Raw genomic sequence first — 72,089 nt, forward strand, 5'->3', positions numbered from 1 at the left:
AGGTTCCCTTTGATATGCATGTATACAGTGCTCAGTGTCAGAGTAGGCCACACACAAAGAGACAGATGAGATTCTTAGCAAATGCTTTAAATGCATTTCTGGCCATATTTGAGACAATTGTTTATATTATATTCTTCAGGGAATATCTTATTGTAAAAACTATTTATGTGTTTCACTCTCCTTTTCATTGTCATTATGTCTCTACTCTCTATTTCCTTTTTCTATTGTACAGATTATTTAAAATGTTAATCAATGTTTCCCTCCCCTTGGCCATTATGAAAATTTATCTTCTTAGCTATCCCACTCCACTTGTTCAAGTGAAAAATAAAAATCTACTAAGAATGTTCCAGGTGATTAGATTCTTCATCCCTATTACTCCCAAGGTAGATCAGGCCCCTCCTTAGTCTTTCGATAGAAGGCCTTATTTCCAATGATGTTGATTGTTTCTTCCCCACCGCAGTAAGATGGCTGATTGAGTGTCAGATTTCATTTGGATGGTTCTGCAGTACATAGTGTCAGCTTCGCCCAGCTCTGGAAAATGTTCCCAATTTAGTTTAATTGTCTCCTCTCAGGTGTCAGCAGTCAAATGACAGTTGGTCTCTGAAGTCTTCCCTATTAGAGCAGTGACTTGCTCTATCTGCCATGCCATTCCACATATATGTGCTAATGAACAGCTGACAGTTAAGTAGCATTCATTTGTGATATTCTAAACACATTGCAAGACACTTTTTTTTACTTAATTAACTACCTGTTAGAAAAAGTTTACTTTGGTGCTCCATATTTGGGGTAATTGAATAGTGAAAAATATTTTCTGCCTCCTTATATTGTTTCTTTTATCTCCTGGAATAAAAAATGGACTGCCAAAATCAAGAAACAGATCGCTTACCCCTTATCCTGCCTGATTCAACCCAGACTTTTCCCTACTACAACTAAAGGCATTCATTAATTATACATTTCTTCACTGTTAGTCTAAAGATAAGATGCTCTCCTTTCACACTATTATGTACAATTTCAAGGTTGCTGAAATTGTGATTTTATTAGGTAAAGCAGCCACACACACAAATTTGAAATTGGCCATCAAGAACATTACCATAGGAGGATTTTTCACACAATACAGAAATGCCTAGGAGGAAAATCTTTCCATTAAAGTTCACAGTCAAAATCAACTTTTCAGGGGAAGAGTTATCTGTTGTCTCCAAATTCCTTATTACTGCCTAACGGCTGGAGGAATAAAAAAATCAATCAATAAATAAAAACCTCTGGTAAATAATCTTTTCATGCATGCAATCACTGTCACTTTCTCCAGACTTTTTGCAGCATTACTGTTTATTAGAACTACAAATCACAGCAGGGGTCAATTAGTGTGACTGTAAATGTTTTTATGGTTGTCAGCTAGGGTTTACACTTTGAAGCATCATGTAATATCTTGAATTGAAATGTAAGCAGTTCTCTATTACTGCATTTTGACTTTAGAACTACTAATTTACTTACAAGGAAAAGGTTAGGTCTAATTCCTTTTCTCAATCTCCCAAATTTGTCAAGCTTTTCCAAAACTTTTGTACTCAAGGTGGATGGTGAGCAGACTTCACTCTTTCTGTTAAAGTAGTTTATACTTCTGGGGCTTTCATTTTCATTTCTGAAGATGTGCAGACTGGTAAATGGAAAGGAGAAAAATTGCAGTAGCAGAAGAAAATGATAAAAGTATGATACATGGCTCCATCACACTAGTAACTTCAGGAACCTTCAACACTGATGTATATCTTTGAAAAACCTATTTATGTGGTAAATATATCTCCTTTGTGTTCTGCTATGTTAGTTTATTTGCATTTTTATCCCCCCCAACTACATTTTATCTCTGCAGACTCTAAACAAAGAGGGAACTAGAAGGGGAGAATAAAAGAGGAAAGTTATAGAAATTAGAGCAGGGAGCCTAGCAGCTTAGGCCTTTATTAATGGTTATAATTCTGCGTCTACCTGGTGTAGAGAGTCTGAGACCCGGGAAGTAGCATTTTTCGTGTGAGTAGTAGTAACAGCAGCACTGAGGACAGGTACTTGGAAAGCACAAAATAACAAAGTGGCATTCTCTGCCTGCAAGTTTCTTAAACTCTACCAGGGAAGACACACATTAAAAATATTTATAACAGGAATGAAATTTAGCAGACGTATATGCATAATTGCTTAAACAGAGCAAGCCCATTTCTTTCTGCTCTTCCCTCAATATAAAAAGATAACAGCTGATCTCTAGGTTACTGATTAGCAAGTCAAGCTACAGTCTTCAGCGCCCAGGTATCTTGTTCTATTTATCAGCCACCTTTGCTTGTTAGTTTTTTACTACTTATAGTTATTGGTATGTTTGTCACCTTAGTCTAAGCATCCAGGTATCTTGTTCTATCTATCAGCCACCTTTGCTTGTTAGGTTTTTACTATTTATAGTTATTGGTATGTTTGTCACCTTATCTGTATGTCTTTCCCATTTAATTGTAGGTTCCTTATTTTAAATTTTATTAATTCGTATTTTCATAGATGACTGACAAGCTAATTCAATGCTTGGAAATAACTGATGATAGCTTATCAACTTGGATCAATCTTCTGCCTTTTCTTCTACCTATCCCTTCTCCAGGGTTTAGTATGTAGTAGTTGCCATTAACCTTAGTATTTGAAGAACCACTGATGATGAAATTCAACTTTGGCTTAATGTATGGCAAAAAAGGCTACATGGGAACTCACAGTCTTGCCCACATTAACAATAATAATGAATAACAATGATAATACTACTAACAGTGCTAATATTAAGTGTGGTATTTGGAAATGCTTAATACATGCTAAGTGCTGTACTAAACTCGGGGGTAGATATATCATAATCAGATGAGATACAGTAACTGCCCCTCTTGAGGCTCACAATCTCACTGTTCACACAAACTGGGGGGTTATAGGTAGCAAGACACCTTCTGTTACTTCAAATTCACTCTGTCCACATCTATTGTTTGTTCATATTCTCCTTCACGCTTTCTTTATTAACTCCCACAAACCTCACTGACAGCTTCACTTGAGAACAGGAAAGACGTGTCTTGCTTCTTCTGCATTCTCCCAAGTGCTTACTATAGTGCTTTGCACTACTATACTGGTGCTCAATAAATACCACTGATTGATCATACATAAAATTATACATAGAACCTATGACTTTGCCATCACTGTAGATGGCACCACCATCTTTCCTGTCTCACAAGCCCATAACCTTGGTGTTATCCTTGACTCCTCACATATTCAATCCATCACTAAATCCTGTTTGTCTCACTTTCATCACATCCCTAAATCTTGCTGTTCCTCTCCAACCAAACTGCTACCACTTTAATACAATCACTCATCCTATTATAACTGGATTACCGCATCACCCTCTGTCTCTCCCCACTCCCTACTTGAATCAGCTGTCTGGATCATTTTCTACAAAAACATTCAGGACATATCACTCTGACTCTCAAAAACTCCAGTGGTTGTCCACCCACCTCTGCATCAAACAAAAACTCTTCATCATTGGCTTTATAGCAGTCCACCACCTCCTACCTCATCTTGCTACTCTCCTTCTATAACCCAGACCCACACTTCATTCTTCTATTGCTAACCTTCTCACTGTGCCTCCATCTTGCCTGTCTCACCACCAACCCCTGGCCCACGTCCTGCCTCTGGTCTGGAACGCCTTCCTTTCTCAAATCTGACAGAAAATTACTCTCTCTCCCCCCAGACTTCAAATCCTTATTGAAGGCAAATCTCCTCCAAGAGGTCTTCCCAGACTAAGCCTCCCCTTTCCTCATCTCTCAATCCCTTCTGTATCACCCTGACTTGTTCCCTTCATTCCTCCACCCTCCCAACCCCAGAGCACTTAAATACATATTTGCAATTTATTGATTTTTTTCATATTTATGTCTGTATCCCCCCATCAATCAATCAATCAATCAATCGTATTTGAGCGCTGTGTGCAGAGCACTGTACTAAGCGCTTGGGAAGTACAAGTTGGCAACATATAGAGACAGTCCCTACCCAACAGTGGGCTAATCTTTTCTGTATCGTTCCAATTTTAGTATATGTGCTGCCGAAGCGAGCTTACTACGTGCCGAGTGCTGTTCTAAGCGCTGGGGTAGATACAAGCTGATCAGGTTGTCCCACGTGGGGCTCACAGTCTTCATCCCCATCTTACAGATGAGGGGACTGAGGCCCAGAGAAGTGAAGTGACTTGCCCAAAGTCACCCAGCTGACAAGTGGCAGAGCCGGAATTAGAACTCATGACCTCTGACTCCCAAGCCTGGGCTCTTTCCATGACCTCACTGTGGGCAGGGAATGTTTCTGTTTATTGTTGTACTGTACTCCCCTGGGGGCTCTGCACAGAGTAAGCATTCAATAAATACAATTGAATGAATGAATAAATGAATGAATGAAGACATGACTTGAAGAGAATCTTTCCAAAAACAACATTATAATTTTGGGTTCTTTTTACCAAAGATCAATCCCTTTGTGAAGGGAACTCACAACTTGAGCTGTAAACATCAATTAAAAGGAGAGAAGTCTGTGTTTGGCCTAGTAGAATGGACCTTTATGGAAAATATTATTCCAGCTGAAGATGTAAAACCCAACAAGAAGGCAACTTAGGGTATTGGTTTGATGTTCTAGAAACAAGGAGTTGCAATGTTTCCTGGGAAAACTATTTGGGGAACTATAGTTGTAATTTGTCCACAAATAACACTCCTTTCAAAGGCACATCTTGAGCTAAATGAATGTTTTTTGAAATAACAGGAACCATTTTTGAGCAATTGAGTAATGAGAAGCAGCGTGGCTCAGTGGAAAGAGCCTGGGCTTGGGAGTCAGAGGTCATGGATTTGAATCCTTTCTCTGCCACTTGTCAGCTGTGTGACCATGGGCAAGCCACTTAACTACTCTGTGCCTCAGTTACCTCATCAGTAAAATGGGGATTAGGACTGTGACCTCCACGTGGGACAACCTGATCTCCTTGTATCCCCCCAGTGCTAAGAACAGTGCTTTGCACATGGTAAGCGCTTAACAAATACCATCATTATTCATTATTTATTAATGTAGAGCAAGAACTGATGCAAAAAACATTTGCCTAAGTTCAGCCTTTAGATGGCCCCTATTTTTTTTCTATAGACTTGAGTTAAAAATGTTAGGAAAGAACAGCAATACCAAGTAAGTAAATCACAGACTCAAACGATGGAAAATGCCACGTATTTTAATGTCTGTCATCCAAACTAGACTGCAAACTCCTTGGAGGCAGGAAACATGCCTACTACTTCTAGTGTATTCTCTCAAGTGCTTAGCCAAGAGATCTGCACACAGGGGTCACTTTAAACCACTGATTACATTGGACTGTACTGTTTGGAGACTATGGCAACAGACAGAAAAAAAACAACTGGGAGAGGGATTCTTTCGCTTGAGTAAAGGTTTAGCAAAGAAAACGTTACCAAGCCACGAAGGGAGTACATTTTAAGGAGCGTTTTAAAGATGGTTAATCTAAGAAAGCATGACAATCTTGATCTATAAACCAAGGGAGTTCAAAGACCAGGTTCTACTACAACCCAGCCTGCATACTTGGCTCCTCTAATGCCAATCTTCTCCGTGTGCCTCGATCTCGGATTTCTCAGTGCCAACCTCTTTCCCGTGTCCTACCTCTGGCCTGAAACTCCCTCTCTCCTTGAATCCAACAGACAATTACTTTCTCCCCCTTCAAAGCCTAACTGAAGGCTCATTTCCTCCAAGAGAACTTCCCTGATTAAGCCCTCCTTTCCTCTTCTCCTTCTTCATTCATCCCCACAGTGTTTATGTACATACTTGTAATTTCTTTATATAAATGTCTTTCTCCCCTTTTAGATGATAAGCTCACTGTGGGCAGGGACTGTGTCTGTTTATTGTACTTTCACTACAGTGCTCTGCCCACAGTAAGTGCTCAATAAATACAGTTGAAAGAATGAATGAATGAACCCAGCATATCACTGTACTTCCCAAGCACTTAGTACAGTGCTCTGCACACAATAAGTGCTCAATAAATACAATTGAATGAATGAATGAATCTATCTAGAGTGAGAACCCAAAATGAATGTAGAAATGACCTGTGAGGTGGTGATGTAAGCACTTCCTATAGATGATAGGAGACTGCAGCTCTCACACCAGTCATTTTGTGAGAAACAGGACACCTTGTTAAAGCAGTTACAATAAGATAAAGGAGCTCTCACCAATCTGGCTATCCAAAAGGATTTGAACTCTACCTGAGTTGCTTGAAGAACTGAAAACTCTGATTATACACAAATAATATGTTATCAGTTATAATTTATAGAATGCAAAAATCCAATTTAAGATCACAACTTCAAGATTTAAATTAGGCAACTTTCAAATTACCAATTCCCACTTCTCTTGCCCACCTTCCCATCTGAGGAGCCCGAGTCTCACAGCATGAGCAAGCTGATCTTAACCTGAGAAGAGAGGTTTTTTTTCTCCCTCAAACATATCCCAAAACTCTAAGGTTTTATGTCCATCCAAGATCACCCCATCATGTTGAAACAGGAAGGGATCTGACACTTTGCTTCCTGAAAAATGTAGTTTCTCTTTTCCTTCTTTCCTTTTCAGGCCACCTTCCAATAGGTCCCTGACTGGATGTTTTGAAAAAATGCAGTTCTCACCAAAGAATTATTGTAACACAATCCACTCATACAGAAACAAATCAAAGCATTAACAGAGTAAGATGTGTCCTGGGTGATGCTAAAAGATTCCAGATAAATCCAAACATAAATTTTGTGTGATAACTACACCTAAAGGTAAGTGTAGTTGTAAACATTAATTTTTGGTTAAAAGGGAAGGAGGAAATCCCCAACAAAACAATATTGTGATTTCTGTAGTAGATTCATCTGGAAAATGGGGATGAAGACTGTAAACCCCACGTGGGACAACCTGATGACCTTGTATCTACTACAGTGATCAAAACAGTGCTTGGCATATAGTAAGCACTTAACAAGTACCAACATTATTGATATTAGTATTGACAAGAATCACCTAGAAATGTGAAAAGAGAGCAAAAAGTGGGCACTGGATTTGATGTTTTTTGTAAAGATCAATCTCATCATTGGTAACATGAATTCAACTGTTTCTCCTGCTTGAAATATCAACCAATCCATGGTGTAGAGACTTAAATTTTGCTGAGGTCTACCGAAGGGTTTCTGAGAAAGTAGGCCCTGATCTATTAGAACACAAGATTAATCTAGTTGTTGTTGCTTTTATTCTATGTTTCTAGAAGCTTATATATAATGCTGTATTAAGAAACCAGTTAATACAAGATGGCTGAAAAATGATACTTGAAATGGAAGTCTGAGAAGTCTTCAGTGAATATGGGCCATAGCTATTTAGATGAGAGAAATGCTGCTCTAGAGGTTGGATCTTTCAACCCGACATCTCTACTTTGTTCTGCTGACATCTCAAACTTAACACGTGCAAAATAGAGCTTTTCATCTTCCCACCCAAACTGTCCTTTTCCATCTCTAGACAACAATGCTAAGCATTTAGTACAGTGCTCTGCACACAGTAAACCCTCAATAAATATGACGGAATGAATCCTTCTATACTCACATGGCCAGAACCTTGACATTATCTTAATTTCCCTTATATTGGATTTGCCACCAAATCTTGTCAGTTCTACCTACACAACATTGCTGAAATCATACCATTCCTATCTAGATGGACATCATTGACTGATTTCACCAAAAATAATTTAATTTCAAACATTTAATTGAGATTTTTGTGTTATTTGAAAAAAAAAAACATAACTTCTACATGTTTACTGAGAGACCTGTCTGAGACTTTGGTTATCTGGCGCACTCTTTATTAAAGAAAGATTTGCCTTTACTCTGAAAGTAGTAATTCCCAGTTGCAGTAGTAATCAAACTTTGCTGCATATCAAGTAATGTTTAATAAGGGATTTACATTTCAATTTTTTCAAACTTGTTTCTTCATTTGTCCCTCCTTGGAAACTTTAGAGCAAATCATTTTCGTATTTATGACAATAAGTTATCTAAGAAGCTTGGGATATTTTAGATAAGATTTTGGGGGGATACAGTTAAATAATAATCCTTTTTTAAAGTGCCATAAGTTAAAAACTAAAATGAAGTTAAGTGAGCAATAAAGAAAATTGTTTATCCAGTGGCAAAATTATTCACTAATTATTCAATTTTTGCTTCCAAAATATGGTACAGTATTTGTGTTTCTAATTGCTCTTTCATTTTTCAAATGAAAGCATATCCATAAATATTTGTCTAAGCCAAGACCTGCTCTGTGTGCAAATGACTTAAAACTGAGCACTTGGAAAGGAAGATCAGCAATGTTTTCACTGAGAAATAATGAAAACATATTTGATAAATAATTCATTTACACCTGCTGTGCATAATAATCACTCATAATATAGGAAGAGTTCTCACTGAAATAGTCCTCGAACAAGTCCTTTGCAAAGTGTTGTTTGCAAGAGAGAAGAGTGGATGTAATCTTTTCATAATTGTAAGCAAGAAGAGTTCTGTGAATAAAGGGAGGCAACAGTAGATTTAGAAATAGAATAAAAAGTCCCCCAAGATTTAAATAGTTTTTACCTGAATACAAGATGTTCATTTGAAATAAAGTTAAATAATGATATTTTTCAAGGTCATGTTGAGACCTTTTAATGTTCCAGTTTCAAGGCATTTAAATGGCACAATAAATAAAAGATTTCCAATTTTCCATATTTTAATATTTAACATGCTGGTCAAGGTGGCTTGATATTCAAAAGCACAGGCATGAACATTGATATCATTCATACCTATTAACATCTAAATGTCTCCTAACATCTCTCCATGGATAAAAGGCCTTTAGATGTTAAGTTACGTGAGGGCAAGGATTACATACATTTTTTCTATTCTATTTGCCCCAAGCATCTTGCTCTCATTCAGTAGTTACAATGAGTACTATTGATGATGCTGATGGTACAAAGAGGCTGACAATACAAAGTGGAACTGTGCAGTTACTAGGAGTCCATCACTATGGCAGCACAGAAAGAGGTTGTCCCTGCCACTGGAGACCAGATAGAGTTGCCACACACTCTTACTGATCTCAGTACTAGTGCATCAGCTGCCTGTGCAACAACTATGAGGTTCCACCTGTGGCCTCTTCCTGTCCCCCTTCCCCTGCAACATACACAGACACGCATAAAGAATTTGAAATAGTTTTTTTGTCATCTCAGCTCCATATGATGGTTCTTCAGGACAAATATGAAGACCACGCCTTCACCTCAGTCCTATTAGGATCATATTACCCTGTACATTAAGATGCTACAGGGTTTAGGCCCAGCATATCCTAGTAACACATCCCTAGCAACATATTTTACATAGGATGCCCAGAGAATTGTCTGACAGACCAGGTCCAAGCCTCCCTCAGTCAGAGTACCAGTTAGAGGTTAAGACAGCTTCTCACACTGGAGTCAGTAGTCAAATGATCATGTTAGCCTCTCGAATCAATCAATAGATAGATCCGATGGTATTTATTGAGGGTTACAGAGTGCAGAGCACTGTACTAAACACTTGGGAGAATTCAAAACCGTAGAGCTAGTAGATGCATTCTCTGCCCACAATGAGCTTAGAGTCTAAAGGGGGAGATAGACATTAATATAAATAATTTATATTTATTATAAATTTATAAATATATATGAGTGCTATGGGAATGAGGGTAGAGAGAATACCAAAAGCGCACAGATCACAGAACCAGGGGCATAAGCGAACCAAAAGGAAGAGGGAGCTGGGGAAAAGAAGGCTTAATCAGGGAAGGTTGTTTGGAGATATGACCTTAATAAGGCTTTGAAGGGGGAGTCATTGATGTTCTGGCGTATTTGAAGAGGAAGAGAGTTCCATATCAGAGTACGGATATAGGAAATGGGTCAGCACCGAGAAAGACAAGGTCAGAGCACAGTGACCAAACTGACACCAGAGGAGTGAAGTGTATAGGCTGGGCTGTAGTCAGAGATAGACTTAAGAGACATGGACTGAACTTTTTATAGAAAAAAGAATCTGGTCAGTAGAGTGGGGTATGGGCTGGAGTAGAGGGATAGAGGAGGCTGGAAGGTCAGTGAGGGGGCATAAGCAGTAATTAAAATGGGAAAGAATAAGTCATTGGATCAGTGAAGTAACAGTTTAGATGGAGAGGAAGGGCGAGTTTTAGCAATTATGTGAAGATAGAATAGACAGAATTTGGTGAAAGACTGAATATGTGGGTTGAATGAGAGAGATGAGCCAAGGAATACACCAAGGTTACCTGCTAGTGAAATAGAGAGGAAAGCATTTTGGGTGGGAATATAAGGACTTCTCTTTCGAGAAAGAGAAGGAGAGAGTTCAGGGCTGGAGATATAGATTTGGGAATCATCTGCATAGAGATTCTAAACTTTGAGCCCATTGTTGGGTAGGGACTGTCTCTATATGTTGCCGACTTGTACTTACCAAGCTCTTAGTACAGTGCTCTGCACACAGTAAGCACTCAATAAATACAATTGAATGAAATCATGGGACTGATTGAGTTGTGGAGAATAGAGGAAACCAGAACTGAGCCTTAAGGGACTCCCTAAGAAAGGGGTGAGAGAAGAGAGAGGAGGAGCCTGGTAAAGAAACTGAGAAGGAGCACTAAGAGAAGAGGGCATAGTGTCAGTGAAGCCAAGACTAGATAACTTTTCCGAGGAAAGGGGATGGTTCACAGAGTAGAAGACAGCTGAAGAATTGAGGAATATTAATTAGGATGGAGTAGAGGTCATTGGATGTGGCAAGAAGGTAACCAATGATCTTCACTGGTTACCTTGGAGATGCCTGACAAGTGAAGGGGAGGTAAACAAGATTGGCAGGGATCTTGGAGAGAACTGAAGGAAAGGAAGTGAAGACAGCAGGTGTAAACAACTCTCTCAAGTTGTTTCGAGAAGAATCATAGGAGGGAATCAAGTCTATAACTAGAGGAAGTCATGGGATTAAGGAGTTTTTTGGGTTTTGGGGGTACGAGAACATGTTTGAAAGCAGTGGGAAAGAAGACATAGGAAAGTGAATGGTTGATAATGACAGCCAAGGAGGGAAGAAGGGTGGGGGCAAGTGTTTTCATAAGGTATGAAGAAATGGAATCAGAAGCTCAAGTGGAAGGCGTAGACTTTTGAGGGGAAATGAGATATTTCTTCTTGAGAATAGTATGGGATAAAAATGCTGTACGATTTAAAATACTGTTAAGACAACTATGTTGATTTAATCTGCTCCTAGTAGGCCAAGGTGTTATCCTAGCAGATCCAGTACTTCCTAATTATTTTAGCTAAGTGGATGATTTTCCAAGGCCATCATTTTTCTGCTTACTACATTAAGGGTCAGATACAGTTGCCACTTGCTGTCACTGACCACAGCATGAAACAGCTGTCTGTGAACTGGACACCAGGGCCACTTCAGGGAGCTGAGGGAGTCTGAATCAATTTAAGTTAGGGAGAAAACGAAGATCTGTTAAGTGGTACTACTCTAGAGAATAGTGCATAGTGGAAAGCAAAGGCTCCCTCAAATACTGTGAGCCCCATGATGGATGGAGACAATGTCTGACCTTACTGTCTTAAATCAGTGCTGGACACAGTGTATGCACTTTACAAATGTCATTATTAATGATATTATCATTAGTATTACCTATTCCAGGGCTTTGAGTAAATCTTCTAGACTGTGAGCCCGTTGTTGGGTAGGGACCGTCTCTATATGTTGCTGACCTGTACTTCCCAAGCGCTTAACTTAGTACAGTGCTCTGCACACAGTAAGTGCTCAATAAATACGACAATGAATGAATGGATATGGGATTTCAATGAAAAAAGGGAATCTTTGATCATGCTAATGTTGTGGGGTTGATTGATTAATAGGATGGTGAATTTATCAATAGTGTTGGGAAAGCTAAAGAAGAGGAGGATTTGGAAGTGAAGAGGAGTTCAGTTTAGGATGCGTTAACTTGAGGTGTAGGTGGGACATGCATGTAGGAATGTCCTGGATACGGTAGAAAATGTGAGACTGCAGAGAATAATTTTAAAGTTAATCATCATTATCATCAATCGTATTTATTGAGCGCTTACTATGTGCAGAGCACTGTACTAAGCGCTTGGGAAGTACAAATTGGCAACATATAGAGACAGTCCCTACCCAACAGTGGGCTCACAGTCTAAAAGTTATAAGCATAGGATGTTAAAACAGGCTCTGTGTGATAACTTTCTGAATGGAATAAACTATAATGCTTCAGTATGCCTTTCAGTATTATTCAAAAGTATAAATGTGACCAATATCTCTTCCACAACTGATTATGCTACTTTTAATTCCATAAAAGCACAATAAACCGCTTCTTCTGCTCTCTTATTTTGAATAACTATATCACCTACTGTTAAAGTATATTGTTCTCTGGATAATATTACTCTCCTCTGCTCAGCACTGTGTAAGTGTTGGATTATTAATTCCTAAATAATTCCCCTCTTGCTGCTGTATCTAAATTGAGATTTATTTTTGAAGCTTTTTTATAGAGATGAAAATCATGTTTAGAAAAATGAGCAATATTTCCAAGTTACTTCAACCAAGTTAAGATTGCATATTATTCTTCATCGTTTTTTTAGCCCACATAGTTTTGACAAAAAGACCTCAAAACAAGAGACTGAGTGTAATGGGAGAGTCATTTATCCACCAAGCTTCTTTTAACCATGATAATAATAATAATAATGGCATTTATTAAGCACTTATTATGTGCAAAGCACTGTTCTAAGCGCTGGGGAGGTTACAAGGGGATCAGGTTGTCCCACAGGGGGCTCACAGTCTTAATCCCCATTTTACAGATGAGGTAACTGAGGCACAGAGAAGTTAAGTGACTTGCCCAAAGTCACACAGCTGACAATTGGCAGAGCCGGGATTTGAACCCACGGCCTCTGACTCCAAAGCCCGTGCTCTTTCCACTGAGCCATGGAAAAGTGTAGTGGCTGTCCGTTTACCTCTGCATCACAAAGAAACTCCTCTCCATTGGCTTTAAAGCATTCCATCACCTTGTCCCTGTCCACCTCACCTTGCTAATCTTCTAATAAATCCCAGCCCGCATGCTTCACTCTTCTAATGCTAGCCTCTTCACTGTACCTTTATCTCATCAATCAATCAATCATATTTATTGAGCGCTTCCTGTGTGCAGAGCACTGTACTAAGCGTTGGGAAGCACAAGTTGGCAACACATAGAGACGGTCCCTACCCAACAGTGGGCTCACAGTGACATCTTGTCACTGATGTCTTGCCCATGTCTTGCCTCTAGGCCTCCTTCCTCCTAATATCCACCAGAATATTAACTCTCCCTCCCTTCAAATCCTTATTTAAGTCACATCTCCTCCCAAAGTCCTTCCTCTCCTTTCCTCTTCTCCCACTCCCTTCTGTGTTGCCCTAATTTGCTTCCTTTAGTCTCCCCTCCCAGCCCCACAGCGCTTACGTGCATATCTATGATTTATTATTCATATTAATATCTGTGTCCTCCGCCAGACTGTACACTCATTGTGGGCAATGTCTGCCCACAAAGAGGGAATGTGTCTATTGTTGTATTGTACTCTCCCAAGAGCTGAGTACAGTGTTTTGCACACAGTAAGTGCTCAGTAAACACAAGTGACTGACAGATTAGTTCTGTCATCATGCCTGGGTCAATAATATACCTGAGGGGGAAGGTGAGGTGTGGATGGATAGAGCTTGGATGGGCTCATGTGTCAGGGACTAAATGTAGTTTATGAAAACAGAAGGTTAATGTGAAATTTTGGCCTTTTCAGTTTGTTATGGTTGTATGCGGTTCTGGTTCATTACCTAGTTCATGCCAAATATGATGTGTTTTATTAAATGGTATATAGATATTTTATTTTAAAGGCATCTTTATGATGTATAGAAACATATGCCTAGTTCACACAGAACTGCCAAAATTACAATCTCAATAAAATCCACTTCAAACTAATCTGACTTATTTTTCCTTTGTATAACAGTTTGTATACATACAATCCTTTATTATAAACAGGTTTTAAAACTAGCCAGCCTAGCTTGTCTTGAAAACAGTTCTCAAAACTATTTAAAACTGCAAATATGATATTTGTACCCATCATTTCTTGTGAGCCTGGTTTTTGACAAATGACATTCCAAAACTTTTCTAGCTATTGAGACCTCTTTATACTGTTTCTGTTATCACTAGGATATGTCCTTATATCTTCTACTTCAGGCAGAACAAATACAGATTGACAAGAAATAAAAAAATGGAAAGGGAGGAATATAAAAGAAAAGCAGTACATTCAAATTTCTCATTAGCTCTGTCCTAATGTTTTTTTTTCCATCCTTGATATAAGTCATGGCTTACTTTCATAACCATGTTAAACAGTGAAAATCAGGTTAGAAGACAAATGAGAAAGGCTGTCAAGGTCGTAGTGGATTTGAATTTTACATTTCCCTCCCCTTCATTTCTGATTTCATTTAAAAATGTTTATGAGGACTACTTATTTCTACTAATAGTCATTATTTCTAATTAAATGGCATTGCCTATTTAGACTTTCACAGGGCATGTCAGTCCCTTTCATCCTGTGGGGATGGCCACCTGTTTTTTTAATAACACCATTACAAATTATTTTGAGCAGCTCTATTGCTTGGTCTCTTCAATCATTATTGAAGTTTTTACTACTAAGTATGAAGTTTGGGTTTTACATGCCATTATTCACCAATCTAAATGTCACAATCCTCAGATGTTGTCATTTCCATTTTCTTCATTATCACTTACCTAAATGCTTTCATTTTAATACCATTAAACACATTGATTACCACAATAAAAATAAGTGGAATTCCCGTTTGTAAAAAAATGCAAAAAAAAAAAAAAAACCTATGACAAACTGAGAGCCCATTAGTCTCAAACAGTTATCTGCAGTTGCACAAAATACAAGTTGGGGGGGGGGGGGGGGGGCTATATATTTATCTATCACCTTGGGAAATCTTTTTTTCTTATTTCTCTTTTGCTGAAGATAAAAGAATACTGTAAATGAGAGGAAATGATGTTAACAGAAAGGGAAGATGGGGTGTACATGCTATAATAATAATAGTGATAATAATAGTAGTACTTGTTAAGCACTTATTATGTGCCAAGCACTGTTCTAAGCCCTGGGATAGATACAGATTAATCAGGTTGGACATAGTCCCTGTCTCACATGGGGCTCACACTCTTAAGCCCCACTTTACAGATGAGGTAACCGAGGCCCACAGAAGTTAAGTGACTTGTTCACCAGATATGTCGTGCGGTAGTGATTAGGACACAGGTCCTTCTGACTCCCAGCCCCATGTTCTATCCACTAAGCCAAGCTGCTTCTCTATTGGAATATGTCACTGATGGTGAAAACCCATCTATGTGTACAGCTATAGCTTTGCATGGGTCATATGGAGGACTGGGGTTAGCCACACAATTACAAATGAAATCGGAAATCCAAGTTCTGTTTTCCTTTTGGAAGGAAACTACATGTGGAATATTTTTTTTTCTGTAATACCAAATAGTTTTCACTCTTCTAGAACTGATCTATTAGCATGGTTCACGTGTTCTTTTCATTATGAACTAAAATCTCCATAGCAATAGTTTTAGTATTTTTTGAGCACCCACTTGGTTTATTACACTGTTCATTCAATTGTATTTATTGAGCACATACTGTGTGCAGAGCACTATACTAAGCATTTGGAAAGTACAGTTCAGCCATAAAGAGAGACAACCTCTGCCCGCACAGGGCTTACAGTCAAGAAGGGGAGAGACATACATCAAAACAAGTAAATATGCATCGCTCAGTGGAAAGAGCACCGGCTTTGGAGTCAGAGATCATGGGTTCAAATCCTGGCTCTGCCACTTGTCAGCTGTGTGACTTTGGGCAAGTCATTTAAATTATCTATGCTTCAGCTACCTCATTTGTAAAATGGGGATTAAGACTGTGAGCCCCCCGTGGGACAACCTGATCACATTGTAACTTCCCCAGCGCTTAGAACAGTGCTTTGCACATAGTAAGCACTTAATAAATGTCATTATTATTATTATAAATAAATAGAATTATAGGTATATACATAAGTGCTGTCGGGCGAGGAGAGGAGGAGAAGACCAAAGAGGTCGAGGTGACAGAAGGGAGGGAGAGCTGAGGAAAAGGGGGCTTATTCTGGGAAGGCTTCTTGGAGCAGGTGCATTTTCAGTAGGGCTTTTGAAGGGGGGAAGAGTGGATTTGGTGGATTTGAGGAGGGAGGGCATTCCAGGCCAGAGGTAAGATATGGGACAGGGATCAATGACAAGACAGGTGAGATCATGGCACAGTGAGAAGGCACTTGACACTTGGCACTAGGTGCTTGGAAAGTACAGGATAAAAAGCTTAAGAAAGCAAAATACAATAGAGTTGGTGGACAGAATCCCGGCCCACAAGGAATTCACATCTTAGAGCTGGGAACTGATACTAAAATTAATTATGCATAGGGGAAATGTCAAAGTATATGTACATGAGTGTTGTGAGGCTGATGGTGAAGTAAATATCAAGTGCTTAAAAATCTTAGTTGGAAGTGTGGGTAAGGGAAATTATACATCAGACAGGAGATGTCTCTTGGAGATGTGATTTTAGTAGGGCTTTGAAGGTAGGAAGAGTGATGGTATGTCCCGAAATGAAAAGGGAGGGACTTCCAGGTGAGCGTGAGGATGTGGGTAAGGCACAAAATGGGAGAGGAGATGGAGGTACGGAGAGTAATAAGTTGGTGTTAGAGGAGCAAAGTGTTTGGGAATACATTTTTATAGCTCGGGCAAATCTACCATCCTTTATAAATTCTCAAAAATAAAGATATCTTAATTGAAAGTGATGCTCAGAGATTATTTTTATTTTGAGTTAGTTCTGAAGGAAGTACTATTTGTTAGACTGTTTTGCCTCAATTCTTAAAAATATCTCTTTACCCCAGTGTTGCATATAGAAAACTAATGTAATGTCATCTGCTATATGTATTGCGTTCTGTATATGTATTGTGATACGTATATCATCATCAATCGTATTTATTGAGTGCTTACTGTGTGCAGAGCACTGTACTAAGCGCTTGGGAAGTACAAGTTGGCAACATATAGAGACAGTCCCTACCCAACAGTGGGCTCACAGTCTAAAAGGGGGAGACAGAGAACAAAACCAAAATTATGAAGATAGAGATCATACAACCCTTGATATGTTGTTACCTTGCAGTTAGGAGATTCTGGGCATATAATTCCCAGATTCTGGGCTCTGGGCATGTTACGCCCCTCCTCAAAAATCTCCAGTGGCTGCCTGTCAACCTACGAATCAGGCAAAAACTCCTCACTCTCGGCTTCAAGGCTGTCCATCACCTCGCCCGCTACTACCTCACCTCCCTTCTCTCCTTCTACAGCCCAGCCCACACCCTCCGCTCCTCTGCCACTAACCTCCTCACTGTGCCACATTCTCACCTGTCCTGCCGTCAACCCCCAGCCCACGTCCTCCCACCGGGCTGGAATGCCCTCCCTCCACACATCCGCCAAGCTAGCTCTCTTCCTCCCTTCAAAGCCCTACTGAGAGCTCACCTCCTCCCAGACTGAGCCCCTTTTTCCTCTCCCCCTGACCATCTCCCCCCACCCTACCTCCTTCCCCTCCCCACAGCACCTGTATATATATATATATATATATATATATATACATATATATAATAAATATATGTATATATATATACATATATATAATAAATCTATACAAATATATATATATATTTGTATAGATTTATTACTTGTACATATTTATTATTCATTTTGTTAATGATGTGCATATAGCTTTAATTCTATTTGTTCTGACGATTTTGACACCTGTCTACATGTTTTGTTTTGTTGTCTGTCTCCCCCTTCTAGACTGTGAGCCCGCGGTTGGATAGGGACCGTCTCTATATATTACCGACTTGTACTTTCCATGTGCTTAGTACAGTGTTCTGCACACAGTAAGTGCTCAATAAATATGACTGAACGAATGAATGAGTGAAAGATGGTGGGCAGACATCCAGATGGAGATATCCTGAAGGCAGGAAGAGATCTGAGTCCAAGATTACATAACTTTGTTCCATAACAGAGCCCTACATGTGTTGGAAAAGCTATGTGCACCTGGGGTGTCTTCATTGTCATCTATAAATAAGCAACTGCCCTAATTCTCTCTCTGCCTTCATCAGCTCAACAAATCCATCTGAAAACAAGGATTGTTAGTTAGAAGCATATGCCCTACTGGAAAGAGCATAAGACTGGGAAATTAGGAGTCATTAGATGCAATTCTCCCTCAACCATTTTACTTTAGGCAAGCCTCAACTTTTCTGTGTCTCTGTCACCTCAAATGTAAAATGGATATTTAATTATTATTCTTTCTTTCAATAAGATTGTGAGCCCCATGTGATACAATGCATAGTTAAGTGTCCGACAGATACTAAATGCTTAACAAATAACAATATTATTACCTCAAAAAAGATTGATTTTCTACATAAACTTGTGTTCCTTAAGAATTCATTTTCATGCACTTTATCAACATCTACAACTTTTTTTTACTAAAGTGTAAGTGTTGCCTTTTTGACAAACATCATTTTATGGAAAACCTGTATGTGTTTTATAACCAGTAGCAAATTCATGCACACAAACATTTTTCTGACATTGAATAGCACTGCATTCTTTCCAGAAATGCTTTGCTTAGCTTACCTATCCTTATTATATAAATCCCATTGCATCCCTTTTATGAAATTCACTTTAATTGCTGATTCCTCCTCTATAGTGTAGGTTCCTTGAGGGTAAGGGCTGCACACAGTAAGCATCCATAAGTATCTTTAATAGATTGAAAATACACGTTCCAGGAGGACTGTGTGTAGGTATATATATACACACATATATATAATATATAATAATAATGGCATTTATAAAGTGCTTACTATGTGCAAGGCACTGTTCTAAGCGCTGGGGAGGTTACAAGGTGATCGGGGCTGTGAGCCCCAGGGGCTCACAGTCTTAATCCCCATTTTACAGATGAGGTAACTGAGGCACAGAGAAGTTAAGTGACTTGTCCAAAGTCACACAGCTGACAAGTGGCGGAGCCAGAATTTGAACCCATGACCTCTGACCCTAAAGCCCATGCTCTTTCCACTGAGCCACACAGCTTCTCAATATGTACATATATCTATCTATCTATCTATCTAGATAGATAGGTATACACACACCATTTTCAAATATGTTTATCACATTTACTACTTCAAGGTTTTAAAAAGGAGGCTAATGATAGAGGAACCAAAATAGAGGTCACCAAGACAAGTGCATTTAGAATTAATTTGGACCAACTTTTGGTTGCACTAGATTACTGTGCCTTCACTTCAACTTTTTTATAGCATTCTCAATCAACGTCTCATAAATAGCTGGTTAGGATTGCCGAACAGAGAAGTGGCATATCCTAAATGGAGTTGTCAGTTGCAAAACTATTCAAACCCTAGGGTCAGCAGTATTTTATATTAATACCTAACTGGTTCATGTCTTTGTCTTTGTCAAATATTCCCAATTTTCATTTTTTGTTCTTTTTTATTTACAACTGATTGCATCACTTATTCATTTTACATGTTTTTTGTTTATGTTCTCTTTTTTCTGTAGGTGTCATGAGTTTCATATTTAAATGCAGATTAAATTTTTTCTGAAACTGATTAAAGTCATTCTGAAGTAGCAACAGAATCAATAATCACATTGCCAAAACCTACATTCCCGAAAGTGGTCCCCATACATTTTGTCTTGCATTACAACTTAAATTGTAATGCAATTTAATCAAATGTAACTATAAACTACACAGAATTGAAAATGAAATGAATATAAGACATTTCACACATGAAGCTGTCAGACGACAATACGTTTCCACCTGTTAACATATTAATAACAGTGTTAAAGAGCACAATGTGCCTGAGGTATTACAACTCCGTGCAATTTTACATCTGTCAAGAAGTAGTTTGCTTATTAGCAACTGGTTAAAGTATCAAGAACGGGGCAAATACCATAGAGAAAATTGGTGCGTAACATGAAAAGGGACTTTTCATTCTTTGAGTCCTTTTACAGAACCTAAAAAAATGCTGGAGAAAACGCCAAGAGAGAAGAGTCTCTAGAAAAAGAAGCAAGTGAACTACAATAATAGATCTTTCCAGGTTTAATTTCACAGGTTAGCATGTCATAATTTTGAATGGAGAAATCAGGAAGACGGATTATACATATTAGTGTTAAAAGACAAGGTATAAGAACAAAGAGGCTATGCTGGTCAAAGGAATAATTCATTCATTCATTCAATCGTATTTATTGAGCACTTACTGTGTGCAGAGCACTGTACTAAGCGCTTGGGAAGTACAAGTTTGCAACATATAGAGATGTGTATCTAGCTTTATTTTTATTTATTCTGATGACCTGACACCTGGCCACATGTTTTGTTTTGTTGTCTGTCTCTGCCTCCTAGACTGTGAGCCCGTTGTTGGGTAGGGACCGTCTCTATATGTTGCCAACTTGTACTTCCCAAGCGCTTAGTTAAGTGCTCAATAAATATCATCAATCAATCATATTTATTGAGCGCTTACGGTGTGCAGAGCACTGTACTAAGCGCTTGGGAAGTACAAATTGGCAACATATAGAGATGACTGACTGACTGAATAAGAGTAAGGACAATATATGATGATACAGTGACAAATACCCAGAGGCAGGGAAGATGGTATGATGACTAGAATTGTTTTGTTTTTTGCTTGCTTACCTGGGTGAATTCATATTCTACTGAAAACGTCTTGTGCCATTAAACTAACTTTTGAATATGTAGCAAGGGCAAATATATCCCCTCTCACCTTTTATTACAACACCTAAAAGGACTGCAAAGATCTAGGAGATCAATACAGTTTCTCTGGAGAATTTAAACCCAAGAAAATGACTTGGCAGGGATGAGAGTCGATGGAAAAAATTGAAAGAAAATTCTAGTACACTTCTTCTTTACTTCTTGCTGGTCTCCCTGGATACCTTACCACCCCATTACTGCTATAGCAAAACAGCTAAATGTATTGCGGAGAGGGATTTTGACTGCATTTAGCTAAGTCTGCAGAACAGCATTTCAAGTGAAGTGATTCTAAGACACACCAGAGAATAGAAGAAAGCAATAGCAATGACGTACTGTTTTCAAGGACAGTAATAAGCGGAAACCGCAGCAGGAAATGATGGAAAAGTGTGGTTAATTTAATGAGGAGAGTTTATAGCTAAAGCTTATTTTATATAACTGGATTTTTACAAATTTTCTTGGAGAAGTAATTACAATGCTGTCGATTAAAGTGGATATTATTTTCAACCTTTCCCACTTTTTTTAAGTTTTTTGGTTTTTAAGAAAGTTGGATAAGCACCTTTCTGCCTATCAACTTGGTTAGTTATTTTAATCATTCCTAAATTCTTATTATTTTGTTCTTCCTTGGAACAAATTAAAAATAAGAAATATTTTAATTGAATGATATTTTGAAATTTACACACCAGCATATAATTCCTAGAAATGCCATACCTTATGCTAATAAGAGCAGGGAATTGGATGTAAATTATATGTTCATTCTCAAGTGCTTTAAAATGGCAATTTATATAGGCATCATGGAAGAGGGACTGAAAATGAGAGAAGTTATAGAATGAAGTTAGAGAGATGAAAAATAATTCCATATCAAAAGTTCAAAAATTCTAGAAATAGAGAACCTCAAACAATCTTCAAGTCCTGACTACAATAGTTTGAGTGTTTATTTAAGAAGGTTGAAATCACTGTTAGGAGATGAACTGACAATTATTATTACAATGAGTAATAATTTGCTGTTTCTGGTCCCTGCTCTACGTGAAAACAAGTGAAATCAATCAATCGGATTTATTGAGCGCTTCCTATGTGCAGAGCACTGTACTAAGCGCTTAAAGCGTAAAGCGTGAAAGAGAACCAGTGGGGCCTAGTGGATACATTACAGGCCTGGGAATCAGAAGGACCTTATTTCTAATCCCTGCTCCACCACTTCTCTGCTGTGTGACCTTGGGTAAATCATTTTAGTTCTTTGTGCTTCAGTTATTTCAACTGTAAAATGGGGATTTATACTGTGAGCTCCACGTGAGACATGGACTGAGTCCTACCTGATGAGCAACGTGGCTCAATGGAAAAGAGCATGGGCTTCAGAGTCAGAGGTCATGGGTTCATATCCTGGCTCTGCCACTTAGCTGTGTGACTTTGGGCAAGTCACTTCACTTCTCTGTGCCTCAGTTCCCTCATCTGTAAAATGGGGATTAAGACTGTGAGCCCCGCTGTGGGACAACCTGATCACCTTGTAACCACCCCAGCGCTTAGAACAGTGATTTTGCACATAGTAAGCGCTTAAAAAATGCCATCATTAATTAATTAATCAGTACAGCCCTTACTACAGTTCCTGGTAGCACAGTAAGCATTTCACAAATGCCATTAAAAAAAGACAAAAAAAAGATGAAAATTTAAGGGACATATGCCTATTTGATATTTTTACCTTACTGAGACTGTGAGAAGAATAAACAAACACTGAAAACTTGTTCACCTTATTCCTCTCCTCCATCTAGGTCTAAGAAAAAACAGTTATGGAATCATGAACCAGAAGTTCTCTGAAAAGATGAATTAGTCTTGCCCCAGTCTTCCAAGCAGCCAAGTGCCTAAACCACCTGAGTCAGAGCATTATCGTTTTTTTAAAAAAATTACAAAGATAGAGATCATACAACCGTTGATATGTTGTTACCTTGCAGTTAGGAGATTCTGGGCATATAATTCCCAGATTCTGGGCTCTGGGCATGTTACTCCCCTCAAAAATCTCCAGTGGCTACCAGTCAACCTACGCATCAGGCAAAAACTACTCACTCTTGGCTTCAAGGCTCTCATCACCTCGCCCCTTCCTACCTCACCTCCCTTCTTTCCTTCTACAGCCCAGCTCGCACCCTCCACTCCTCTGCCGCTAGCCTCCTCACTGGGCCTCGTTCTTGCCTGTCCCTCCATCGACCCCCCAGTCCACGTCCTCCCCCGGGCCTGGAATGCCCTCCCTCCGCACATCCGCCAAGCTCTCTTCCTCCCTTCAAAACCCTACTGAGAACTCACCTCCTCCAGGAGGCCTTCCCAAACTGAGCCCCCCCATTCCTCTCCCCCCCATCCCCCCGCTCTACATCCTTCCCCTCCCCACAGCACTTGTATAAATGTTTGTACAGATTTATTACTCTATTTACTTTACTTGTGCATATTTACTATTCAATTTTGTTAATATGTTTTGTTTTGTTGTCTGTCTCCTCCTTCTAGACTGTGAGCCCGCTGTTGGGTAGGGACCGTCTGTATATGTTGCCAACTTGTACTTCCCAAGTGCTTAGTACAGTGCTCTGCACACAGTAAGTGCTCAATAAATTCGACTGAATGAATGAATGAATGAGATTCTTCCATCTCACAAATTAAATTGTTCCTGGGGTATTTTGAGGACAAATTATCGATTGTTTATGAACATGAGAAGGCCTAAATAATGCTGGAACTTGCTATAATTATGGTATTTGGTAACTGTGTACTATGTGCCAAACACTTCCCTAAGTGCTGGGGCTGATATGAGTTTTAGTCAGGCTGGGCACACAGGGACTCAGTCTAAGAGGGAGGGAGAACATGTATTTAATACCTTTTTTTACAAATGAGGCACAGAGCAATGAATGGTCACATAGCAGGAAGAAATAGAGTATAAAATATGTGCATAAATGTGCTATGGGGAGGAGAGGTGGAGAGTGTGAGTGCCAAAATACTTAAGTGAGAGGGAAGTGCTTAAGTAGCAGCTGGGGCGAGTGGGGAGATGAGAGACTAATTAGGGAAAGCTTCATGAAGATGTGATAATTTTAATTAAGGATATCAGACATAAGTAACATAAATTGATGTGTTCTTTCTCCTGCTCCTATGAGCACACCTATCAATCAGTAAAAGGTATTTATTGAGCACTTACTAAGTGCTTGGGAGAGTACAATATAACAAAGCTTGTGGATATATTCCCTGCCCACAAACAGCCAATTTACAAATGTATGTAGGGATGGGAAAGGGAGTGGAATTGGGTCTTCACACACCATCAGAGATCTTACAACAAAAATGGATGCTGGGTAAAGCAGCTTAGCCTACATTAAAAAAAAAAAAAAACACTGTGCTGTTCTCCACAATCTGAATGTTTGATATTCTAAAAATGCAAAATGCATTTCCTCAGAGGTTTGAAATGAATGAATCACAATTCCTTTGAACTATTTTTTCGCTATTATATAAAAAGCTATTATTATAGCTATACTTAACTTTTATAGCCTTTTTTCTTGGGACTCCAAATTTTACATCTTTCTTTTTCATTTTCTGAGCAATTTCAATTTCAGCTAAATAGTATTTTTTTAAATTGGAATAGAGCTACTCAGTTATTCACTGAAGTAACTAAAGACAAATTAAAGACAAATGTACTATAAAAGATCCTCTTTTCATAATGTGAACTCCTATGAGTATGAATTATCACAAACAACCATAAGTTTTCATTTATTTTATCTCATTAATAAGCGTTTAATAAAATAAGAAGATTTGGAAGCATAAGCAAAAAAAGACAAGTCATGGTACTTGATCAAAGAGTTGATAATCCAATAAATGAATGTGATAGTCTAGAAGTAATTTATAAGCTTGCTCCCAACTGCATTTATTTGATTATTTCTCTTATTCTTACATTTTAAAGAATTCATGAAATTAGGAAACAGGATTTGCATATACCTTTCCTTTTACTGAGCTATTGTAGAATTTCTAAAAACTGAGCAGAAATTCAACTATCAGTGAAGCTTCCCAAAACAATTCAGATAAATGAGTCGCTATGATTTTGAAATGAGGAACGGCTAATGAGTTTTCCTTATCTTTAAAACAATAACTGTTTACTTGCTTCTGCCAGGTCTGCCTCAGTCTCGCTTTTCCAAACATTTTCAGTCTGATCTCTTCTGAAACCTGAATCTTGTAGATGAAAAGATCAATTCAGGGACACAGTTTTTTCTCATCATCCTTTTTAGGCCTATTCACCCCATGTGCCCCATAATTAATCAACATTGCCACATTGTCCTGCCACTTACTTTTAACATTTATAATGTCAAATATTATAAGGCCTTTTAGGACTTTGATTATGTGCTTTAACAATGGAAACCCATTCCCTAGGTAATCAGTTACGTTTAGGGCACATTTCCTACCTCATTCTCTTTGCCCTTCGAATAGTTAATAGGTTTAGTTCAAGTCTTAGCCACTTTGGACTAAACTGCAGCCCTCTGACACTGGTAGCCAAATGTTCTTAAAGCATATATTTTTCCATTCAAAGAATCAACCAATAGCCATGGCAAAAGAAAGCCAGGCATTTAAATGTGTGCTGCATACAAGATTTTGGTCTTACAAGCCTTTAAATCATAAATTACATACTGCTCAGTGGAAAGAGCACGGGCTTTGGAGTCAGATGTCATGGGTTCAAATCCCGGCTCTGCCAATTGTCAGCTGTGTGACGTTGGGCAAGTCACTTAACTTCTCTGTGCCTCTGTAAAATGGGGATGAAGACTGTGAGCCCCCCTTGGGGCAGGCTGATCACCTTGTAACCTCCCCAGTGCTTAGAACAGTGCTTTGCACATAGTAAGCACTTAATAAATGCCACTATTATTATTATTATTCACCAAACCCTTTGTGAAATTATCAATCAAATAGCATTTATTAAACACTCTACTAGACTAAGCCTTCAGGAGAAAACAACAGAATAACAGAGGGCATCATCCCTGCCCTCAAGGATCTTACAAGCTAGTGGGAGAGGCAAGCACTAAAATGAATTACAGGTAGTGAGAATCAATAGTTTAAAGATATGTACATAAGTGCTACCAGGGGTGGGAGGTACTCAAGTGCTTTGGTGGGTAGTACCTTAGTGACTGAGAGTGTTGGAGTGGCAATAGAGGGCATAGGGAGTCAGAGGTCATGGGTTCGAATCCCGACTCTGCCACATGTCTGCTGGGTGACCTTGGGCAAGTCACTTAACTTCTCTGAGCCTCAGTTACCTCATCTGTACAATGGGGATTAAGACTGTGAGCCCCACGTGGGACAACTTGATCACCTTGTATCCCCCCCCAGCACTTAGAACAGGGCTCTGCACATAGTAAGCGCTTAATAAATGCCATCATTATTATTATTAGAAAAGGCCTCTTGGAAGAGATGCAGTTTTCATTCATTCATTCATATTCATTGAGCGCTTACTGTGTGCAGGGCACTGTACTAAGCGCTTGGAAAGTACAATTCAGCAACAAATAGAGACAATCACTGCCCAGAATGGGCTCACGGTCTAGAAGGGGGGATTTGAAAAAGAGAGGGTGTGGGTGAGAAGTTGGCTGAGAGATAAATGAGATCGAGGTACAGCGCTGTGCACACGGTAAGTACTTTTAGTAGTTCAGCATGGCATAGTGGATCGAAAGGGGGCCTGGAATTCATAAGGTCATGAGTTCTAATCCCGGTTCTGCCACCTGTCTGCTGTGTGACCTTAGGCAAATCACTTAACATCTCTGTGCCTCAGTTGTTACTCATCTGTAAAAGGGAATTGAGACTATGAGCCTCATGTGGGGTAAGGACTGTATCTAACCCGATTTGCTTGTTTACACCCCAATGCTAAGTACAGTGCCTAGCACATAGTAAGCGCTTAACAAATATCACAATTATTATTATTAAGGTCTCCTACAAGAAGGGATAATTACTTCGTATAAATGATTTAGGGCTCAGTCTTCTGTATCACGGTATATTTTGGCTTCAGCATGTTTCCTCTTCTGAAAACTGTCCAGTCCTTTTTCTTAGGCGTTTTATTTTCAAATATTGGAGATGGAAGAAAGAAAGATAAGTTTCCAGGCTTATTTGGAAGCCCATTTCCCTTTTCAAATCACTAATCCAACCATGAGTTTAGTACAGTGCTCTGCACACAGTAAGCGCTCAATAAATACAATTGAATGAATGAATGAATGAATGAGTTAAAACTCTTGTCCAGCCTCCCATCTGCTTTCATTTACAAGCTCCCTCCCTTCTTTTCATCTCTTTTCTCAAAAGCTTCAAACATTTGAGAATTTTTTCCCTGTTTCTTATGTCTTCAATTTTTTACAGTTTAAAATTTCTACACAACGTATTTTTGAAGTAAACATTTGCTTTAAGAAAAGTTTAACCTTATTATTAAATGTCAGATTAGGTAGGAATGATAATTCTTAAAAGTACAAATTAATTGATTTAATCTAGAAAATCTTTTATTTGCCTTTTAGAACATTTTTATCATGAAAAGGCGTAACTCTCGAGGAAGTTGGAGGTGAAATATCCTCTATCTTGACAAACCAATTTGGCCTTGACTTTCTAAACCTCGTTAAATATTCTAAAGTGAATTTTAAAAATTAAATCCGTGGTCATTATCAAGCACTCACTGGGTGCAAAGCACTGTACTAAACACTTGTGAAAGTACAGTACAATAGAGTTGGTAGAAATTATTCTTGTCCAAAGAGATTTTACAGTGTACACAGAATATAAGGAATGGGAGACCCCGTCAATGACACCTTATTTTATTCATTCTTTCATTCATTCATTTAATTTAATTCATTCAATCATATGTACTGAGCACTTTCTGTATGCAGCTCACTGTACTAAGTGCTTAGGAGAGTACAATGTAACAATAAACAGCCACATCCTCTGCCTACAGTAAGTTTAAGTCATATTTGTTACCTTATCCCCAGACAATAACGGCAGAACCAGGAACTGTCTCTGTATGTGTACATTGTAGCTGGAATTGTGAGTCCTGCACTGATGTTTTCTGTCAAAATTGCACCCATAGGTAAAACTCATAATCACTGGCACCTTATTAGAATAAAGTAGGGCAATTATGAGCTCAAATAAGACTGAACCTAAACTCCTTCCTAATCTGCAATCTCCTTGTGGCCAGGGATACAACTCCATCATACTGTTTTCCCCCAAGTGCTTAGTACAATTTCCTGTGCTCAATAAGTGCTCAAAAAGTATAACTGATTGATAGGTGTCTAGTTAGTCATTAAAGATTACAAGGATCTAACTGTGAAAGAGAATCCTCCCTCCTCAAACTCCCCAATCATTTTTCTCCCCTTCAAAGCCTGATTTAAGGCGCACGTTCTCCAAGAGGCCTTCCCAGACTAAGCCCCCTTTTCCTCAGCTCCCCGTCCCTTCCACATCACCTCGACTCCGCTCTCTTTGCTCTACCCTCCCTCCCCTCTCCCCAGAACACCTATGTATATATGTATAGATCTCTGATTCTATTTATCTATATTGATGCCTCTTTACTTGTTTTGATGTCTGTCGCCCCCTCCTCTAGACTGTTAGCCCAGTGTGGGCAGGGATTGTCCCTTTAAATTGCTGAATTGGACCTTCTAAGTGCTTAGTTTAGTGCTCTGCACAAAGTAAGTGCTCAATAAATGCGATTCAATGAATGAATGAATGCATTTTCTATTCTATTAATAAAAAGATGTCTGTGGCTCAACAACAGTCAAATGTAATAGTACACTGTTTATTGAAACTAAAATGATAGAGAAGCAGCGTGGCTTAGTGGAAAGAGCCTGGGCTTAGGAGGTCGTGGGTTCTAATTCCACTTCTGCCACTTGCAGCTGTGTGACTTTGGGCAAGTCACTTAACTTCTCTGTGCCTCAGTTCCCTTATCTGTAAAATGGGGGTGAAGACTGTGAGTCCCAGGTGGGACAACCTGATCACCTTGTATCTACCCCAGTGCACATAGTAAGCTCTTAACAAAAGCCATCATTATTGTTACTATTATTATTATTCCAAAAAATCACGTGGGGAATGAGGCTTATTTGAGATTTTCCAGATTGTTATGAGCTTTTCATGAGATGGGTAAGCACATTTGGCTCCATGCAGGTCTATGGTTTGGGGTTTTGGGGAAAAATGCACCACATTCAGTAGTTTAGCATTCTAGAGACCGCCAACTGCTGCTCAAAAATTCTACCAAAATCAAATAGTCATCAGTTCACTCATTGCTGTTGGCAATCATGGTCAGAAATATAACACCAGCTGGGTTAGAAGTTCTTCAGAGTCCTTTGATTCAGTTTTCATATGACTGTCCAAAAAGGGGTTGCCATGTTAACATGAAGCAAGTTACACAATTTCATTGGCTTGCAATAAGTTTTCGTGGAGTTTGACAGAATATAATGTTCACTGTATTTATGTTTGTCTGCCCCTTGATATCTTCAAAAATACTATTTGTAAGAAGGAATTCTGTAACTCTCTTCTCTTCACCTTCTGCAGTCAAATGTAATTCATGTACAGTTAAGATCTTAAAGACTTAGGCTTTTTCTGTTTTCCCGTAATTACGACGGACTATGAAATAGAGATTAATCTTATTTCTAGCAGTGATTCATTTAAGCTCTCTAACATTATTATTGAAATAATGTTCACTATGAAGACTGAAAAACTATTGTATCATTTGCTGAATGGGTTTCAATGACCAATTCTCTGCCTTTGTACCCTAAATTCTCCAAATACTCCAATTCACTGTCCTATTCTTTCTCCAGAATCTTATGTACTCAGCTAATTTCTAAAACCTCCATAGATAGATACAACTCCCTATACCCAAACCAATGTTGAGGTCAAGCCACGCATGTTTCCAAAGATAAAGGGAGATGTCTGAAGCAGCACTCTATTTCTTCAAGTTCCTAATACCCAAGAAGAGGCCATATTCTGGTTTTTTTTTTTTTTTTTGGTTTGTCTGTTTGTTTTTTTGCTCTGTGGGGTTTCCCCAATATAAATATTCCTTTTTGACTGGAATTTCCACAGGACGAAATAAAGCTCTGGTCAAATAAAGGTCTGTGGGGTTAGCACCTTCACAAATTTACTATTTTTGTTTGTTACTATTCCCACTTCACAATCTATCTCAGTGTCCCTAACAGATTTTGGTTCAGGCTTCTGGATAAAATTCCATCCTCTCAGTTTCCTCCGTTCATGGCAAATCAGAAGTACTCCATCCCCTCCTACCACAGGAGCTGGCCAACATAGCTCTAGGGTCCTATGACATCAGGATATCGGCCTCTGTGTGGTGCCTGCCATCTTGTCCCAATTTTCCGTGAAGGCAACTGTAGTTTAAAATTGTTGCCTGGAAAAGAAGGCAGGACAATGTCACCTGACTTTTACCTCTGCACAGACTGAAGACCAGATCCAAGCAACTGTCTATCAAATTACTCTTCATCAGTTACCCAAAGACCAGAAAACACCAGCCAGATCCCATCTCCACAGCTATTCCCCAAGTATCATGATATTAATTTCACACTCAACCAGTCCATAAATTACCAGTGATGCCACAATACACACAGTGTCCCAGAAGGGGATCAATATGGAAGTGACATTTGTAAATACTGAAAGAACAAGGCAGAACAATTAAAAACCTACTTAAAATGCCACATTACCCCAAATCATCCAAGAAGCCAGGGCTGGAAGGACCAAAATTTCCAATAAACCCCGCTTTCTGGATGAGAATACTGGAAGGACACTCATTGCTTGGATCCAGATTGTATTCTATTACTGTGGAACTCACTGTCAATATACAAAATACTGGCAGTCACAAAGTGTTCAGTAATAGCGAGGTCAAATTGTGGAAAAGTAAAGAAAAGGAGTTAAAAATTAAAAGATAAACACAGGAAAGGACTTGTACCCTTTTTGCTGCCTTTCTGCTGTCTAACCCTGGGCCTGGGGCTTCTCTTAATAATAATAATAATAATAATGGCATTTATTAAGCACTTACTAAGTGCAAAGCAGCGTTCTAAGTGCTGGGGAGGTTACAAGGTGATCAGGTTGTCCCATGGGGGCGCTCACAGTCTTAACCCCCATTTTACAGATGAGGGAACTGAGGTGCAGAGAAGTTAAGTGACTTGCCCAGAGTCACACAGCTGACAATTGGCGGAGCTGGGATTTGAATCCATGACCTCTGACTCCAAAGCCCGGGCTCTTTCCACTGAGCCACGCTGCTTCTCTACACTTCCTTAGGCAGCCAGGATGAATGCAGACAAGTTCACACTTTTAGTACTACAAAAAATAGGGTATTTTTGTATTATTTGTAATACAAATAATTCATAAACATTATGATGGGGACAATCAGTTGCAAATCCCTTATGCATTTGACCGACAAGGAAGTTTTTCCTTATGCTATTAAAGAACAGAGAGGTTTAGCAATTTTTTCCATTTGTCTCATGCATTGCTTCCACTGTCAGATATACTAAATCCCCAGTGCCCAGTCAATCAGGTAACTATTGATATAGTTTACATACAGTTTGACCAGGCAGGAAGAATTCTATTTACACATCAGACAAAGAATTCAGCTGACTTCAGAGAGCTCTGAACATGAAGGGAATTTGACTTGAAAGGCACAAATATAAGGTCACATAATTCTCTAAGAAACATGCAAATTGACTGATCTTGAATGGGATTAAAAGTCAAAGTATTCCGTTTACCTAAAAAGTACCCTAGGGACTCTCAAGAACATTTGGCAAGGTTAAGGCTTTGATTCTAATTCAATTTATATTTTCTTAAAAGATTTATGCATGATTATTGTGTTTATTTTTGGAAAATCGGATGTCAGTTATTAAGAAGCCAACTATTTACTCTGAATGATTACATGAATTTTGTGTTAAGTGGCATGACTGATTTTTGAACTTAAAAATAATTTAGGCAGGGAACGCTAATACAGAATTTTCCACCTTTATGGAGAGCAGTTATTTTGCATACTAAAATTGGCAAATTCCTTTGTCTCGTTATTTAGGGAAGAAGATTGCTAAGGCTCTCATCTCAATATAAACCTAAAGCAAAATAAATGAGCTTCAGGAAGATCATTTACTTCCGATTATGCACCTTAAAATACCATACAAATATGTTTTCTCAACTGAGTAGCAGGAATATACTATATAGGATAGAATCAGAATGAGGTTTTTCCACTCTTTTGAAGAAATAAGGGATTTACAAATCCATCAATTTCTTCATTAGTTTAGCACTTTGCTGTGTAGAAAAGATTTAAGAAAAAAAGGACAAAATAGAGTACATTTGTGGGGTATAAATTTTCTTTGGTGACCTTATTTCCTGAAGTCTTTCTACATTTCTTACACTTCTTAGTCTTAATTTTCTCACATGCCAAAAGTACCATGATCATATGTTGTGTTTCAAATTGCAATTCCAAAAATAAGATGCTACTGCATAAGTTTTTAAATATTCCATTTCAATAGCTGCTAAGTTGTAGCAGTAATTAACAACACCTATTTTAAGTGAATGTTAAATCAGGCTAAAATACAATGGAATTTTCTTGGACAAAAGATATGAAATGTTCGAAAGAACCAGGATGAATCTTTTATTGAATATTGTAATTAATAAAAACCATTAGTCTTTTTAGTAACTAAGTATCCTCTAGCTGTAATACACTTTATTCCTTTGACATTAATTCAGTGTAACCACCAAATGGCTATGAATTTCCTGTGTTTCTTTGGATCCTTAGAAGGCATTTCTAAATGTTATTCACATACAACCTGAAAAAAACCTGTTTATTCTAGTTCTAGGTATTTATATTCTGTATGTACAATGCCTCTTTCAAAATTTAAATTCTACTTGAACCTCATGCATATTCCCACATCTCCTCCCCAGTCAGACTAGTCCATGGATAGGGTATTTTCAAATTGGATAATATTTATAACCATGTTTTAAATTATTTTAAAGGAAAATTTGCTTCATTTCCCTTATCTACAGGGCAAATGTAGATCATTTACACATCCTTTAGCCACTGATGGAGACCAAATATTGGGCTGGAGAGAGCACTGGTCTCACCCAGAAGTGTCAGTTCCTGTGCTCTGCTCTATTTAGAAATCGAGGGAGTTGTCCAAAGTTAACGGAAGCTGGGCGTATTCAGTAAAATGTTGCAGGAGGTGCAAAGTGAGCGAAGATTGGAGGTAAAGAAGTTCTAGCAGCTAGTTTTAAAATTTGCCACAAATAATCCACAACATAAAGATTCGCATTGGCTAACACTTTCTTCAATGGCCATCTAATTTCTTAGATAAAGGCTCTGGTCATGACTCCTTTACCTAGGCAAATCATTCCTAGAGATAAGAAGTCCCACTTGTTTTAAGGTGTCCCCCATCTCAAAATCCATAGCTTCTACTTACTACATGAAAATTGCACACCACCAGAGTTCTGGGGCCAGAGGGGTCACTGAAGCTCAGGTAAGTCACTCCACCCAAACATAGGAAGAATGGGATAATAATAATAATATCTTTAATAATTGTGGTATTTGTTAGGCACTTACTGTGTGCCCAGCACTGTACTAAGCTCTGGGGTGGACACAAGCAAATCAGGTTGGATAGAGTCCCTACCCCACATAGGGCTCACATTCTTAAACCCCATTTTACAGATGAGGTAACTGTGATACAGGAAAGTTAAGTGACTTGCCTAAGGTCACACAGCAGATAAGTGGTGGAGCCGTGATTAGAACACAGGTCTTTCTGACTCTCAGGCCAGTGTTCTATCCTTTAGGCCACACCGCTAGCCTCCCACACTTTGAGGGAGAAGGAAACCATAAGTGTCACTTCCTAGTTCCCCTCTCTGAGAAGTGTAAGCCAAGCAAATCAGAGAAGGGATTGGGCAGTAAGTGGAGGGACCAGGGTGGAGGGAAAAGGAGACCCGGAATCATCTTGGAGGTGAAAGGAAGCAAGCTGTGAGCCTGGGAGAGCAGATCCCGGATACGACCTGCATCTGTGGACCTTGGACAGACACTGGACGTGGAGAGATTGGAGTTAGTTCCTGGAGGTTCAGAGTACAATGACTAGGATTCTGGAGGAGCAAGCCTCTGGCCTTTGACAGAGAGAAGAATGGGAGCACTGAGGCACCTGCAAGGAAGTACAGAAGGTTCTGAGGTGGGGCAGTATGAGACACAGTGAAAACTGGTTTGAACTTGGTTTGTTTTCACTTGTTGGCTTGTTACGACCTTAATAGAGATTTTTGAGATCTTAGCTCTTGGTAGATACGTATTACAGGGGTTGGAGGACAAGCTCTGGGTTCCAGGGAGACATGGACTTGGAAAGGTACGGGCCTAGGAAGGAGAGCTTTGTTTATGAGCTTCCTGCAGCCTTGGCCTAAATGGATGTATTAGACTAGTCCCTGATTACCTTTACACCTTCAGCGAGACTCCTGGGACTCAGCTGTAGTGGGACTTCTGGGATCAGAGAGGACACCCCTGTTACCTGTGTTATGAGAACAGGAGAACTGGAAGGGTTTGGCTTTAAGACCAGGAGGCTGACCAAGGTTAAGTCATTCATTCATTCAATCGTATTTATTGAATGCTTACTGTGTGCAGAGCACTGTACTAAGCACTTGGGAAGTACAAGTCAGCAACATATAGAGATGGTCCCTGCCCAACAACGGGCTCACAGTTTAGAAGGGGGAGACAGACAACAAAACAAAACATGTGAACAGATGTCAAGTCATCAGAACAAATAGAAGAAAAGCTAGATGCACATTATTAATAAAATAAAATAAATAGAATAGTAAATATGTACAAGTAAAATAGAGCAATAAATCTGTACAAACATATACACAGGTGCTGTGGGGAGGAGAAGGAGGTAGGGTGGGTGGGTGGGGAGGGGGAGAGGAAGGAGAGGGACTCAGTCTGGGTAGGCTTCCTGGAGGAGGTGAGCTCTGAATAGGGCTTTGAAGGGAGGAAGAGAGCTAGCTTGGTGGAGGTGTGGAGGGAGGGCATTCCAGGCCAGGGGGAGGACGTGGGCTGGGGGTCGGCAGTGGGACAGGCAAGAACGCGGCACAGTGAGGAGGTAAGTGGCAGAGGAGCAAAGGGTGCGGGCTGGGCTGTAGAAGGAAAGAAGGGAGGTGAGGTAGGAAGGGGTGAGGTGATGGACAGCCTTGAAGCTGAGAGTGAGGAGTTTTTGCCTGATGCGTAGGTTGACTGGTAGCCACTGGAGATTTTGGAGGAGGGAAGTAACATGCCCAGAGCATTTCTGCACAAAGATGATCCGGGCTGCAGCGTGAAGTATGGACTGATGTAGGGAGAGACAGGAGGATGGGAGGGAGATCAGAGAGGAGGCTGATGCAGTAATCCAGCCGGGATAGGATGAGAGATTGAACCAGCAGGGTAGCAGTTTTGATGGAGAGGAAAGGGCGGATCTTGGCGATGTTGTGGAGGTGGGACCAGCAGGTTTTGGTGACGGATTGGATGTGAGGGGTGAATGAGAGAGCAGAGTCGAGGATGAAACCAAGGTTGCAGGCTTGTGAGATGGGAAGGATTGTAGTGCCATCTTCAGTGATGGGAATGTCAGGGAGAGGGCAGGGTTTGGGAGGGAAGATAAGGAATTCAGTCTTGGACATACTGAGTTTTAGATGGCGGGAAGACATCCAGATGGAGATGGAGTCATTCTTACGATGCTCCTGGGGGCTCTTTAGGTTGGGATTTAAGGCTGAAAGCCCTTGTAATGTCTCAGAGAGACACTGCTTCCCCAACCATTAAAATGTTGGAAAAATTTAAAGTGATCATTTTAAAGGTACTCAATCAGTTTTCTCCCTCTCTGCACCCTGCCGCCTCCTTATCCTCACTCTTCTCCCACTATAATCCAATCACACACTTTGTTCCTCAAATGCCAGCCTGTAATAATAATAATAATAATAATAATAATAATAATAATAATAATAGTAATAATGGCATTTATTAAGTGCTCCTATGTGCAAAGCACTGTTCTAAGGGCTGGGGAGGATACAAGGTGATCAGGTTGTCGCATGTGGGGCTCACAATCCTAATCCCCATTCTACAGATGAGCTAACTGAGGCACGGAGAAGTTAAGTGACTTGCCCAAAGTCTCACAGCTGACAAGTGGTAGAGCCGGGATTTGAACCCAAAACCTCTGCCTCCTAAGCCCGGGCTCTTTCTACTGAGCCACGCTGCTTACCTGTACTCTCTGTACTCTCTGTACTTTGCCTTTAGAGCATCTAAACGCTTGCTCGCACTCTTTCTTCGCCCTGAAACGCCCTCCCTTTCCACATCTGGCAGTCTACTGCTCTCCCTATCTTGAAAGCCCTTCTGAAGTCTTTTTCCGGACTTTTCACTCTGTTTATCGCCCCTGCCTTGTCAGCACTTTCATGGTGCCTAAGCATTTGGGAAGTCCCACCCCCATGTAAGACATATGTGGATATCGTTAGCCTCTATTGCTTCCCTCCTAAGAATAATAATAATAATGGTATTTGTTAAGTGCTTACTATGTGCAAAGCACTGTTCTAAGCACTGGGGAGGTTACCAGGTGATCAGGTTGTCCCACGGGAAGCTCACAGTTTTACCCCGGAGGCTCACAGTTTTAATCCCCATTTTACAGATGAGGTAACAGGCCCAGAGAAGTTAAGTGACTTGCCCAAAGTCACACAGCTGGCAGTTGGTGGAGTCTCGATTTGAACCCACAACCTCTGATTCCAAAGCCCAGGCTCTTTCCACTGAGCCACGCTGCTTCTCTGATGCCTGACTCCCCTCTCTAAAATGTAGTTTCCTTGATGACAGGGATATGTCTGGTAATTCTATATTATGCCCCAATTGCTGAGAGTACAGTGTTCTGCACACTGTAAACAGGCAGTTTTATTGATTGATTCAAAAAAGAAAATTTATAGGGCCTCTGAGTATTTTTCTGCTACATAAGTATGATAATAAAGTAACCATGCCATTGTGATAATAGTAGATTAACTACTGCCTCTCAGCCCAAAATATTCATTTTTGACTAGTCAAATTGCAAACAACAGATAACAAGTTCAAGCGGAGAAAATGACATTAAGATTCATTTTATTTGGTTATATTTTCACCGAACATCCTAAATCTAAAACTTTACTCTCAATTTTTCACCCTCAAAGTAACTCTCTTTTCTTCAACTCAACCCTATCTCTGCAGTAATTTGTACAGATGATACAGGCAAAAAGTAAATAGCTTCCAGGGCTGCTTCTGATTTCATGGTACTTGCATTTGCTTGTTGCTTTTGAACTTGATTTGAAATAGGAAATGAAAGAGGATCACAAGCACCACTACATACCCCAAAAGCTATACATAGAAGCAAAATTGACCCCTGCAAAGTCACAATACCTTTTCCCACCTATCAACTCAATTTATATGCATAGAGTAGATACTTTCACATTATATTTTTGTGGGAATAATTCATAAAAGACTCAAACTCCTGGAAGAAAGGACCGTGATAGCTATTGAATCCCAAATGATTTGCTTAAAGCAAGAGGTAAAACCGGGGCATTATGACTTTTACCAAAAATTCTACGGTTTTGTTCCAGTTAAGTCAACCATACTAAGAACTGTATACTAATAAGTATTTTCATATTGGCAGAATTTGAATTTGATTTTTTAAAAAAAGTTAACATGTATGTTATGATGAAGATAGGTACACACATATATTGAAAATGATTATTGCTATTTCATTCACTTCCCTTTTGGAGTTTTAATGACTCAGGAGCATTTATATCAACTATATTGTCTCATGCCCCATTTTCAGAATCCTCCTGAAAATTCACCTCCTCCAGGAAGCATTCCCAAATTGACTTATACTGCCCCATGATTAGACTTCCTTAGTACAAATAAATATTGTGATATTCATATTCCATTTTTTAATTCATTGTTTTTTTCCATACTTCTGCAATTACCAGATGTGTCTATGTTATCTGTTAAATACTTACTATGTGTCAAACACTGTTTTAAGTTTTAAGTGCTGGGGTAGATACAAGTTAATTAGCTAGGTATCTATAACTTCTTGTCTCCCAGTTTGGCTGCATGAAATTAAGACAAACAAGCACAAATGGAGTCAACTTACTTAAATACTTTCTTAATTGATAAATACAAATTCATTTTTTCTTTCCTATGTCACTTGGTTTATGTTTTCTTTACTTATAAACTTTTGTTTTTGGAAAAAGATTTTGTCGATCGTCCTTGGACTTCTTTCTCTTCCCAGATGGTAGAACATGTCTCTTAAATACATAGTCATACGGGAAAGAATGAATGGTCTTCTACTCTTTACAATTTAAGCTTGATAAGCAAAGAAGTTAACTGAGGTCAATGATGGAAATGTGATGGATTTGAGAGTTGAGCAGATAACTGTGTGGAATAACCATTGTGAAGGCTTTGAGAGATAAACATCATGAGCGATCAATATGGCAAAACAAAATCACAAGAATTAAGAAACCATATGGAACAGTCTTAAATAAATCAATCCATTTTCTCTCCAATAAACTACTTGCAAGATCGTATTTGGGTCAATGTCACTCAAGCTTTTTAAAATCACTAGGGTTTCTTAACCTTATATCATAGCTATCTCATTTCTTTTCTTTTCACACTTTTACCACTAGAAGTCAGGAGAGCTGAATCGAGAGTTAATAAACTACTGAATAAATTCAACTCAGTTTTCTTTTGCATTAAATGCTTCTTATGCAAAAACTTTTTAATTGTTCTCACTGGGTGCTTTGAATTTTGGAGGATTATGAACGCATTCATTTTATGATGGGTTGCATTTTATAGAATATATATAGACAACTCTTGGATATTAAAATCAAAAATACACTTGAAAATTGGAAGCCACAGAAAGACCAGAAACCTGATCTTGGGCAACATTTTCGCTCCTTATTATTCACAGAACACTTTTTTGAGGGTCAGGCACTGCCCCATCTCTCTCCTACCACTCCTCTCTGAAATCTTTGAGGGAGTTGGCTACACCCACTGCCTCCACTTCCCCTCCTCCAATTCTCTCCTTGCCCCCCTCAAATATGGCTTATGCCCCCTTCATTCTGAGGAAACTGTCCCTTCAGAGGTCCCTAAGGATCTTCTTGGCATATCTAATTGGCTCTACTCCATCCTAATACTTCTCGACCTCTCATCTGCCTTCTACTCTATCACCCCCTTCTCCAGAAAACATTATCTAATCTTGGCCTCACTGCCACTCCCCTCTCCTAGTTCTCCTTCTGTCTCTATGGCTGCTCATTCTTAGTCTCTTTTTTTCCTTTGCCTCCCACCCCTTCACTGTGGGAGTCACTCTGAGTCCCTTTCCATTTTAAATACACACCCACTCCCTTGAGAACTCATTTGCTCCCATGATTTTAACTACTATACCTCTGTAACTGATTCCCAAATATATATCTCCAGGGATGATCTTTAATCTTCTCTGCAGCCTTGCATTTCTTCCTGCCTTCAGGACATCACTACTTGGATGTTCCGCTGACAGCTCTAGCTTACCATGTCCAAAACAGAACTCATCTTCCCACCCAAACCCTCTCCTTCATTACTTTACCATCACTGTAGAAAGCACCACTATCCTGTTGGCCTCACAAGTCCATAACCTTGGCATTATTCTCTATTTGTCTCTCTTATTCAACCGACTCAATGTCACCAAATCCTGTCATTTCTACATTCCCAACATTGCTAAGATCCACCCTTTCCAACTGCTACTACACTGATACAATCTATCCTGCAATGATTACTGTATTAGCTTCTTTGCTGATGCCCTTGCCTCCTATCTCTCCCCACTATAGTCCACACATCACTTTCCCATAACATTTTTCTAAAAAAATATTCAGTCCATGTTCCCCCAGTCCTTAAGAAGCTTCAGTGGGTACCTTTTCACATCAAACATAAACTCTTCACTATGTATTGCCTATAAAGCACTCAATCACCTTGCTCCCTCTTATTTACCTCACTGATTTCCCTCTACAATCCAGCAAGATCACTTCACTCCTTTAATGCTAACCTATTTACTCTGCCTCAATCTTACCTATCTCACCACTGATCCTTCACCCATATCCTGCCTGTGTTCTGGAATGCCCTCCCTTTTCATGTCAACAGAGAAGCAGTGTGGCTCAATGGAAAGAGCCCGGGCTTGGGAGTCACAGGTTATGGGTTCAAATCCCAGCTCCGCCAATTGTCAGCTGTGTGACTTTGGGCAAGTCACAACTTTCTTTGCCTCAGTTATCTCATCTGTAAAATGGGGATATAGACTGTGAGCCCCATGTGGGACAATCTGATTACCTTGTATCCTCCCCAGCACTTAGAACAGTGCTTTGCACACAGTAAGCACTTAACAAATGCTATTATTATTATTATCATTCTCCCCACCTTCAAAGGCTGATTAAAATCACATCTGCTCCAAGAGGTCTTTCCCGACTAAGTCCTCATTTCCCCTACTTCCTCTCCTATCAATCAATCAATCAATCGTATTTATTGAGTGCTTACTGTGTGCAGAGCACTGTACTAAGTGCTTGGGAAGTAAAAGTTGGCAACAAGTTGGCAACATATAGAGACAGTCCCTATCCAACAGTGGGCTCACAGTCTCCTATCTGCACCACCCTTGTATTTGGATTGGTACCCTTTATTCATGCTACCTTCAGCCTCCCAGAATTTATGCTCATATAAGCATAATTTATTTTAATAACTATCTCCCGCTCTGGACTGTGAGCTTCTTGTGGGCACAGAACATATCTACCAAGTCTGTTACAGTGTACTCTCCCAAGTACTTAGTACAGTGCTTTTTTAAATACACTAAGCACTCAATAAATAAAATTGATTCTCAAAAACCAAAATAGATTGACTTGAGTGAGCTTCCTTTTATATTTTACATCTTTGGTGAAAATGTTAAAAGTTCATCAAGTGCCTAAAACACATAGAACTGGAAGAAGGAATACAAGAAGTAAAGTGTCTGTCAAATTATCTTATTACCTATAAACCTTTAAAGACCAAAGAGTTGATTTGTTGCCCTGATAAAGTCCAGGAGCTAGGCAATACCAATTAATATAGCCTCATTAGGATAGTGGTACTAATTATGTATCCATTTTCAATATTATATTTCTACAACAAAATACAACAAAGTACAACAAATGTTTACTGTACTGTATTTTGATCAATATTATATTTCTACAACAAAATACAACAAAGTACAACAAATGTTTACTGTACTGTATTTTGATCAATTCTGTTATTGCAACATGGAAAATATTTTGGTTTTTCAGAACACTTCATGTTCAGATGGCATTCAGAAAGTTTTCAGAAGCAGAAAAGAGCAGTTGGGTTTTCATTGCCAAAATGGAAACTGGAATTCCTGCAGCTCCTTCACTGAAGTTTAACATGTTTCCAGATAAAACAAATTAGCTCTATTCATTTTTATGACTAATTGTCTTCCTAACCCACAATGGGCACCACAGTGACCTCTTCAATAAATGGCATCTCAATGTAAAATGATCCAAGATACACAAAGACTAAAGGTGTTAAGCAGAGAGAATGAGCAGCGTGGCTAGTCAGTAGAGCATGGGCTTGGGAGTCAGAAGGACCTGGGTTCTAATCCCTCTCTACAACCTGTCTGCTGTGTGACCTTGGGCAAATCACTTAACTATTCTGTGCCTCAGTTAACTCATCTGGAAAATGGGGATTAAGACTGTGTCCAACCTGATTACCTTGTATCTATTCCAGCACTTAATACACATAAGCCTAGCACACAGTAAACGCTTAACAAAAATAGACTAAAAAATTTAGAATACAGTCTCCATAGGCATATTTATCATATCACTGAAATCCTTTTGGTTTCATACATTCTTCCCTGAACAAATGGAGAACAGTTGATTTTGCCTGGTCCTATGCTACTTGTACAGGAAATCCAGGAATTCCTTCTCTCACTACCCTATAATATATACTTCATTCTGCTGCCATTAAGTCCATGTCTCCCCATTCCTCAAATTCCTCTAATGGCTGCTTATCCACGTCCTCATCTAGCAAAAATCCCTTACCATGGGCTTTAAAACACTGTCAGCTCTCTCCCTCCTACCTCACCTCGCTGAACTCCTACTCACCTCCTGTCACTGTACTTGTAACTCATCTCTCTTAATTCCATTCCCTTGGCTGCTTCCTCCATCTGGCCTCGAACTCCTTCCCCCTTCCTGTCTCAGTAAATAACACTCTCCCCCTTCTTCAAAGCCATCCTAAAATCACATCTCCTCCAAGGGGCCTTCCTTGACTAAGCCCTTATTTTCCCTACATACTTTCTGTGTCATCTATGCACAGATCTGTATCCACCAATCACTTGCTATTCACCTACCCTCAGACTCACGGCACTTGTAAGTGTACATGGAATATATCTTTATAGTCTTCTAGTCACCTATCTACAGTTTATTTTAATGCCTGTTTCCACCAACTGGACTACTAGTGCTTAGCACATAGTAAGCGCTTAACAAAAACCATTATTATTATGGACAGGGATCATATCTACAAATTACTTGGTATTGTACTCTACCAGAAACTTGGTACAGCCCTATGCACACAGTAAGCATTTTGATGCCACTGCTTGATATATTTATCTTTTGGTTTTACACATAACTGTTTAAACACTATTCTTCAAATCATTTTTCAGGGTTTTTGTCCCCATCATGTGTTTGAACATCAATATTGCTGTCTGTTTAGGACATATATTGAGCAGAGCACAACTCAGTCGAGATGAATGTTTTAGGAAGTGGAAACAAAGGTGGAAATGATGATGTAGGAAGGGGAGGAGTAAGAAAACGAAAAGGAAACATGAAACCTACTGAGTCTATTTTTTTAATACTTAAACGTTTTCCTATTATTTACAGCGAATGTGGGGAGAAATTTGATGAACAAAATCAGGAAGGAGAAAAGTCAGGGAGGACACTGTTAAAAGCGTTCTGGTCCAATACCCTCAGTTCCAAATGTACCCTGCTGTCTTAATTCTACAGTTGTATGTAGTTTGGTCATTTCTTGATGAGCTGCTAGACTATGTTGAGTACTATACTGCAAAACTTTCAAAAGCAATGAAAACTTACAAAAACATTCTTTTTTTGCTTATGACTATAACTTTAACTTTACCCAGCAATTATTCTGTCCTTTTATATTTGCTTCCCAAAAGCCATATAGGCTCCTGATGCACGATTTTTAATCTCTGGAATTGCTGTATTCATTTGCGAGGCTCTGCTGCTGCTCTTAACTACTACATTATACAAATTGAAATTTTTCTAAAACTATATTGGAAAAATATTTTAGATCATGCAGAGAGATATACGGAATGTTGCTTTCCAATTATCATTTATTTTGCTTATATTTATATTCAAGAATTAAATTTCAAGTTTTCTTTCATTTCCTTCACTACTGAGTCTTGGGTCTACTTTTGTTTCTCTTGCTTTTTCTTTTCATTGTCTCATTAGTATTTGCATAAAGATAGCTCAATTCTCCGGGCTTAAAAAAATTCACTTTGGCAGGGGAGAACAGTCTTCTTCACCATCCCTCTGTGCATATATGAGTTTAGCAGATAATTACTGTTTTACTACTTAAGACTCCTTTGGCCCACGGGCCAGAGGATAAGGGTTTCAAAGAAAGAATTATTAAAGAAATTCATTGACTGACAAACCCATCAGCATCTTTTTAAATAAACAGTAAGTGATTCATTTATAGAATTGTTATTTGTGTAAATGAGTGCTGTTCAGATCTTTCCACCCAAAACTCTGGAACTTTTTTGCTCTTAACTATTCCGATCTGTTTTACTACTGCTCCCATATTTGATATTATCATAGAATGCTAAAAGTAGTTTCAATTAGCTTTCATGATCATTCAATCAGTTGTATTTATAGAGCACTTCCTCAGTGCAGGGTACTGCGTTAGGTGCTTAGCAAAATACATCAGATTTGGAAGGTGGAATCCCTGACCACAAGGAGCTTGCAGTCTACAGAGGATCTTACAACTTATAGCATGGCAACAGTTCGAATGGAGAGAAAGGGGGTGGATTCTGAAGATGCTGTGGAGAGAGAACAAACAGGAATGCTCTCAGTTTCATCACTATATCTTATGCACCGTGTTTTACACTGGTAGTGAAGGAATTATCATTTCAAAGGGAAACTTCACCAATGCATAAATCAAGGTAGACTGCAAACAATCAGTGGAACTCAATCAGACCACTAATTCAAAACATTGTTCATCATCATGTCACACTTTTACTAGCGATATAATTGAGAATAGGTGACTGGAGGTGACTTCTACATTTACATGGTCATTTGAAATGGGAACTAAAACAGGAATGACAGAAATACTTTAAAAGACACAACGAAGAAATGTGCTCTACCACTGATGGTATATCAGTCGACAGTTTGAAGAGCATAGCATAGGATTGAGGTATGTGTCAGTAAAAAATTTCCGAGAGCAGAAAGGGATGATCTCAAACACACCGAATGTTGGTCCTCATCAGTTATATTGATCAAATGCACATACCCTGGTAAAAAAAAGTCCCACTGACAGTAGCGTTGTTTCCAAACCTATACATAAATAATCTATGTTTCCATAAGATATTTCTAATAAGCAAGTGATTTAATGGTAGCAGTAACAGTAGCAGGAGAAGTAATAGTATTTATTGAGCATTCACTTTGTGCAGCTCACTGTTCTAATCGCTGGGAAACAGTATACATGCAGGAATTAGATAAACTCTGTACCTTGAGGAGCTCCCAATCAAGCATACATATTAAGCATTCAACTAATTTCCTTTCTGGTTACAAAATCCACTGTCACACTGATATTCCAGCAGCTACATTCACAAGTTGAGGATTTTTTTACCTGTCCTTCAGTTAATAGTGGAACATCCTTTAAGCTTCCTTTTCTTAGTGAGAAAGTACAGCTGTGTGGTTTATCATGCATTGATTTGTTGTCTTTGTGTCCACCAAGGTGTTTCAGTTAGTTACAGACAAGTTTAAGTTAGTTACACGTTCTAAGTGCTGCAGATGGAGGAGGTCATTAAGACAATCAGCACACAAGCATATCGATTCACTGGAAGATGTGTATGTGTGGTGCAAATAGGTTGGTGGTGTTTCAAAAAGGTAACTCAGGAAGAGAACTCTTGTTTAGTTAAAAGATGGATCTTTTAGGCTTCTCTCTAGCATTGATCAAGGGGCTCCATCTTCCTAAGAAATCAAGAATTGCATTCCAAACCATTATTAAACCCTAGCTGTAAAGAGGAAAAAGCATTTCCTAGATGTATTGGAATTATTTGATATCTTATAGAGATTTTATGTGAAAGATATTAAACTGTTCCCCCAAACAATAGTAGCAGCCGTGTGCATTACACCTCCTGTGTCTTCACAAATTCCAGTTCATTCATTCATTCATTCAGTCAGTCAGTCATATTTATTGAGCACTTACTGTGTGCAGAGCACCGTACTAAATGCTTGGAAAGTACAATAAAGCAATAGAGACAATCCCTGCCCACAAAGGGCTGACAGCCTAGAGAGGGGAAGACAAACAACAATACTAGTAAACAGGCATCAATATAAACAGACATAATATATACATAACTATAACTATAGTTATATACATAACTTCCGTGGGGTGGGGAGGGGGAGAAGAGCAAAGAGAGCAAATCATGGTGACAGGGAAGGGAGGGGGAGCTGAGGAAAAGCAGGGCTTAGTTTGGGAAGGCCTCTTGGAGAGGGTGCACCTTCAGTAAGGCTTTGAAAAGGGGGAAGAGAGATTGCTTGGCAAATTTGAGGAGGGAGGGCGTTCCAGGACAGAGGTAGGACGAGGGCCAGGGTCGGCAGCAACACAGGCAAGATCGAGGCACATTGAGAAGGTTAACACCAGAGGAGCAGAGTGTACAGGCTGGGATGTAGAAGGAGGGAAGGGAGGTGAGGTAAGAGGGAGCAGGGTGATGGAGAGCTTTAAAGCCAATAGTGAGGAGTTTTTGTTTGATGTGGAGGTGGATAGGCACCCACTAGAGATTTTTGAGGAGGGAGATGACATGTCCTGAATGTTTCGTAGAAAGATAATCCAGGCAGCGGAGTTAATTATGGACTGAAGAAGGGGTTGGGAGGTCAGAAAGGAGACTGATGCAGTGATCCAGTCAGGATAGGATGAGTGATTGTACTAACATGATAGCAGTTTGGATGGAGAGGAAAGGGCACATCTTGGTGATGTTGTGAAAGTGGTACCAACAGGATTTGGTGATGGATATAATAATAATAATAGTAATAAAAATAATAATAATAATAATAATGTTGGTATTTGTTAAGCACTTACCATGTGCTGAGTACTGTTCTAAGTACTGGGGTAGATACAGGGTAACTAGGTTGTCCAACGTGGGGCTCACAGTCTTAATCCCCATTTTACAGATGAGGTAACTGAGGCACCGAGAAGTGAAGTGACTTGCCCAAAGTCACACAACTGACAAGTGGCGGAGCCGGGATTTGAACCCACGACCTCTGACTCCCAAGCTTGGGCTCTTTCCACTAAGCCACAGTGGGGTGAATGAGAGAGCGGAGTCAAGGATGACACCAAGTCTTGTGAGATGGGAAGGATGGTTCTGCCATCTACAGTGACGGGAATAAAACCCTGTCTGTCAATACCCTGAAGAACATCCCTCCATCCTTTCAATTACAAACCTTCCTCCCATCCCCATGAATCACCAGTGTCTAACATGTAAGGAGTCTATGTTGATTATCAGGTGTAATAATTCATCATCCGGAAAGAAATGGAACATTGGTTATCCAATTTAGCTATTTACCCAGAAGGCTGGATCCACTAGGGATGTGGGAATGGATAATTTTAAGCAAGACATATAGTAGAGCCTATTTGTCTGTCTGCCTTGTGGATTTGAAGAAACACTTCAGTGAGATGCAATGTCAAAGCAACTTCCTCAATTCAGGTTAGGGTACATGGGTAGAAAGATAAAAGTTTCTCTATTATCTTCTTCAGAACCTGAATCCCAAAGGGTAGTTAACGATGACAACCACCCCACCCCCACCCCTCCCCCAAAAAGCTTTCAGTGTCAAATTTTTAATACTTGGTCTTGATAAGTAACAAAGCACACTGATAAAAAAAAGAAAGTATATTTATGAATTCCTCTAATCTCTTTAAAGTTTTTCAATAGTTCTAAATTAAATCCTTTCGCCCTTATCTCTTTATCCATCAGAAAATCCGGAGGGTATTTGGATTCAGACATCCATTGCACCACAGATCTTTCATTACACAACACAAACAAGCACCTTTATTGAACAAGAACCCAATTACTTAACCTAGCTTCAGGTTTCATTCTACCTCACTGCCTCCACCTTGACACAGGGCCGCTAATCTCTTCTGATGGGTATTGCTACGTATCAGTTCTGATACACAGAGATGATTCCTAGCCTTCCTTGCAGAGACCACTGATTAAATAAACTGAGATGGCTATCTTGGCTTCCGTGGACCAATGAATAACAATGAGAAACAAAGGTGGCAAGTATAGACCTTTTTTCCCCTTCAATAAAAGGCATTTGCACAAAGGGAAAGAAAATAGGAAAATGCTCTATTGGAAAATGACTAACTTCCGTAATCATTTTCTGCCAAACAACTTATTCAAAATCAGCATGTAGCTATTTTTGTTCATTTCTCCTCAACTCCTTTAGACCCTTCTTCCTACTGAAAAATGTACCATGAGCCATAAGGTAAGAAGACAGGACTTTGGCATCTCATAGCACTCAATACGCTCTCAATAAATAGTGTTGAATGAAAAAAGCTCTAGAATTTGAAATTTAGATTCATTTCTATATTTTCTCCTTTTGCAAATGGTAATAGGATGATCGTTCTAAGTATATTTTTTCAATAAACAGCTGTCGTATGCTGAATTCAATTTCAGGTGATGCAAATTAATTTTCATTTAAATATAGTAGTGAAAAGAGACTCAGGAGACATCAGGAAAGAGATGTATTTTGCTTTTTTACCATGCTTATAGAAGTAACAGAAGTAAATCAACCAAGATGAAGCAACTGAAAGTTTTACTCTGTTTGGGCATAGTTTTATTTTAGAGATGCAAACAATGAGAAATTCCCAGGAAAAGAGCTAGATGTGTCAAAACTAGTGTCTGGAGAGAAAAATAAATACAAAATATGTTTCCTAGGGGCCTATTCAATGATACTAAAATCTGGAGAAGCCTAAGTGATTATGCTAGACCTCAATTTATGTCACCATCACTATATTCTGCTTACCAAATAAGAGAAAGACATCTTGAATGCATCGAAATTTAAACAATGGCCTCATACTGATTATTCATATTATTTCTAGGACATTTATCAAAGGTTTGTAATATGCAAAACCCTAGAGATAAATACAAATATAAATCAGACACAGTCCCTGGTCTTCTTAGGGCTCAATACATAAAGGCAGCGGGAAGATCACACACTCAAGAAAAATTATTAAAGGGTAATTCAACCCGCACACAATTCATTATCACCACAAACATAAAATGTAGCATTATATTAATGTCGGGCAGGAATATTCCTTGGGTTCCTCACCACTCTAAACAGAGCCATCATAAGAGGTAGGGAATAGCAAGGCTGAGTTGCTTCTGCCTGAGGTAAAACTGTTTTGTCATTCCCCGCAATGGCACTCCTAGTTGGCCATTTGTAAAGTTCACCCCATACTGCTTTCAACATTTTTCCCCTCTTCACTGAACACCAATTGCTCCTCCTACTCTTGTTCCTCCATACCTACTTCCCCTAACCCAAAGTTTCTCAAACCTCTTCCCACCTGCAACCATTTTTTTTAAAACTGATAGCACAACCTCAAACTCCATCCTGTAGTTCCAAGAGTTGGTGTATCATCAACATACAGCACGACTTCAGTGACATTTATATTACACCTGCTAAGTATGATGCATATTGAGTTGATTGTCTGGGGTGGTGGGCCGGGGCAATAGCCAGAAATTGAATTTTTCAATCAACTCAATATGCTGATGTGAGAGCTCTCAGGATATAGTCGAAAGGTGGAATTATGGTACATGAAAAAATACTATCATCGTCAATATGGCAGATTCTACATTGTTTCATTTGGTATAGAAGATTAGGTTTGTTCTATGAAGATTTGGGTCAAACATTAATCTTTCTAGAGAAGAATTCCTCTTACAAAAACAAGCCTGTCCTATGCAGATTCGCTAATATAAGGGAGTTGTACTGATTGTTAAAAATATATGCAAAATTTTTCAAAACATATGTGAAATATGGTGGGCACACTACACATCACTAAAATAGATCCTCACAACACACTCTGAAGAAACATTTGGGATAATTACTTTAAATTTTCTAAAAATGATTTTCTTTTTCATTGTCCTTTCTCAACGCTACTTTAAAGTGACTTAGAATTACTCAAAAGTGACTAATATGACTTGCGATTTGGGTAAAAATTTATCTTGGGAATTGGGTGTCTTCCAAAATTGGTTCAAAATTCTCATCAGTGCTCTCTTATTCTGAGGCAATTAATAAGAAATATGGGCTTCTTCCAGTCACAAGGGAAAGCTTACTGATTAGTCACATGGCATTATTACATCCCTCTACTTAGCTCATGTACTTGAAGTCTTGCTACTTGATTTCACTGTTACTAATTTCTACAGTAAATTACTGTTCCTTATCTTCTATGCTGTTACTTCGAGCCTCTGTAAATTGCTATTGCTATGATATATATTTAAGAGGACCAATTACAGTCTCCTTGATAAATCCAAGATCCTGATCCTCCTCTACCTTTTCACTGCCTTCAACACTGTGGACCAGCCCCTTATCCTGGAAACATTATCTAATATTGGCTTCACCGACACTATCCTCTCCTGTTTCTCCTCTTATCTCTCTGCATCCCATTCTCTATCTGTGGGAGTGCTTCACGGCTCAGTTCTGGGTCCCCTTGTATTCTACATCTACACCCATTCCCTTGGATATCTGATTCTCTTTCATTGCTTCAACTACCATCTTTGTGCTGATGATTCCCAAATCTACTTCCTCAGTCCTGACCTCTCTCCATCTCTGCATTCTAACATTTCTTCCAACTTCTAGGGCATCTCTGCTTAGATGTTGCACCAACACCTCAAATGTAACATATCTACAACATAACTCAGCTTCCCACCCAAACCCTGTCCGCCCCCTGATTTTCCTGACCCAGGCGAGAGCAGCACCATCCTTCCTGTCTCACAAGCCTGTAATTTGGCATTATACTCAAATCTTCTCTCTCATTCGACCCATATATTCAAACTGTCATGAAATCTTGTCAGTTCTATCTTCACATCATCTCTGGAATGTGCACTTTTCCTCTATCCAAAATGATATCAAGCTTATCCAAGTCCTCATTATTTACTGCCTTTACTACATCAGCTTCCTCGCTGATGTCTTGCAGCCTATCTTTCTCCTCTCCAGTCATACTTCACTCTGCTGACCGGATCACTTTCCTGAAAGACCATTCAGTCCATATCTCCCTTCTCAAAAGCCTTCAATAGTTGTCCATCCACCAGAAACTCCTATCAACTTTAAGGCATTCATTTGACTCTCTCCTTCTTATCTAACCTCACTGATCTCCTATTACAACCCAACCCACACATTCTGCTCTTCTGACTCCACGCTACTCTCTGTACTTCCACTTCATATATTCTGCCACTGGTCTATTGCTCACAGTTCTCCCTTCACCCTGGAATTCCCTCCCCCCATCATATCTGACTATCTACTTCCTAAAAATCACATCTTTTCCAAGAGGCCTTCTAAAACTAAGCCCATTATTTCCCCTATTCTTCTTCCCTCCCATCTGCATCAGACTCTAAACTTGGCAATTTATCCTGCACTTTATAGTCACACAGACCCATGATGTTTATGTAAATATTCTTATGCTCTATCTTTTCTATATCCCTAATCTATTTCAGTGTCTGTCTTCCCCTGTAGACTGAAAGGTTCTTGTGGGTATCTTACAGTCCACCAACTCTACTGCATCCTACTTTCCCATGCACCTAATACAGTATCCTGCATACAGTAAGCCATCAATAAGTACCACTGATTACTGATTGATCTCTCCCCATTTAAATCTCATCTCCTCCAAAATGCATTCCAATAAATCCAACAATCACTGAAATCTGAGGCACACTGTGCTCTCAGTAGAGCACTGTACTAAGTTTTGGGGGGAGAGTATAAGTTCACAAAATTGCTAGAAAAGATCCCTGAAATTAAGGTGTTTACACTGATTAATTTCTGAGAATACTGAGCCATATTATCCCTTCAGCAATTTAGATCATTGTGGACAAGGCTTATGTCACTTCGCTATTCTCTACTTCCCAATCAACTGCAATATGCGAAGCAGGTGCTCAATAAATGCCATGCCTCCTCAATGGTATCAGAGGGATTTGTAAATGTCAAACAGATAGAAGACATGGTATTCATTCATTCAGTTGTATCTACTGAGCACTTACTGTGGCAAAGCACTGTACTAAGTGCTTGGGAGAGTACAATATAACAATAAACAGATACATTCTCTGTCCACAATGAGCTCACAGCCTAGAGGGAGCCCATGGTAGAAGTCAAGTCCATGCTCAAGAAGTCTGCATTCTGCTTTGGATTATAATGTTCTAATTACTAATCATTATATTTGTTAAGCACTGTAATACTTATAAGATAATTAGATCCTACGTAGTCTCCATCCCAGATAGAGAAGAAGGGAAAACACGTTTATTGCCCCATTTAACAGATGAGGAAAATGAGGCACAGGGAAGCACGGAGGGCTAGTGGTTTAGCTGGGTCTAGAACCCTGGTCTTCTGACTTCCAAACCCAGGGTCTTACTACGAGACTATATTTTTTCTACAAATAGCATTCAGCTATCTTCAAATAATAATTCAAAAGAAACATTGAAACATGTGCTATCACAAAAATCATTTGCATTCAAATTAATACCAAGACATCTTCCTTCTACATTTTAAAACTGGACTTATAAGCTTAGATGCTTTCACCATAAAACTATAGAGTTTATTTTCAGAGCCCATGGAACAAAATGTTTCTTTGAGGAATGCGGTAAAAGAGATTGTGTTGGTTATATTTGCTGGCTAGAAGGGTGATTTATGTCATCTGTGTTCAGATTAATTGGGACTGCTTCATATTTTAATGTCATAATTCCTCAGCTAATAAAGCTATAGATAATGAAGCTGGCAGAAGAGATCATTCTCTTGAATTTTCAAGGTCAGCATGTCAATTAAGTTGGGGTCTAATTTAGTAGAAAATAAAAAGAGTAAGCACACTGAACCAGAGAGAATGTGATCATGGTGTATCAAAATCTGAAGTAATAAACTTGTTAGCCCTCAGTCCAAGGTGAAATGGCATGGGGTGACAAATTGCTTTTTATTTAAAAAGACATAACTGCTTTCCAAAATATGTGGAATTTTGAAACGGATTTTTGTAGCTCATAAACTGCTTCATGATAGCTAAATTTGATATCTACTGAAGCTGCCAGCACTTGATCTGGACACTATTTCATTCCTTGATCCACTGGTAGCACATCAAGCTAAAAATGAAGCTTATAAAGGAATACTAAAAGGTTTTTTGTTAACTGCAAATGTCATACTTCAGACAGAACTTATCATGATCAAACGCAGTTTAGTAATCTTTCAGCGAACATCACTCTGTACTACATTTAAAATTCCATAAGTTAACATAAGGGATAAAATAGTTCCCAGTAGAGTTTCCTCTCTATGTTCTAATTTTTGGCCCAATTTTGAGATCCGAGCAGTAAAATACCAGATGTAACCAAAAAGGAGGAAGAGAGAGTGCTGAAGATGATATCCTGTACACTGACCAATACCTGTAACACATTTATTCATTCATTCAATCATATTGAGCGCTTACGGTGTGCACAGCACTGTACTAAGCGCTTGTCTCAGCTTTGCAGGTTAGCCTTCATACTAGTGGCAGTTCTTTGTTGTGTACAGTACTCTGGATGACAGGAGAACCTACTGAGATTTTTAAGGTCCTGGTCACCCTCCTGCAAATGTAAAACACTTCATTTACTCTCCAAACTAGTTCGTATGGTGATTAGCAAACAATTACCATGAGTCAGAGTTAAGTATAAAAGCTGGATCAGTTTCATGTCAGATAAAATAAATTGGCAAATTTGAAAACTAGCAAAGCACCTTGGTGGGTGGGGCAGGGAGTAGTAGATCCTGTACAGCTTTTCAGTTATTTTCATCTCAGGCAAATATTTCAAAAATATCAGAAAAGAATCAGCATCTAAATTTCTTCCTTTCTCTCTCTCACTTCTTCTTCAGGTGTGGATAGTTCCAGCATTAGTAATAGCTGGTGAGCTCTTAACGTCTGAGTAACAGATCATCCATGGCATGAAGGATTACAGAAAGGCAGATTTTTTCCTTTTGCACCCAGCACTCTCCAGAATTTGTTCCTGACCTTCCTTCCCTTAAAGGCAAACAATGCTATTTGATTGTGTTGTCCGGTATTATTATTATTATTGTTATGGTATTTGTTAAACACTTACTATGGTGTCAAGCATTGTTCAAAGCACTATGGTAGATACAAGTTAATCAGGTTAGACACAACCTACCCCAACATTGGACTCACAGTTTATGGTGAGGGAGAACAGTCACTGAATCCTATTTAACAGTTATTGAAGCTGAGTCACAGAGAAGTTGACTAACTTGTCCAAAGTCACACAACAGGAAACTGGCAAAGCCAGGATTAGAATCCAATTGAGCAATCATATTTACTAAGCAATTACTGTGTGCAAAACACTCTCCTAAATGCTTGGGAGAGTAAAATGTAAGAGTTGGTAGTTCACAGTGAGCTCACAGTCTAGAGGAGGAAACAGACATTGATATGAATAAATTGTGGATATGTACATACGTTCTGTGAGGGTGAGGGGAGGGGTGAATAAAGGGAGCAAATCAGAGCACCACAGAAGGGAATGGGAAAAGAGAAAATGAGGGCTTAGTCATTAGGAGGAGATATATATTCAGTAAGGTTTTGAAGGTGGGAAGAGTAATGGTCTGTCTGACCCAAAGAGTAAGGGAGTGGGCCAGAGTCAGGATGTGGGAAAGAGGTTTACTGCAGAACAGATGAGAATGAGGTACAGTGAATAGATTGGCATTAGTGGAGCAAAGTGTTCCAGATGGGTTGCAATACGATAACAGTGAGGTAAGTCGGAGGAAGCAAGATGATTGGTGCTTTAAAGCTAATGGTAAGGTGTTTCTTTTTGATGCAGAAGTTGATGGGCAACCACTGGAGGTTTTTGAGGAGTGGAGAAACATGGACTGAACGATTTTGTAGAAAAGTAATCCAGGCAACAGACTGAATTATGGACTGGAGTGGGGAGAGATGGGAGGCAGGGAGGTCAACAAGGAGGCTGATAAAGTAATCAAGACGGGATAGGATAAGTGCTTGGATTTTGTGGTAGCAGTTTGGACCTCAGTAACACAGGTCCTCTCACTCTCAGGCCCGTGTCTCTCTGCACTATGCCACACTGTTCCTCTAGGTCTATCTTGAATTAAGCTGCCCAGATTTGTCTCAGTCATCCCAGGAAAACAACCTTCAAGGGATTTCTTCCCAGTCCTTAGGTCAGAAACCTGTTTGATCCAGATTCTTGTAAGCTCCTTGAGGCAGGAATCATATTAACCCACTCTATGGCATTTTACTCCCTCAAGCATTTAGTACAGTGCTCGACACATAGTGTGTTCAATCAATATCACTGAATAATGGATTATGAAAGGATCATGCTTCTGGCCTGGAACATCTCCCTCTTCATATTGGTCAGACAATCACTTTGCCCACTTTCAAACCATTACCTCCTCCAAGACACTTTCCCTAAGTCTTCAAAGTCTCTTCTCCCACTCCTTTCTGTGTCACCCTTGCACTTGGATTTGCATCCTTTCCTCCCCCTCTCACAGCACGTATGTACATATCTGTAATTCATTCATATTAATGTAAACCCATTCGCTGCCCATAACAAGTTTATGTATCACCCTCTAGACTATAAGGTATACCTTCCTGGTTCAATCTCTCATCCTATCCCGACTGGATTACTGCATCAGCCTCCTCTCTGATCTCCCATCCTCCTGTCTCTCCCAACTTCAGTCTATACTTCACTCTGCTGCCCGGATTATCTTTGTGCAGAAACGCTCTGGGCATGTTACTCCCCTCCTCAAAAATCTCCAGTGGCTGCCTGTCAACCTACGAATTAGGCAAAAACTCGTCACTCTCGGCTTCAAGGCTCTCCATCACCTTGCCCCCTCCTACCTTATCTCCCTTCTCTCCTTCTACAACCCAGCCCGCACCCTCTGCTCCTCTGCCACTAACCTCCTCACTGTACCTCGTTCTCGCCTGTCCCGCCATCAACCCCCGGCCCACATCTTTCCCCTGGCCTGGAATGCCCTCTCTCCACACATCCGCCAAGCTAGCTCTCTTCCTCCCTTCGAGGCCCTACTGAGAGCTCACCTCCTCCAGGAGGCCTTCCCAGACTGAGCCCCCTTTTTCCTCTCCTCCTCCCCATCCCCCCACCATACCTCCTTCCCCTCCCCACAGCACTTGTATATATATATATATTTGTACAGATTCATTACTCTATTTATTTTACTTGTACATATTTACTATTCTATTTATTTTGTTAATGATGTGCATATAGCTTTAATTCTATTTGTTCTGATGATTTTGACACCTGTCTATGTGTATTGTTTTGTTGTCTGTCTCCCGCTTCTAGACTGTGAGCCAGTTGTTGGGTAGGGACTGTCTCCATATGTTGCCGACTTGTACTTCCCAAGTGCTTAGTACAGTGCTCTGCACACAGTAAGTGCTTAATAAATACGATTGAATGAATGACCCAATGAGATTTCCAGCCCAGCCAGCATTCCCTAAATCAAGGAAGAATTCAGAAAAATTATCTTTGAGGTCCTAGGGAGTGAGTTTCCATACCCAATAAATCCTCCGAGAGATTAGGTTTTATCTAAATTAGAAGGAAATGTATTGGTAAACAGTATATGATTTTGCTAATCAATCTTTGGTAAAACCTCAGGTTAATTTCACTCTCACGAGCTAAAGTTGGCATACTTCGAAATAATTGTTAACTCTCCATCCTAGCAGTTTGAAACAAACCTATGAATACTGTTTATCCTAATCAATCTCTTCTCAGCTGGATGATTGCCTGGAGAAGAATGCTTCAATGTTTTTCTACTAATCTATCCATCTCTTCCATTGAGAAGTAATTAGGATCCTGTTATGGTGATACCCACAGTTGAAATGGAAGGATCAATATGAAAAAAATCAAAAAATGTTTTGCACTGAAACCTGAGTAACAGAGATTCCTTTCCATCACTTGCAACATCTTGGAATCAGAACATTCCTGATAATTTCAATGTTGCTTGAAGTACAATAAAACTACATCCTTTATTTCTATATCTATAGTGTTCTTTTCATCACTGAAGTAAGCAGAAATCACACAGGGAATAAGAAAATAACATGCAGCATATTTACTTTATCAACCACAACTGTGTAATGATCCCTCAGACAGTATGATGAAATATTCCCCTAGGAAGTACATACAGGGAATTTTGGGAGTTACCCAGAAATAGATAGTGAACATAAGAAATGTGCTATAGCCTAATTGTATGGCTTTTTGCTTTCAACCATATCAGCTAAAACACAATAAACAAAAAAAAAAAATACCTGTTCTCTTTTTGTTGTATCTCTGTGGGAAGGATAGTTACTATGAGAGATACGAAACTAAGCAATAGTAAACTGAAAATCACTCCATAAACTTTTTAAATGTAAATGGTGACATTTCATCATCTTCCTGAGTGAAATGATCAAATATGGGATTCACTGAACTCCCAAACCCATGTAGTAAATCAAAACAAAGTTTAAAAAAAAGGAAGCATTTACTTTGTAACCTTGGGGATCCCTTTTCACATTTTACAAACAAAAACAATAGCAAGGAGTTATTTTTCTGGAGAAATCAGACACTTGCAAGGAGAAGGGAGGTTGAATCAAACAGTTTAAAATCTGAAGGTAAAGTATCTTAATAGGAGGAACTAAAATTATATAATAATAACCAAATCACAATATTTCTAACCTTCAATAAAGTATTGACCTGCTTTTCTCAATAGTAGTAGCATGTATATAATATCCAGTTTGTAGAAGGTGGGGAATGGGGCTTCACTTGAACTTTACTTACATTTTCAGCAGAATTTTCAATGTAGAATGCACAAAGAGGTTTCAGATTTGTAATAAAATATATTTTCTACTTTATACAAACAATACTAATTTGATATCTTGACATCTGATAGGAATTGTTACCTGGTTAGTGTAGAAATAGAAAGGAAAATGAATAGAAAAAAGGATTCAATATCAAGTGCTTCGTTACATCTTTCTCACTAATTATTCTTAGTTAGTTTCCATATCTGATTGGGTCCATTTTGAGAAGAGGCTGAACTTTATGGAACTCATCCTCTCCTATCTTACGTGACAGATATCCTACTACACCCCAGTGCATACACTCTGCTTCTATAACGTCACTGCTTACTGAACCTTGATCAATCAAGCAATCAAGGGTATTTACTGAGTGCTATGTGCACAGGACCTTACTAAATGCTGGGAGAGTGCAATACAACAGAATTAGTAGACAGGTTCCCACTCATCTATCTCATTTCTGACCCCTTGCCCATATCCTCTTCCTGGCCCAAAACTCCTTTCCCACCTTCAAAATCCAACCAATTCAGTAATTATGGTATTTGTTAAGTGCTTACTATATGCCAAGCAATTTTCTAGGTGCTGGGGTAAATACAAGGTAATCAGTTTACCCCACGTGGGGGTCACAGTCTTAATTCTCATTTTACCGATGAGGCAACTGAGGCACAGAGAGGTTAAGTGGCTTGCCCAAGGTCACACAGCAGACAGGTGGCCGAGTCAGGATTAAAACCAATGTCCTCAGACTCTCAAGCCCGTGCTCTTTCAACTAAACCACGCTGATTCTCAATAGATCACTACTCTCCCTGCTTCTAAGTCCCCCTAAAATCACATCTCCTCCAAAAGTCCTTCTCTGACCAATCTCTCATTTTCTTTATTTTCCTTCCTATGTCACCTATGCGCTTAGATCCATACCCCTTAAATATTCACCCCACCCTGATTCCCTCAGCACTTTTGCACATATAATAGTAATTACTATATTTGTTAAGGACTTCCTATGTTCCAGACACTGTGTCTATATTCCTCATTTCCCCTATCCATCATTTATTTAATATCTCTCTTTACCTCTAGTCTATAAACTCTCTGAGATCAGGGAAGGTGTCAACCAACTCAGTTGTATTGTACTTTCTCAAGTACAATGTTCTGCACATATAAGCACTCACATATCACTGATTGATTGATTGACTGATTCGCACATACTGCTTAACAAATAACACAATTTTATTATATTTATTAATAATAATAATAATAATGATGGCATTTGTTAAGTGCTTACTATGTGCAGAGCACTGTTTGAAGCGCTGGGGGGGATACAATGTGGTCAAGTTGCCCCATGTGGGGCTCACAATCTTAATCCCCATTTTACAGATGAGGTAACAGAGGCTCAGAGAAGTTAAGTGACTTGCCCAAGGTCACACAGCAGTCATGTGGTGGAGTCGGAATTCGAACCCATGACCTCTGACTCCAAAGCCCGTGCACTTTCCACTGAGCTACACTGCTTCTCTAGACTAGTTCTATCCTGTAAATGTAGCACAACCACCAAGTTGTATTTATTTATTCCTAATTTCCAATTTAGAATGTACTATACACTCCATACAATATCAGTATTAGTCATAACAAGTGAAATATAAGCAGTTTTCCAAAATTAATCTAGTCTGATCATATTTCTCAGAAGATGTATATACAAAGCTATTACATTACTTTTTTTTATAAAGTATGGAGAATGTTTCTGTTCATTTGCGGTTTGGGTTACCAAATTGCTCAGTGTGAATTCTAGAAAATATTTGTCCTAAATGCTCTTTTCTGATATGTGGGAATAGGAATGCACTCCATTATTTTTAATTCACAGATATTAACAGGCATGAAAACAAGTAATTATCAAGTAAAGTACACCAACCCTCTGGCCAGGTGGGGAACTGAAAGCACATTTACACTTAAAGAGATGCAATTAGTTGTCTGAATGGCATTACATGGGCTGCAAAACTGATAAACACATATTCTTCTTTCACTTTGGATGTCCTTCCCATTTGTCCCTGTTTGTAAAGGACAGTAAATTCTCAGACGGATTTTTCACCTTTAGAAAATATTTCTGGCCAACTACTCGAAAGAAAATACTTGACTGAATACCCTTCATCTTGCAGATGATGTAAAGGCAAACATTTTATCTCATGAAAAATAGAAGACCATGTTAGGGCCTTCAAGTGACTGGGTTAAACATGAATTAAGCCTCAGAATTTATACTTAATGGCTGAATATTTTCAGCCATCTTCAAGGTTCACTATGTCAAAACTACACTGCAGCATTCCAGAGAACATAGATTCAAATATCTCAGATGTCGGAAAAACACTTCTTCCCTCGATTTCCATATCTTTCCAAAGAAATAAAGAGTAACTGGAAGAGAATCGAAGTGAAGAAATAGTAGCATTTCTACAAAAAGTACAAAATCCACATTGATAGTCTCAGCCACAACCTAGTTAGAAAGAGCTCACGACCGGGAGTCACAGGCCCTCGGTTCTAATTCCTGCTCTGTGATTTGGGGCAAGTTACTTAACTTCTCCATGCGTCATCTGTAAAATGGGGATTGAGACGGTGAGCCCCGCATTGGACATGTCCTGTATCCAACCTTGTATCTACCTCGGTGGAGTGTCTGACACATTGTAAGCACTTAACAAATATGATTACAATAAACGAAAAACAACAGTGGTAATAGCAATAATGATAATAATAATGAATTGTTTTAGGAAGTTATTTTGACTGTAGTTCAATTTCCTATTTGGGCAAAATAGCCGAGTCTCTGAGACTGTAAGCAATATCCCCAATTAGACTGTAAAATCTGGGTGGGCAGGGATCGTTACTACCAACTCTATTGCATTTACTCTCCAAGGCACTTATTACAGTGTTCTGCCCATAGTATGAATTCAATGCATACCACTGGTAGATTGAAGTCAATTAGTGTTTGCCTACAAAATTATATGCTATTTATGTATGATAGCTAAGGGGGGAGAAACTAAGGAAATTTGGTTAAAAGGGTTGATGGAGGTAATACAGAGCTATATGTTTTACCTGACCAACTCAATTTCCATGTTCTGTATTTACAGCAAGTTCACCGATTTTTTTCAATAATTTCTTTATATCCATTCTGGGACAGTCCATCCATGAATTTATCTACTAAGCTCCTCCTGAATGTATTGAACTTTTGGATTTTTTCTACTTTCAGAGGCATAAGAACAGCAAACCAGAGAACCCAACTGTTTTGAAACCTGTTAGATACGATAAGAGCGGTCTAGAATCCCCATTTGTTCAGACATCTAAAGCTACTTTCGTAGAGACCACATTTCAGTAAGATAAGGTTTCCTAGATTTGGCAGAAATCCCATATTACCAGACTCACAATGAATATGAATTGTTGGGAATGAACTATGTTTAGCACATTTTTGAGTAAATATCTTAAGTCTTTTGTGTGGTAAACATCATGCCAATTTTCTTTTATGCATTGGAAAATGAGACAGAAATGCTTGGAATTTGCTTTTGGAAAAGTCCATTGGAATACTGAAGGTTAAATTTTAGAGATTAGGGAGGTTTTAGTTTTAGCTCAAATTCTCCTGAAATTGAATATATATATATATCTATCAATTCAACCATTTAATTCTAATTGTGAGACTGGGGGATGGTAAACTATTGTAAAAGAAAGAAATATGAGAATGTTGGAGACATCTTACCTAAACTTCTACCTCAACCTAGAAAAAATGAGTGCCCAATCTTAGTATCAACAATATTTATTGAAATATTTATTGTTCAAAGTATTGTTATAGGTTAAAGAAGCTAAAGATGTTATTATTACCCTCAAGGCACTACTTTCTCTTACATTCTCTTTCCGTACTCCTCTATCCTCTTTCTCTCAGAACTCCTTTCACTTAAAAAACAACAACAAATAAAAAACTCCCCTCTTTACTCTTTTTTGTCCCTACCCAAAGCCTCTACACTGGTCCGAATTGATTGTGCTCATAGTTTTGCCCTGTACCAGACAGGGGTACTACATTCTCTTTCACTTGTGAAGAAAAATTGGCAAGGAATGCAGACTAGAAAAGAAGGAAGAAAGAAATAAGGGTCAGAGGATGGGAGGGAAAGGGGAGGTAAAAAGCCATGAGAGAATTAGGCATAAATGGAAAATTGGAGACAAACATTGCAATTGTGAGCCAACCTTTCTCCTGAAGATCGGTCCCTCTTTCCAATCAATCAATCAAACAGTGGCATTTGTTGAGCACATGCTAGACATGATCACTGCACACAGTCAACAAGGGGGTGATAGACATTAAAATTAATTACAAATACAAGAAATAGCAGAGTAGTAAAACATGCACATAAGTGCTGAGGCTGCAGTTAGTATCAAAGTGCTCATGGGGCACCAGCCAAATGCTTAGGTGATGGAGAAGAGAAGTTGGAGAGGGCTTAGTCAGGGAAGGCTTCTTGGAGGAGATATGACTTTAGAAGAATTTTTGAATCCCCGGCAGTAATTTATATCAACATTTGAGGATTCCTAGTGTATCTCACTTAGATTTTAGTGACTGCCTAATCCCACTCATGAATTCTTTCTCAGTGATTAGTACAGAACTCTGCATACCGTTAATACTTCATAAATACTATGACTATAAATTAGTCACTATTGGAACTACTAGTCAATATATTTTTGATCTTCCCAGGTCCTCAGGAGTTGACACACTAACAGCTGATCCTAGAGCATGCTATTTGGCACCTCACACTTTGTCACATAATTCTGTCTGTAGATGAAATCACGGGCCTAATGCCCATCTAGACACATCAATCAATCAATCCATCATATTTGTCGAGAACTTACTGAGTGCAGAGAAACGTGCTAAACATTTTGGAGAGTAAAATATAACTGAGTCGGTAGATATGTTCCCTGTCCACAATGAAAAATCAAATGTTGGTAATAAAAATGCTCTCTCTCTCTCTCACACACACACACACACACACACACACAAACACACACACACACAGTCACTGACTTTTTTTAGGTTCAGATGAAAGAAAAATGTATCTATCAATTAACATCATCAATTAGAAGCAGCATGGCCTGATGGAGCACAGGCCTGAGAGTCAAAAGAAAGGACCTGGGTTCCAATCTTGGCTCTGTAACATGTGTGTTGTGTGCCCTTGGGCATGTCACTTAACATTCTATGCCTCAGTTACCTCATCTGTAAAACAGGGATTAAAATTGTGAGCTCTATGCAAAATAGGGACTTTGTCCAACTGATTAGCTAGTATCTACCCCAGTGCTTCCCCTCTCAGGATCACAGCTGGAAGATTCCCGTATTCTACCAGTCTTAGCTATGAGAGGGAGAGTAAAACAGAAGCCTACCCATTCCATTCCTAGCTTGGGCTGTGGCTAGAGAATGGAACACAATCTGCTACAAGTCAAACTCACCTATGCTGGGCAACGACAGCATGGGAGAAAGTTGAGGGCGGACACTCAGGTTCACTGCACGGAATAAGGCAGTGGTAAATCACTTCCTTATTTTTACCAAGAAAACTCTATGGATACATTACCAGAACGACTGCAGAATGAGGCGGGCCGTTCTGGGAGAGATGTGTCCATGAAGTCGCTATGGGTCGGAGACGACTTGACATAAGACAAGACCCCAGTTCTTAGTACAGTGCCTGACACATAGCAAATACTTAACAAATCACATAAAATAATGGTATTTGCTGAGCACTTATTGTGTGACAAGCACTGTTCTAGGCATTTGAGAAAATACACAATTGTAGAGTTGGGAGACATGACGTCATACAAAGTTTTACAAACATTCTAATCAGTGGTTCTATCTGGTCCAATTTGTCTTTGGACAATATAATAATAATGATGGCATTTATTTAGTGCTTACTATGTGCCAAGCACTGTTCTAAGCACTGGGGAGATTACAAGGTGATAGGGTTGTCCCACGGGGGGGCTCACAGTCTTTATCTCCATTTTACAGATGAGGTAACTGAAGCACAGAGAAGTGAAGTGACTTGCCCAAAGTCACACAGCTGACAATTGGAGGAGCTGGGATTTGAACCCATGACCTCTGACTCCAAAGCCCGGGCTCTTTCCACTGAGCCACGCTGCTTCCCCAATATTCTACCTCTATTTTATTATTAGAATAGCATTACAGTCTTAGGCCATGCCTTTGTATTTAATTTTTACATTTATTTAATTAAGTTCTACAGTTTTTCAAAAGGAGAGTCACCTTATCAGGAAGTTTTCCACAACTCTCTTCATAATCCATTCATTTCTCTTGGTCTTCTGTGCAATAAAATCATAATCCTATCATTGGCAACATCACAGACTGATAACAGCATGAACACACTCAGAGGATTTTCACTCTCATTAAGCTTTTAATTTCTCTATTGACTTTAATTAAGCTTGAGAGTGTTTCTCAATAAGAAGGAAGAATAGTGCTTGACTATCGGACTCCTACCTGTCCTAGAAGCCAAGATGAAGGAGTTTGAGTAGCAGGGGGAAAATGACATGAACCTCAACAACATTTCAAAACCACTGAAAATATGAACTCATTTAAAGTGCAAAAGAGCTCTAACACCAAACCCAAAATACCTGCCCCTGCATTTCACGTTTGGATCAAGGAGTGGAAATGCAAATGATGAAACACCAAATATAGTTTAGAATGTAATATTTCTCATTTGACAAATTCTAGGAAATACAGAAATCTTACAAAGGAAGTCTATGCCTGTGAGACATTTTAGCACCTTTCGACCTGCTTGCTTTTATGAAGCAGATTGTAAAGGAAATTTGAATTTTAAATGTTCTTTACCAGTTGATTAGTCTTCCCTCTTGTTTGCAATGTTCTGGTTATTGGGTCCTACTGTTAGATAGCAAGGCGTCATCAAGAGTAGGATGCTTTAAAATGGCTAGTGGGAGGAGAGTAAGAAAGAGAGCATGAACTATAAACACAACTTCTGGAGGAAAAGACTGATTTTGCCTCCACTTCCCAGTACCTATTGGGTCATTCTGGGAGAGACTGGCTTTTCTCTCAAAAACTGTGCTAAGCACTGGGGTAAATGCAGTATAATCAGATGGACAAGGTTCCTGGCCCATAAGGGGCTCACATCAATGGGGAATGGAGAAAGGGTATTTTCTGTCCATTTCACAGGGGAGGAAAATCTAACACTGAGAGGTTAAATGACTTGCCCAAGGTTACTCAGCAAGGAAGAAATGGAGCCAGGAATAGAACCTGGGTCTCATGGCTCCCAGGTCGATGCTCTTTCCTTTGAGCCACACTGTCCCAAGATATATCAATTTTACTAAAAACCTAAATTATTGATTATAAATGATATTGTCACCCTGGTCTGTCAAAGGTGTACAGTCCCCACCTTTATGGAAAATTACCAGTTAGGTATTTGGCAATGACAAGGCAGGACAAGCACACACAGGTTTATAAGCCCAGATAAGAGTCAAGTATCCAGCCAACTTCCCCTGAAAGTGTGTCAATCAATCAATCAACGGTATTTATTGAGCATTTACTGTGTAAAGAGGTATCAATCATATTGGGAGTGTACAGTACTTGGAAGTGTACAGTATATCAGAGTTGGTAGAAATGTCCCTGCCTATAAACAGCTTACATCTTAGACAGGGAGACAGACATTAAAATAAATTATAGATATGTACATAAGTGCTGGGGGAATGAGGGTGGGGTGAATATCAAGTGCTTAAGGGGTGCAAATCCAAGTGCAAGGGTGACACAGAAGGGAGAGGGAGAAGGGGATATGAAGGCTTGGTTGGGGAAGGCCTCATGGAGGATTTGTGATTTTAATAAGGCTTTGAAGGTGGGGAGAGTCTGTTCAGTTATGAAGTTCCAGGCCAGAGGAAAAACCTCGAGACTATGAACTCACTGTGGGCAAGAAACATATCTACCATCTCTGTTGTACTGTACTCTACCAAACAGTACAGTGCTCTGCACAGTAGGTGCTCAATAAAATACCATTATTTGATGGATTGAAATGAATGAGGGATTTGGTAGTGACGCAGAAGAGACTGAGGTGCAGTCAGTAGTTTGGCATTAGAGAATTGAAGTGAGTGTGCTGGGCTGTAGTAAGAAATCAGCAGTCTGGACAAAAAATCAGCAATTTGGACAAGTACTGTGCCTCAGTTTCCTCATCTATAATATTGATAATAATAATTATGGTATTTGTTAAGCACTTACTATGTGTCAAGCACTGTTCTAAGTGCTGGTAATCAGGCTGTCCTTCATAGATTGTCTTCACAATCTTAATCCGTACGATGAGGTAACTGAGGCACAGAGAAGTTAAGTGGCTTGCCCAAGGTCACACAGCAGACAATTGATGGATCTGGGATTAGAACCCACGTTCTTTGATACCCAAGCCCTTGCTGTTTCCACTAAACCACACTGTTTCTGGGGATAAAATACCTACTCTCTCTTCCTCTTAAACTGTGATCCTTGTATGGGACACGGACTGCACCTCACTGTTTCTGGGGATAAAATACCGACTCTCTCTTCCTCTTAAACTGTGATCCTTGTATGGGACACGGACTGTGTTTGATCAGATAAAATCTTGCTTCTGCCTCAATATTTAGCACAGTGATATAGTGTTTCAACAATACTAGCACTGCTATTTTTTATAGAACTGCTATTAAAATGGGACAATCACAATAATAGGGGAGAAGTAATGTATCCTTGTAGAAATAAAATAGGCCTGGATGTCAGAGGACTTGGGTTCTAATTCCTATTCTGCACCCTGCCTGTTGAGTGACCTTGGGCACGTTCCTTAATTTATCTGTGCCTCAGTTCCTCTCTGTAAAATGGAGATTAGATACGTGGTCTCCCTCCTATTTAGACTATTAGTCCATTAGGGGCTGCAACCAACCTAATTATTTTGTATCTACCCCAGAGAATGTGTAGTGATTGGCCATTTGGAAAGTACCTCAAATACCATTACTATTATTATAAGTATAATTATTATTATTATGAGGAGGAGTTGGAGGAAGGTAAAGTGTCAGTAGTGTCACAAGCCCTGAGTTATTTTCCAACTTCTATCATTTTTTTTTACTTCTGACCATGAATTAAAGAAAATATAACTGTTTGTACTTTCTCTACCATGTCAAGATATATTAAGGGGGAATGAAGACATGTGTAAAACTTGACATTCCTTGGAGATCAGTCTTTGGAGATAAAAAACAAATGCAGTATACATATCATCCTCAGTCTTGAATCATCACCCTCATCCATGGCTCTATTCAGGAATTGTACAGAATAATAATAATACTAATGATGGTATTTATTAAGCGCTTACAATATGCAAAGCACTGTTCTAAGTGCTGGGGAGGTTACAAGGTGATCAGGTTGCCCCAAGGTGGGGGCTCACAATCTTAAAACCCATTTTACAGATGAGGTAACAGGCACAGAGAAGTTAAGTGACTTCCCCAAAGTCACACAGCTGACAATTGGCAGAGTCGGGATTTGAACCCATGACCTCTGACTTCAAAGCCCACTGAGCCACGCTGCTTCTCAGAACACAATCTATTGGTTCTCCTTGGGGTCACTCACATACATCATTATATCTTAGTTTTCCTTGGAAGTATTCTCTTCCATATGTTGATCATGCTGAATCCTTTTACTATTTCCTAGCTCAAAGTGAGATGACTTTCAGGCAAGCTGCTAACTTTGTAACATGGTTGTCTCTTGGGAAAAGTCCACCTTATTAATGAATGCCCTAAAAGGCATTCTGCAACATCACTGTTCCATTCTTTTTTTTAATAATATTCATATACTTAAAGAAATAATTTACATTTCTAATGGGAAAATTCAGCTTAAATTCAGTGTATGGTACTTACATAGACGCAAATTCTTGTTGCTTAAGGAAGACACTGAGACCATGATATCAGGAAGAGTTTAACTCTTAGTAAGCTTGTCAAATAAAAAAAATATAAGCAAGGAAAAATTACAGCCAAGAAAAATATCATGATTTTTTCAAGGCCAACATAAGAGTCCTGGACTTAGTGAATATCTAGTCTCAACAACGAAAGATAAAAAACCCTTTAAATAATGAAAAGCAAAATATTTAAATGTTCTGCCTTTTCCCTCCCAACTGACTAATTCTTGTGTTGTGAGGGCCCCAGGTGGTTGATCATGAAAAGAAATATCTATTTTTAAAAAAATGATGTGATAATTCATTAAGGAAACCTACTACTTTTGTTCTGAGAAATAAAAGTCTTCAAAATATTCCCGATTTATTTTTATGATGGATACTTAGAATAAATTACTAAGAGGTCTAAAAGAGAACTAAATTCTGCTTTGTATATAAATTTCTTTTTTTGAAAAATAAGATTTATATGCAGGGTCTGCATTTCTCTCTGTTATGACACCTAGTGTTTTATTCATGCCTGTAAAAATAATAACTAGTTTTTGGTATTATCAGCTTTGCTTTTTAATGAACTTACATGAAAATACTGATTCAAATTCTCACCTTGTAGATCCCAGTAGCACACCCTGAATACACATGGGGCACTTAGCCACCTTTTATCCTTCATCCTGCTAGTCAAGCAGATACATGCCTGAGGCATGCCTACCTCAGGGGAAGAATCTGGTTATATTAAATCTGGTTATATTACTCTGGATCGGCTATGACAAGTGCAGGCAGAGAGCAAAGTGCTTCTGTGACGTAGCTAGAGTCCCTCAGTTCATGTTGGCATTTGGCATTCAGGGATAGCTGCTCTGTAAGCACTCAGCGGAGGACCTAAGAAAAGTTAACATTACCTCCAGACCTTTCCCCAGATATCCAAGATATTTATGCTCATGAAAGGGAGAAAGATAAACCAGACCCAAATGCCTATATGTTCTAGTATATAAGCTTCAATACCACAAATTGATAAATATACAAGTACAGTTCCTTAAATACAGACAAAGTTCTGAATGAAAATACCTCCAGGAAGTAACAGAGCAGGATCATCAGTAAGGTTCTACTCCAAGAGAAGGATGAGAGCAACAAACCAGGATTGCCATCTCCTGAAGGTAATGACAGTCCATCTTGATTGGCTCTTATTTCCTAATGACTATAAGAAATGCAGGGACTTTGTGTTTTGGACAAACCTGTTTCCATGCAGTAGGGGCTGTAAAATTGCTTCCTACTTTCCTTTCGGTCCTTTGACCTTAACTTCATTGACCCTTAGATGGTGAGCCTCATGTGGGATGTGGCTCAAGTGCTTGACATATACCATTAAAAAATAGGAGTCTGAGTATTTCCATGACACATAACACGAAGCAGCCTGGGCTAATGGATACATCCTGGGCTTGGGAGTCAGATGACCTAGGTTTTCATACTGGCTCTGCCACTTGCCTGCTGTGTGATGTTGAGAAAGTCTCTTTATTTATCTATGTCAGTTTTTTCAGCTGCAAAATGGAGGTTCTATACCTGTTGTCCCTCCTAATTAGACTCTGAGCCCCACGTGTTACAGGGACTGATGAACTTGTATCTACACCAATACCAAGGACAATGCTTGACCCATAGTAAATACATAACAAATTTATTCATTCATTCACTCAATCGTATTTATTGAGTGCTTACTGTGTGCAGAGCACTGTATTAAGCGCTTGGGAAGTACAAGTTGGCAACATATAGAGACGGTCCCTACCCAACAGTGGGCTCACAGTCTAGAAGACAATGAAAATAAAACAAAACACAGGGTTCCAAAATCCCTGGTGTTTGTTATGGTATTCGTTAAGTATTCACTATTCTTAGTAGTGGGCCTTAATTCTGTTGTATTATACTCTCCTGAGTACTTAGTAGAGTACTCTCCACAAAGGAAGTGCTCACTGAATACCACTGACTGATTTTTTTTTTTACTAATGAAGAAATTTCCACCCAATTTCCATGTTTCTCCACATCTTGGGCCTTCCTGCTTTTTCCTTGCAAAGCAGCAATTAAGTTACTATTCTTAATCAATTCTCCAACTTCAGCTCTTTGCCCACGAGTGAAGTCCATCATTCCTGTAAAAGAGTTGATCCTGGCCCAATTCATTCATTCAATCATTTTTATTGAGCACTTACTGTGTGCAGAGCACTGTACTAAGCGCTTGGATAGTACAAGGTAGCAACATATAGAGATAGTCCCTACCCAACAATGGGCTCACAGTCTAGAATCAGAAATATACTAAAGGTGGTAGTTTCAGGGTTTCAAGGTGCCACAGAGCTCAAGATATCCAGAGAGATCTGGCCATAGAAGGAATGTTTTGTTGTTTTAAGAGAATCCATTTAGGGTTGCAAGCAGGAGCTGTCATTCATTCATCGGGATCTAAGAGTCTCCTGTGTTTCAGGGCTAATAATGCCATCATCGCAGTTACAAGACAGAATGGGTTTCACCAACACCAATTTCAAGATATGAATATTCCACAAACTTATTCCATTGTTGTTGGTTTATGAATGGATGAAAGACACTGCTAATCAGGCAGACAGATACTGTCAGAGAGCAGCAGGTGGTCAATCTCTGGTCAGTGGAAATATGGTGCAGGAAGGGCGGGGTTTATGATCCCTAAGCAATCTCCTTGTGGTCAGGGAACATGTCTACCAACTCTGCTAAATTGTACTCTCCCAAGGATTTAGTACCATGCGCTGTACAGAATAAGCACTCAATAAATAGGGGAGTAAGGTGGCCTAGTGGATTGAGCCAGAGCCTGGGAGTTAGAAGGAACTGGGTTCTAAATTTCACCTCCACTGCTTGTCTGCTGTTTGACTTTGGGCAACTCACTTAACTTCTCTGTGCCTCAGTTTCCTGATCCATAAAATGGGTATTAAGACTGTGATCCCAGTGTGGGAGAGTGTCTGTGTCCAACCCAATTATCTTGTATCTACCCCAGTGCTTAGTACAGTGCCAGGTACATAGTAAATACTTTAAAACTACCGTAAAAAAAACCAAAACTATCCCATCCCTTCATTGCATTAAGCTACATCCATATGGGTGGCTGCATTGCTTGCCATAAATTTTTTTCAAATCATTTTCTACGGAACTATAGCAAGAAAAAAATTACGAATTAGTACACGTCTGCAAAGCCCAAATGACAAGTTCTAAAGAATCCTCCTGCCATTTTTGAATTTCAATAAATCCATCTAAGCGATCTAAGTGATCAGTAATCCACAGTAAGGAAATCAGTAAACCACAGTAGGAAAAATGTGCACAAAATGCAAAGAGAAAGGGGCAATAATTACATGCTCTTGGATATTACAATCAGATCCTGATGTCAACTTGGTCATGTTAATCTACTTTTTCTCATGAAGATAGTTTGAAAAAGATAATTTTCTTTCAATCAAATAACCTGAAACAATCTTTTTCATCTCATTTTTATATTCCAGCATTGGTAATTTACTGACGATTGCTCTCTTTCTCTACTGGCACTCAACATGCTACTGTTGTCAAAGCTCTTCACTTTGAAGAGATTGCTGTCATTTTATTTCTCTTACCAAATCTGGATCAATTCATTGGTTTCTTAATACTTTCTTTTTTCAGGCCTTGCTGTCAAAGTTTGGTTCTTACTTTTTGAGTCTACTTTGCTAAAAAAAAATGTATTTCATAATCTCCGACAGTAATGACTATCAGCAGCAGTATAGAACTTTACATATAAAGAGCACCTCAAGAATTATTCCTCTGGGCAAATGAATAAGTTAAACATCTGGGTAAATTAATATTTCTTCTTTTCTTAAATCCATCTCAAAGGACGAAGCACCCACCCAACCTCATTTTGTAATACATTACTGCATTTTATCCACCTTATGTCATCATCACCATTTATTAAGCATTTTCTGTGTGCAGATCACTCTACTAAGTAGTTGGGTGAGTACAATACATCAGAGTTGATAGACATGTTTCCTGTCCACAACAAACTCCAAGTCCTAATAAAATATCTGTTGCTTTAATTTGAGACCATTTTATTTTATGCAATAAAAATTGACATAAAAAGTAACTGATGAGACCCCATCCTTAAAAGACTAATAGGTGAAGAGTTAATATCATCCAGAATTTGGCTGACCATCATATTTCTGGTTTAGGTAAACCAGAGATGAGGTACATAGGCTAGTAATTCTAATATGTTGGGACTTGAATATGTTACATTTACATTTTCTGAGTTCATTGTAAATAGGGCCTAAAATGTAAGTTTAAATCAATAAGGAGAAGTCAAGAATCAATCAACATCTTGGCATACAAAACAACTCAGTAGCCAATTCAGATTGATTTTAATTTAAAATTGACTTCCATCCCTCAAAATGCTCTTTTTCCCATTATACTGATTTGATTCTGAAGTGTTGAATATTTCATTCTGAGGTACAATAAGAAATATTGTTTCCAGACTTGAGAAATTTAGGCAACTTCGACATCTGGAAGCCAGTCACAGACAAAGTGTCTGTCAGCCAAAAAACTGCCACCCTAATTAGAGGGAGAGCACTGTTTATTTTACTGGGTAAGCTAGAAAGGAAGTCTCTACTAAAGTGAGTTTTTTGGATTGGATACTTCTTTTCTATCAATCCTAAAAATAGCATTAAAAAGATATAATAAAATACTTCAAGTATGGATTTGATTAAAAACTAAAAGTCCTTCAAAATAGAATCAGCAAGGGCAGTGCAATATAATACTATTAGAAGTGCATTCACTATAGTATAAATATTTTAGCTTTGAGCAGTTTTATTTCTAAATAATAATACTAATTGTGATATTTGTTAAGTGCTTACTATGTGCCAAGCACAGTACTAAGCATTGGTGGGGGTGGGGGAGAATTAAGATTGTGAGCCTAGTATGGAACAAGGATTGTGTCCAACCTGTTTACGATGTATCTACTTTGGTGCTTAGTACAGTGCCTAGCACATAGTAAGTGCTTAGTAAATACTATAATTCTTATCATTATTACTATTATAACAGATCATTTGTACATATTTAT

Source organism: Tachyglossus aculeatus, chromosome X1, assembly GCF_015852505.1.
Source record: "Tachyglossus aculeatus isolate mTacAcu1 chromosome X1, mTacAcu1.pri, whole genome shotgun sequence".
Classification (NCBI taxonomy): domain Eukaryota; kingdom Metazoa; phylum Chordata; class Mammalia; order Monotremata; family Tachyglossidae; genus Tachyglossus; species Tachyglossus aculeatus.